A 63,138-nucleotide genomic window follows, 5' to 3' on the forward strand; every position below is an offset into this window, starting at 1 on the left:
CTTTCTATCAAACAGACCTGAAGTTGTGTTTTGTTTCATTCACACATGTTTAACGCACAAACCCTGCAGATTTAGGTGGAGTTCTTCTCTTAAGCGTAAATAAAACCAGAAAGCTACCTTGTGATGTCATGTGGTAATATAGGAAGTGCTCCTTTGTGTTTTTAAACTCCATATACTTTCACTAGAATCATTTGGATAATTTAAGACCTGGAATTTCCAATCTCTACTGAGTTAAAGGTAAAAGGTAGAGCAGGGGTGGGCAATTATTTTTTCCATGGGGTCACATGAGAAACAGAAAATATTGTGGAGGGCCGGACCAAAATGCTTAGCCCAATTCTGCATTATATTAATTGTATTTCTTTATAAAAAGCAGTAAATAGCAGTGTTTGGACAAGCTGGTAAGACTGGTAAGAGTGTATGTTATGACTAAGCAATGAAAAAGAGATGTTGTTTCTTAAAAAAAAAAAAAAAAAACACCTCTAAAATTAAAGCAATGCAGCTTTAGTCCATGCATGAGGTGAAATTATACAATATGTTTATTTTGTAATTCCAAATGATCTTAAATGGGCCAGTCGGAGTCAACCAAAGGGCCATATGCAGCCCGGGAGCTGTACAATGCCCAGATCTGTGGTAGAGGTTAACTTGAAAACTACCACTTCATGACATCACAAGTTGGAATGAAGGGGGAGTGGCTTAGTGTGAAGGGCAATGGGAGGGATCGTCAAATGAAACGTAACATGTTAATACATTGTTTTTGGCAAATTAAGCATTTTCAAAACAATAAAAAGTAAAAGGTGATCTAACTATATTATGTGTTACACATTAATACCCCACAGAAGTGTAATACCATCTCTTTAAAAAAAAAACAAAAAAAACAAAAAACAGCAACTGCAACTATGAAAATCTGTCATGTTTGAAACAATAGTGCAAAACGCTAACAGATACATTAGCAAAAACAACATAGTAAACAAAGAGCTCTAGAACAAGCCAATAAATAGAGCATTTTGAGCTTTGGAGATGTACAGACTAATAATGCAGGATTACTCAAACATGTGTGAATGAAACAAAACACAACTCCAGGTCTGTTTTGATGAAGAAACAACATTCTAACATGACTAAATGCTCACAAGAGTCAATTTGGCATAATATAGGACCTTTACATTGACCTAGATGTATCATAAATCAATCAATCAAACTTTATTTATAGAGCGCTTTTCATCCAAAAAAATGCAATACAAAGCGCTTGTAATGGTAAATGTAAACTGTCTCATTAACGGAACTATATGTAGCCCTTTGATCCTACAGAAAGAAAGTATTCCAATCACTGAACCTGGGTTGCCAGAGCCTAAACCTGCAGATAAAGGACACATAGAAGTTTGTCTCATTCTCAGTATATGGACAGGTCATGCCTCATGTGAAAGGTTTTAAGCAGTGACCATTCAAATCAGAGAGGTTGGTTTATGGTTCACGTCTCACGAAAACAAAAACTGGTTCAACGTCTTCTCTGTCAGTACAAATGAACAAAAGTGATTTTTTTATTTCGCAGTAGCTTCGGAAAGTGGTGCCATTATTCAAACCCAAAGACGCAATTACTGTCAGCTGAATGGACTTTAAGCCGTAAGATTAATATGGCAAGTTTGTGAACCCAATACTCTGCAAATAATGATAAGGTCCAACATTTGTGGCTCATCTGAGTTTGGAGATTTCTTTCAAAAACAGTAAATCTCCCATAGAGCTATAGGCCCCTGCCATCCATCTGAAATTAAGACTTTACCAAATTCTAGAACTGCAACCTATTTATAGATTTACTTATAGATAAATTTTTTTGGTCTTGTAAAAGGTCCTATATTACACAAACTTGACTCTTGTGAGTTTTGGGGCCATGATATCTGAGTGTTTGATGTTTGGGTAATATTTTATTAGTCTGACTATGTCCAAATCTTAAAATGTCCTGTGACCAGATTTTCAAAATTCTAAACTGGGACACACCCGGGTTGGGATGGTTGGTATAAATAAAATAGTGAAAAGAGCGTGTAACATTGTGCATTCTCGTGTCAGTCATAATCTGAGGGACTTCTGGCCCTGCATTTTTTGCTTCATGGTCATTCGCAAACACAAATTTCTGTATTTTGGCTAAACAAACATAAATTTATGCTCCTTTTATCAGGGATCAGTTTAGTCATAAATTGCGATAGTCCTGGTTTAATCTTAGTTTAGTCCTGGTTTAGACCTGGTTTAGATCAGATTGGTCAAAAACAGGGACACCTTTGAGATTTCTTGTATAAAATTGGGACCAATCACTGGTTTTGTATAAATCTGCTGGGACAGGGGACACAGGGCTCAAAACTGGGACTGTCCCGGGTAAATAAGGACATCTGGTCACCCTATGTTAACCCCTTTACCTTTTGTTCAGTAGAGATTAGCAATTCCAGGTCTGAAATCATCCAAATGATTCTAGTGAAGGTGTATGGAGTTTATGGAGTTTATGGACCACTTCCTGTATTACCAGGTTACATCATAAGGTGGAAGAGTTTTTTTTTGTTTGTTGGTTGGTTTGTTTGAGAGAAGAAATCAGCCTAAATATGCAGGGTTTGTGTGTTAAAAATGTATGAATGAAACAAAATACAACTCCAGGTCTGTTTGTGATGAGGAAACAACATTATGACAGATGTGAAAATAGTGTAATATGGGCCCTTTAACCAGCTCCTATACTAAACCGAGTGTAGTACTAAACCTGATTGTTGTTTTGTCCTGTACACTGCCTGCTGTCTGAAGCTCTTTACTAATGAATGACATATCCCTGGTTACACGGGGCCTGTTTGAAGATAAATGGGACGCTAATTAAAACCGGAAAACACCAAACGTCCACTGGTCTGAAAACACTGGATCTGTCATGGAGATGTTATCGGCCATCTCCCTCGTGCAGTGACACTGCGCTGACGTGGCCGTGCTCATAAAGCTAATGCAGCTAATGCTAATTACTGATCAAATCAAGTCAAAGTCAAATCATTATCAAGTCATTTATACAAACACAGTCTATGGCATAAGAGCCCAAAACGTTTGAACGAGAGGAAAAACGCAGAGGAAAGATCACGAGGTGGCCACCAAGAAGGAGGTGAGAAGGTATACTGGACATTTTCAGTAACATTTTGACTTTTTAAAAATGTATTTAACCAGAATAAAACAAAAGGGTCAAACAGTTGATCTAATTTCCAACTTTTTGTACCAAGTATTGCCCAAGAAAAAGTTCAAGTACTGCCAAATCTAAACCAGATCTAAAATAGGTCTAAACCAGGTCTAAAACAGGACTGGTGCCAGTCTAAACACAGTCTAAAAGAACACTGCACAGCATGACTTGAATAGTTCCAAACAGGAATTAAAGGAGGACAAAAATGAGATTCAATTATGTCCAAATTAAACAAACAGAAGAACTGCAGATGATCTCGTGTATTAGCAGAAGCAGGCTGCATACCACCAGAGGGACACGCAGCACAGTGAGAGACAGATCTAATCTATTGTCATCTATTCTATTCAACTGAATAAAGCCCTGTGCTACTGTGATTTTTTATTTATTTTTTTACATGTAATACCTAATATTTACTACTACAGTACAACTCCTACTACTACTACATATAAAATACATAGAAATAAAGAAATAATAGGTGGACTAATGACATGTCCTACTGAACGACTAAAAGGTGTGGCAAAAGGTACTACTACTACTGCTACTACTACTACGATCACTACTACTTCTACTACTACCATTACTACTACCACCATTACCACTACTACTACTACTATCACTACCATTACCACTATTGCTACCATTACCACTACCGCTACTACTACCATTACCACTACTATTACCACTACTACTACCAGTACCACTACTACTATCATTGCCACTACTACTACCATTAAAAAGTACCATTACTACTACTACTACTACCACCATTACCACTACTACTACCATTACTACTAGTACCACTACCACTATTTCTACCCTTACTACTACCATTACCACTACTACTACCACTACCATTACCGCTACTACTTACATGACCACTATTGTTACTACTACTAACATTACCACTTCTATTACCTTTACCACTACTACTACTATCACTACCATTACTACTACTATTACCACTACTACCATTAGCACTACTACCGCTACCAGTACTACTACCACCACTACTACCACCACTACTACCACTACCACTACCACTACCACTACTACTACTACTACTACTACTACTACTACTACTATTCTATACAAATGGTTATATGTGAAATTGTGTGTGCTTGTGGGTTTTGGGTCATGTCTGGTCTGATATGTTTTTTGTTTTTTGTTTTTTGAGAGCTTTGCCAACCCCACGCCTCACTCACCCTGTTTTGTTGACAAATTAATTATTTCGACCAAAAGTTTCTTTAGTCGACTATACACCCATCTCCTACACCGCTATCATCATTCAGGTTGTATTATTTCACATGGGGCTGCTGTATGAGGCTTGACAGCAAATGAGTTCAGACTACAAAGCTGTTTTAAAGCCCCCCAGAGAATCGGGGCAGTATTGAGTTGTTGGTACACATGAACAGTGAACATTTTACACAAATCAACCTACTTGATATTGTATTTTTGTCATGAAACATTTCTCAAATTCTCCACTAATGTGAACAGAAGTATGACAACAAAGACAGTGCGATTCAGTAATAGTATTTAGAGTAGTAGTAGTAATAGTTAAGAGGCAAAAGTGGGCGATGCAGAATGTTGTCAACCTGTTATTTATTCATCATCTGGCAGCATTGTACCTTTAATTGGTACAAACAAAATTAAACAAATCCAATTAACTTTCCTATAGAATTGCCTATAGTAAAACGACTCTTTAATTAATTGTGTTTGATTCTCCACAGCACACAGCCGAGCGTCACACGTACAGAAACTCTACACCATCTTCTCTTCTTACTGTGGACTGTGTCTCCTGTCCACAAACCACCAATGAATTTACAAACACTGGTAAATTATTTAACCTGTCCAGCTGCAGGGATCCAGTTACAAGCAGCCAGGATCTGCAGGTTAGACAAAAGGACAGGCCAAGAATATATGAATTACAATGTACAGCGGCGGGTTAATGCGCCATCGGAAATGTTGTACTCCTCATCTTTAAAGCAATACCGCGTAACTTTCTAGAGATGGCATTTCAACTTTATGATTCCATAAAAAGTTAGAAAGTTCAAATAGTACTCCGGAACATTCATCATGGAGATAGATGAGTTTTGTGCAGAACTGTGGAATCATTAATCGTGAGTTTCAGTTTTAGTTTTTGAAGGTTTTGTGAGAACTTTACCTATTAAAAAGTATAATTTGGTCTGAATCTCCTTATTGCTATGTTGATAGAGGATGTTTCCATAGCTTGAAACCAATGAGGAACAGAGCCAGAGGAACAACATTTCCATGGAGACAAAAAGGCGGAGGTCAAATAAGAGTCAGGTTTGTGAAGATGAATGGTCAGTAAACGGTCTCAAGATATTGCAGAAGTAAAGTGGGCCTAATGGTTACTTTCTCATCATTCCAAATCTCATTAAATGTGCATTGAAGTATTTTGCATTTAATCAAGTACTGGTGTTTTTACTGAAAAAAAAAGATCAGAGAACATGTATTTCTAATGTGAGCAGTGTCACCTCTCCATAGATCTGACCTGTAACTTGGCCTGGCGGTATAGATGGTTCAATGAGTTCAATGAGATACCTTGGAGCATTTACTCAAAGCACTGACATCACCATGGAGACCAGCGGGCAGCTTCTAATTTTAAAGTGTTTTATTGTCCGCTATTCAGGAAGTGTGTGTTAGCATGCTATTTGTTAGCTTTACTGTCAGTGTGGTTTCTGAAAGTTGTGAAAAAGACTTAAAAACTCATTAGTGTGAATGATAAGGATGTTTGGAATGCATAAGGTAAGTGAGGACCTTGCACTAGTTCTGTTTTTAAAGGTGCATTGAGTAACTTTTCTGGTGGAGGGTTAGTCACCTGCTTGTTTCTATGGCTATATAATTGCTCTGCCTGGAATGTTCCACAATATAACATTAAACAGCTCTAATTCACATTTTTGTCAATAACAGATGGTCTTATAACTAAAAAAATAATACCTAAAAAATACCTAAAAAAAACAGGTATTCTGACTGTGATTGGGGTCGCCTCTCCACAGATTTGACCTGCAACTTGGTCTGGTTTGGTCTCCGTGAAGATAGAAAGGTTTAATGCCATACTGCGAAACATTCCATACAAAGTAATAACGCATATGACGGACCTTCCACCAGAAAAGTTACACAATGCACCTTCGAGCACTTCCTACCGGAGTGGCTGTGTCTGTGAACCTCCGCCACTTCCTCCTATCCCTCCATCTTCCAGGCCGGTCTTCTCTTCCGAGTTTCCCTCTCCTGAGGTGCTTCCCCCACCTCCCCCTCCTCCTCCTCCCCCTCCTGATCTGAGGTGGCGTAGCTCGTCCGGCTGGAGGGCGCTGTACCACGAGTGCTGCCCGCTGTCTGGAGACAACACCGGGCTCTTGTCTTCCTCCTGGCTCTGCCCCTGGACCTGGCTCTGGACAGTTTTAACCATGTTCACCGCGTTCACCGGCAACTGCAACAACTTCTGCATTGTCGTCATGGTGATGGCTTCAATAAGGAATTTTCTTGGTGCTTAATTGGAAAGTTGGTAAAAAAAAAAAAGCGTTGTTTATCCGAGATGTAAAATTGAAGATCAAATTTACTGAGAACTTGCTGAATGTCAATTTAGAAAAAAAATTAATAAATTGTTATGCAAAACTAAACTAAAATTTTTAAATCTGCATCTTCAGTTCAAGAAGTTTTCAATAGGTGTAGTCTGGAAGTTGTTAAAAAATAAAATAAAATAGCTATGCCTTGTTAATCCAAGATGCAAAATTGAAGATCAAATTTACTGAGAACTTGCTGAATGTCAATTTAGCCAAAAAAAAAATAAAAAATCAAGAATCAAAAATCAAGACATTTATTTAGAAAAATCCACTTCTCTTGTTGCTAATACTGCATGGTTAGTTTACAAAAATAATTCTGGACACTGAATACAAATTTGAAAATTAGTATCTCACTAATATAATTAATTCAAAAGTTTTGGGTTTTTTTTTGTAGTTTCACACCCAAGCTCCAAGAAATTACAATTTAAATGCTGACAAAAATGTAACTAAAATGCATGCTTGCTTCATTCAAAACTCAAAGAGGTCCAAAAACAAGACAACCAAGACTACTTGTAGAATCTGCACAAAAGTTGTCAAAATATATATAGTTTTTGTAATCCTATTTAGTTTGCAAAAATAATTTATGATGGAAATTAATCTTAGAAGGCAGAATTGCAGCTTTGGTAAGAATTTCAATCATCCCAGAGTATATCCAACGTGTCCAAGAAAATTGTGGATTCCAAATTTGCCAAAACTGCAGATGTTTTAGTCCAGCTGTAATCGAGTTCTGTGTATTCTTCTAGCTAGCGGTGCACTGACTCCCGTACGGATAGGTCTAAATGGATGCTCGAGGAGAAAGAAGAGAGGAGAGAGAGAGAGAGAGAGAGGGAGTGGGGGGAGAGTTATAGAGGAGAGACGGAGAGCAAGAGGGAGAGAGAGGAGAGAGAGAGAGAGAAAGAAAGAGAAGAGAGAGATGGGGGGTGGGGTGGGGGGGGTGGGGGGTGAGAAAGACGGACAGAAGGATAGAGGTGGAGTTTTCCGCTCACATAGTCATCCACATTACAATAGGCCAGCGGTACTATGACACAGCCCTTTTTGGCCCCGCCCCCTGCCACGTTGAAGTCATTTACCAGCGGTTTTAGGAGCTTGATCGGCCGTAGGCTGCGCGGTGCTTTTGTGGTTAAAACGTTCATTCATTTTTAATTGTATGCACAGTTCCAGTGGTCTTAAATGACTCAGCGATTTCAAGCGGCGTGATGAGAAAGCCACAGTCCAGCTCCCACTCTTTTTACTGTGAACAGAAATAGCCTGCTGTGTCGTGCATATGTTGAAAGTGCTGTGCAGGTTTATCTATGTGTGAATATGAAATCAATTACTTGGAGTGTAGATTATGGCTCAGTACCACAAAGATAGAGCTAAATATTACATGTACTCACTCAGACTACCTGCTTTTGAAACTGGTTTAGTTATTAGTCAAACTGGGATTAGACCTGGTTTTAGACCAACTTTTATTAATGATAAAAAGATTAATATGAAGAAAAAGAATGCATTTCAAGTAGAAGTGTGCAAAAATATTGAAATATCTATATATACGGTGATACTACATTTGGTGATACAGTATTGTTATCATGGGCTGCTGTCTCAAGATAATTTTTTGATCATTTAGCTGTTTTTTTTTGTGTGATTAGACTACAATGTTGTTGCTTATTTAGAAAAAGGAAACTCGTTTATGCAATACACTTGACATATTCAGTGTTTTGATGATTAAAATAGATCTATTTCATATACTTTTGTACATGTAGTGGTTTAACTAAGAAATATTGTTACTAAAATGTGTTTGGAATGAATTGTTTTAAAAGGAGCTTTGTTCCATCTGCTGTCATACTTATGAATAAATTGTCTTGGAAAAATGGTGTGTTTTTATATATAGTTAATATTTATTGTGTTTTAGCCAAGCATGATGGATGAATTTAACTCATTGTTTATAGAACAAACCACTCTGCACTGCAGCACTGTAACACTTTATTTTGTAATTGTGTTTTTATATGTGTTTATTGTACATAATGTGGATGAATGACATGTGAAATGCGGGACCTGCCTCTCAAATCTGATAAAACAAATTTACCTATGGGTACAAATACAGCAATATATCGACTGTATCTCCATATCATGATAATATCTCATTGCGAGCCACATATAACATATTGTATCGAATCGTGCAAAACCCCCATGATTCCCAGCCCTAATCTGAAGTCACCAAAGTGATTTACATTGTATTATTCAGTCACTCCACACTCTCTGGGAATAAGCTACCTTTGGGGCAGAGAGAGTGAAATGAGGCTGCCAATCTGCACCATGGGCCCCTCCAACCATCTACAATCACTCAGTGTCTTGCCTTAATACACAACAACACTGTGCAATAGAGCCACTGCTGCCCCAATGTGGAGCCTGGTATTAGTCCTAAAACAGAATATTGAATATACATTTTTAAACATATAGAAATCCAATATTTGATTGGCTTTTGTGACCGATAACCCTCACAATATCATTTTTTTTTCTTTATACTGACAGATAAGATGCTGACTTTTCTACCAGTTTTTGTTTCATGTGGATAGGTCTAGTAATGACGAAGATATGAACCATGAACCAGGTCAACAAATCTGCAATCTGACAGTTAAATAGCAAATTCCACAATTCATATTTTGATTATGCTGACTACATTTTGGTTAAATGAGTGTGGTAATTGCTCTTAAATAGGCTACACAACCAGACTGCCTCTTGTATATGTCATGGTCAATAGATCCACAGTGCTCACAGGTTGTTCTCAGTAATAAAAGATGAGAGGAAGGATTATCGTCGCTCAGGTGAAAATCAACATCTCACATCTGTCACATCGCCATGGAGACTGCTGAAGGACACGCGACATAACTTTATTTAAACAGGAAACAAAACAAAAGGGCTACATACACAAAACAGGACAACAAGAATGGGTTATTTCAACACTGAGTCTACTAGCACACAGGTGGGGGAAATATAGAGCACAGTTTCAGTTTTATAATGATACTTCTTGGTTACATTTGATTATACTATATTAGGCTACTACGCAAACACTTGCACTAGTTTAATTCTGGTTAGAGTCCAGTCCTTTGGTCCTCTTCTATTCCTGGTTTAGTTCATGATTTAGTTCCTGGTTTAGTCACAGTTTAGTCAATTAGATAGACACTTTTGATGTGATGTGTTTGCAAGTCTCTCCATTTGGCCTGGTTTTCCCTAGTTTGACAATTTTGGTGAAGTTTCTCATTTTACTTCTTGGTTGGACATGGGTATGAATTTTGTATGATATAACTCTCAATATGTTGTTATTTTTGTGTGTAAATTGTCTTTCCACTTTGTGTATTATATAGTTAGAAGGATTCCTTTCTATAACTCAGCCCTACTTTTTGTAATTTTCTTTTTCAACTTTTTATTCAAAAATATGAATAGCAACAAGAGTAATAGCACAATAATGGTAGAAGAAGATGTGTGTACAGCAGTATATGCTTACTATGAAAAAGTCTGGTATAGAGATAGAGAAAGGGCTCCTTCTGGTGGTTACAAGTGAAAAGTCCATTCTGTGATATACAAAACAAATAAATTCTGAGCTCTGTATATAAACATGTTTGTAGCGAGGGCCACAGACTGGTAGTCAGTACAACAAGTCTTTAAATAGATGCATTTTAGACAGCTTTCACAAAGCCATCACACCTATAAAAGTCTTGGAACATACATTTTTCATAATGCAATATGTTTGAGGTGAATAAATATTGCATTTGGGCCAGTAAAGCAGGACCTGCAGGGCCAACAAAAATTGGCCCCCTTCTCTATATTGTAAGGGACAAAAAAGTTATTAAAGACTGTAAAACAGGAAGTAAACTCCACTCCACAAACTGATTATTTAAAATATTCTAAACATTATTTTACAGGTCTAAAGAATTGCAAATTGTCAAAAAGTATAAGATCTTATCGTCATAGGTTGGTTCACTTGATGATCTAGACCAGTGGCTCTTAAACACCAAGTACCACCAAAGAAAAGACTTTCCTAGTACCACCATATCTAAACCAGGTCTATATCAGGACTATTTCAAGTCTAATCTAGTGCTAAACCAGATCTAAACTAGGTCTATAACACTACTATTACAGGTCTAATCTAGGGCTAAGCCAGATCTAAACCAGGTCTATAACAGGACTATTCCAGGTCTAATACAGTGCTAAGGCAGATCTAAACCAGGTCTATAACAGGAATTAGAGCCCGACCGATATGGATTATGTTGTGGCCGATATGAAACCGATAAAATGGGAGTTGGAACTTCCGATAGCCGATGTAATCGCCGATATATTTAGTGATGTAAAAATTTACTGTAAATCATGAATTGTTTAAAAAACCTAGGTTTGGCTCGGGTGGAGTGTAAATTGGGTTTATTTAGGCAACATTTATTGTTATTCTGCCTCTTTATGTCATATTTACAGACAGTAGATCGGCCTAATGGCATTTTTGCATCACATTCTAGCTACAAGTGATGGGGATTCCAGTTCTTTTTAGAGAACTCTTTCGGCTCCCAAGCGGCTCTTCAGATTGTTTTGTTGCAAGCAGGTCTAAAGCAGGACTGAACCAGGACTGAACCAGGTCTAAACCAGGACTAAAACAGATCTTAAACCATGTGTAAACAGGACTAAACCAAAACTGAACCAGGACTGAGTGTCTGGTCTCTATCTCTCTCCCTCTCTCGAGCCCAAGATTAGTCCTGGTTTATTAATTTTATTCTGAACTACAGCTAAATATGCAAGTTTTTTCTATCCTATGCACACGCAAATTTCTGAAAGTTTCATTTTCAGCCGCTGCCGCTGTCAAACTATGGGTCTCCACACGGCGTGAAGAGAAAAAAAGTGAGAGAAAGAGAAAACATGGCTCCCAATAAGGAGCCGGTTCCCGTTGTTCGCTTCAAAGAGCCGGCTCTTAGAGCCGCTTCATTCGCGACCAACCCATTACTACTAGCTAGCAAAGAAACTACCGCTGTTAGGATTTGTTTTTTTGTTCTCTCCCCCCTCCCTTTTTTGTTGCAGAGCTTGAGTGTGGCAGGGGGCATGGCTGGCTTCTTCCGGAGCAGATGAGACACACCTGCAATCAATTCCTTCATCAGCCTCTGTATTTAGCCCTGGTCTTCTCACCACCACTTTGCCAGATAATTCCATCCTATTCGGTAGAGTTCTATCAGGCTCTTGGATATATATCCATTTTGTTTGTTGTTTGTCTTGGAGTTACTTGCTCCTGTTTTCGCCCAGGTGTCTCCGTGGTTGTCTGCCATTCCCTCTGGAGAAGCCGGCCAGCTCCCTGCCTCCTCAGCCTGCCTTCCGTTTGTAAAATAAACTGTTTAAATCTTGACTGAGTCCTGGCTCTGCTTTGGGGTCCCTCTTGCCAAACCTTAACAACCACTATTAGCCCTTAGCCATTAATGCGTGCGCGCCGCGGTAATTAATTATATGTGCAAATGTCATAATTCACACCTCTGTTCACAGCTCATTTACATGCAGGTCCAGTAACATATATGCGGCCAATGTAGTCAATTTACAATAGGCCAATAGAAAACAGCCTGTTTATGTGTGGGAGCTACAGCAGCTAATCGCTAACTAATAACCAAAACTAGCTTCAAAGTCGACATATTTCCAACACTCACCGCTCACACAGGCTCCTCCTCACATCACAAGTCTGCAATAATAAATGTCCTTTTAATCCTGACTCAAAATTGTCTGTAAAAAGAATATAATCTCAGTGTCTGGATGTATGTCTGCGAGTGTAAACAAACGCACGTGAATGACGTCACTCTGGGGGTGTGTGCAGGGACAGTACAGACACACACAGACAAATGACTCCACAGAAAAATATTGACGTGGAGCCACATATTAGGATCTTTATCTGTCTGTAAATTGGATTAAATGAACATAATGTAGAGAGTATAAGATTTATAACGATGTATCACATGCCTACGTGAAATATCGCCCCCTATCAGCGAGCATATCAGCCTATAGCCGATATGACTCCAGCTGCCCATATCGGCAGATAATATCGGCCAACTGATATATCGGTCGGGCTCTAATAGGAATATTCCCTGTCTAATCTAGGGCAAAATCTGATCTAAACCAGGTCTATAACAGGACTATTCTAGGTTTAATATAGTGCTAAAAGCAGTTCTACACCAGGTCTATAACAGGACTATTCCAGGCCTAATCTAGGTTTAAGACAGATCTAAACCAGGTCTATAACAGGACTATTCCCAGTCTAATCTAGGACTAAACCAGATCTAAACCAGGTCAATAACAGGACTATTCCCAGTCTAATCTAGGACTAAACCAGATCTAAACCAGGTCAATAACAGGACTATTCCCAGTCTAATCTAGGACTAAACCAGATCTAAACCAGGTCAATAACAGGACTATTCCATGTCTACCCTAGTGCTAAACCAGATCTAAAAGAGGTCCACATCATTTCCACTATATTTCTAAACAATAACTTATCTTAAAAAAAATAAAAAATTGTAACCAACAGAGTAACCAACATGTTACTCAAGTAAGAATACTGTTACACTGTAAAATGCATTACTTCAATAGGACTACAGTATATTGTATCAAGTAACTGTAATTAACTGAGCACTACCTGTTTCTGATTCCGACCATGCAAACAAAACACATTATATTTGCTTACGTGTTTTAAAAACGCAAAATAACCTACAATAATCTATAATGTTTGCCCTTGTTGCCAAACTTTCAGATTTCGAAACTATAGAGCTGTCCAGCGGCTGTGGTGCTGAAATGCTAACGCTAGCTCCGGCTTTAACCTCAGCATTTTGGGACAATCTCGCGACAATCTCTCTCCAAAACTCAACAGAACCAAATCATTAAACACCAACTAACCACAGTACTAAGTTAAACGATATATTACATTAAATAGCGTACACATCACACTTAAGACGAGAAAACGATGGTGCGCTGCTCGCATCAAATCACTGCCATAGATTGAAGACGAGGCCTAGAAAGATCAGATTTCGAACCATTTTTTTCATGGTTTCTTAACATCTACAAAACTTTCCGTCATTAGCACATATACCCAAAATAGCGTAGCTGCTAAACACGATAAAAAGTCGTCAGCTTCTCGTAAACAGCGGGGATGTGTACCTTTTGTAGTCGGAGGAGAAGATGCCTCCACTGGCCGGGTCGTGTCCATATTCAGGCTCCGCTACGCTGGAGGAGCCGCCTTTCTCGTCGTTGAAGGCCGACCCGGAGGACATGTCTGCGGTCCTGGCTGTGTGGGTCCCCTCGGTGAACGGAGACGGAGATTATCGGTGCCGAAAGCCGCGGGATATGCGGGAGTTTCGAGGCGCAGACTGTGTGCGTAAAGAGCGCAGATGGAGACGCTCGGTGGCGCACAGGGGCCGGTGGGGGATGGAGGAGAGGACACGTGACCTTTGTTGTCATCTGCGTCCCAGGCAGGCTTAAGCACCCGGAAGTGCTCTGGTCTTTATTCTCTATTAAAGGGACAACAATTAGGTGTTAGTGCCTACTTTCTTTTAGTATTATTGAAAAGATATGTAATTATGGTTCAAAACTATTTTTTAAAAGACTGAACCTATAGAAGAACTAGGTGTGCTTATGGTTAACTGATTAATTAATCAAGTCCTAAGGTCAATTTACAATTAAATTAGTCCTGTCACATGACTCACAACACGTGGAGTGAGTTCTTTTGTTAAGGGCCAGTAGGGGTCCCTCTTTGATTGTGTTTAGACAAGAGGTGACCAGAGGGGATGCTGAGATTTAAGAATGTAAGATATAATGTAAGGAAGCCCAAGCCAACCTAAAAGACAAAATATCTGAAGGCAATGTTACCATAAATAACTTCAGATAAACTTTTTACATGCATAATAATAGGTTTGATTCAGATTCAAGTGAAGCTGCCAATATGAGACAGTGAATAATCCATAATTTGGTTGACATGTCTTGCATAACAACAACAGAACTTGGTCTGAGTGAACAAATCAATCCTCTAAGCTTCAGGCTGGGACTGCTTTACCCTACTGAGCCACTGTTGTCCTAGAGTAGAGTAGGAGTTCTTATTGGGTTATCAATATTGCACACCAGCAGACACAGTTTTTTGCCACACTACTGGTCTAGATTGTGAGGGCAGTGTCTTATTGAGTGAAAATAGCGCAGTGCATCTCACAGGCATGCTAGACTAATATGGTCAAATGTACACACAACAACAACAAGCACAGTTTGAAAATGGCCAGTCTCCTTCATCTGAATGCTTTCAGTTGTTTTTCCTTCACTTGTCACAACTTGTCTGGAAGGGGGAGTGCCGCCACCTGCTTGTTTTCACAGAGATGATATTGCCTGGCCTTGAACGCCTCCATAAAGCATTTATTTCATTATTCTGACTTTTTTTCCCCACAGTTTTTATTGCTCAAATGCACTGTGACTGCACTCTCGGTGGATCTGACCAATGGATTCAGTCCCGTCACCTGCATGGAGATACTGTATAAAATTAATGTCATGTCAGATAGTTGGACATTTTAGGCAAACCAGTAACATCCACCAAGGCAAGCAGGTGTTGGACCGTACATCAGAAATGATATACAGTGGCCCCAAAACTCTTGTCCTTTGCAAAATGAAAAGCACTGTAGGCTCTAGATGTCTACTTTTCCAAAATAACTAATAATTCTTTTGTCTCTTTATGTATGTTATTGCTACCTAAAGTAGACAACTTTTTGAATTAAAAAAGTAAAAACTACAACGATTTTAAAACATTTTCACACCTAATCATTTGCCTCTCTCACAATTTGTTTAGTTTTATAGTTTGATTGATTTTCACTTTATAAAAAATAAAGAATAATATAACTTCATACTGTTGAGGAAAATAACCCTTTTCCTCGCGTGTTCGTTAGTTTCTACTTAGACAAAAATTTATACTTGAAACAGAAATAAAGTCCAGAAAATTTACTTATTCCAAAGTCATACTACTACAAGTAGTCTGTGCTGACATTCCCATGCAGAGACTGAATATTTCCGCCTATACAATGACTTTTACACACAAACTATAGTGGGAGGCGACCATGGTTTAGACTGTGACAAGGATCCCCCGGATTCATTTCACTCCCCTTACAGGAGTCTCGCTGGTCTGATCAGGGTGATGAGTCTTGAGTCAGCATATCCCTATCAATAAGTCCTTGCCCTATTTAGTTAATTGATTAGACATACAGATAGAAATAGAATATCTTGTACATGAACTGAAACTATCTTTGCACCCCTCATCTGTAATCTAGTCCCTGTTTTCTAGGTCATTGTATAGTGAATTATAATAGTACAATAATAAAATATAGCAGTACATAAATAACTGTATAGCAGCACATCAGTTACATCATAGCAGTAGTTATACACCTCCTAAGCCTAGTTATTTATCCTAACTGTATCTTGGTTTCAAGGGTATTTTTGTCTTAGCAGAAACTAACGAACACGAGAGGAAAAAGGGTTATTTCCCTCAACAATACAACTGACACTTTGCAGCTGATATCCTCAGTATTCCCTGGGGGTGTGATGCTAACTGGTGGCTCTGCTCTGTCTGAAGCTTTATTCAACTTTAATCTGTGGTTTATTTTAACACAATCTGACCACAATCTGATCAGAACTAGATAAATCAGAGTTACACATCAATTTATGAAAATTCCATAAGTACAGTTTTTCAGAAGCACACGTTTTAAATCGTTTTAAAACTAACACTGTGAAAGCTCTATAAAGGAGATGCGTCTAGAAAATCACTAACTTACATGCTGATTAAAGTTCAAGATCATATTACCTGTTTTTTGCTCTTTTTTTGTGTGATTTTTTTCAACCATGTGGAGCATGCGTTCTCTCATCCGTCCTCTAGGTGGCGGAGCGTTTTCCAGTCCATGTTTTCTCTCTTCCGCTCTTCTCACGGATGTTTGGGAAGAGGAGGCAACATGGCGAACACATACAAAAGTACATTTGTACTTATTTATTTATGATGTATATGTTTGTGGTGGGTTTTGTTGACCATTGCAGGGATTATAGAGAAACAGCTGTATGCGTAAATGTTTTGATCGCTGGTTTGGTGTCTGTGCGACGCTGGTTTCACATGTACGAAGACGTGTCCAACCGATGGATCTATTACCCAATCGCTCAACAAATGATCTAGGAAACTTAGACTTATGTGCTTTGATTGTGTTTTACTTTATTTTTATTTGAGGATTAGGTTTTATACTTGATGCAATTTCAACAGATTAATAATATGATTTATAAAGAAGGATATGTGTAATAATACTCTGCATTGAGATATGTTGTAGATAGAATATGAAAAAAATAAATAGTCTGCCTATATTTTCATATTTTAATGCATAATAGTAAATTAATGTTTTGTTTTTCTGAAAGAGGAGTCAAAAACCTGTTGCTGCACCTTTTTCAAAAATTGCGCATTGTACATATTATCACAAATTTTGAATATAAATTTATTATGTGAAATGATTTTGATTAAAAAAAAAAAAAAAAGGTCTAACCAAAGTCTCATCCGGGAATAAATCAGGTATAAACCAGAACTCAATCAGGTCAAAATCATCAGGACTAAACCTGGTCTAAACTTGGTCTAAACTTGGTCTTAATCTAGTCTAAACCTAGTCTACACCTGGTCTAAACCTAGTCTAAACCTGGTCTACACCTGGTCTAAACCTAGTCTAAACCTGGTCTAAACCTAGTCTAAACCTGGTCTAAACCTTGTTTAAACCAGGTCTAAACCAGGTCTAAACCAGGTCTAAACCAGGACTAAACCAGGACTAAACCAGGACTAAAGTGCCTCTGACAACTGCAGGCCCACACCCAACAAGAACTCCAATAAACCAGGACTGAACCAGGTCTAATTATGGAATAAACCAGACCTAACCCATGATTAAACCAGGATTAAACCAGGTCTAACCCCGGACAAAACCAACGCAGGGCTAAAGTGTACTAGGCCAGAAATAAACTGGACTCAATCAGGACTTAACCAAGAAACTACCATAATAGTTTTGAAGATGCTCAGGGCCACTTGTCTACATCACAGTTTGTCAAACTTAAAACCGTTTTAAGTTGCTTCTAATATCTCCCCCTCTAACTGACATCTTGCAAACATATTCATGGTATTTTACTCAGAAATGCTAATGTGTTTTTAAAATTTGATTCCAGTGACCAATCGAGACATCCAGCAGCTGATTCTTCTGAGAGCCAGTAATGCTGCCATTTTCACCGGGAGGAAGAACTCTGCATTGAGAGGATGGAGGTGAGTGACCTTGCTAAACAGCACAGTGGCAGAGTGGTTAGCAATGCATTATTTTTTTGCAGCAAGATGGTCCCAATCTGAAGTCAATGATGAAGTAATACATAAAACATATAAATAATCTAAAAATGCCTTGTTTACCCACAGAGCAATAAAAAGAGAGCTGGGGCTTCAGGGGTTGATGTCGGCTCGTCAGCTCAAGAAGAAATGGGACAACCTGAATCAGAAGTACAAGGTGAGTGTTTTGTGTAATTAGTGTATGACTCAAAGTCTTAATTTTTCAAATAATCAAAACTTAGAGATGTTGGTGGGGATAGGTAGTAGTAGTGGGGGTAGGCGAGAACACAAAGTGTGTGAGCATACAGGATTACTCAAACATGTATGAATTGTGCTGTGTGCAGTGATTTAAGAGTTTGCACATATGTCTCTTTTAAAGCAACACTGTGTAACTATCTGGAGGTGGCATGTCACCATCTTTATTCCATTGGAAATAGAAAGTAAAAACCATACTTTAGAATATTTTCCTTGGAGATAGATAAGTTGTATGTAACACTGTGGAATATTATAGCTAAAGGAACAACATTTCCATGAAAACAAGCAAGAAATTAGCTCTTCCAGTTGGTCAAGTTTGTAGAAGTCGTAGAGGTTAGGTTAGTCAGGTTTGTCAAGATGCAAGGTAACTCGCAGTAAGGACAGATTATTTCCAACATTTTTCAGTGCAACAAAAACACCTAAAATGAAAAACAAAACAAAAACATGCTTTACTTTAGTGTATTTTTTGCCTAAAAGGTTGCATACTGCGGCTTTAAACTGAGTACACTTTATATTCATTAAATCCTGAGATGTGATTTGTGCTTTACTTCTCAGGTGATCAAAAACCCTCCTGAAGGCGAGAATCCCAAGAACCCTGCAGCCTGGCCCTGGTTTTATTTGATGGACGATGCAGTGAGCGGCCGACTGGACAACGCCGCTAAAGTCATCGAACTCCTCCCCATTGACGACGAAAAACATGAAGCGGACCTACCCTACCGCCCCTGCTCTGACTCGGAAGAAATCATCAGCGCTTTGAACGTCGAAATGGCCCCAATCGAAAGCGAAGAAGACGTCGAGATGATTGACAAAAGCGGGAACTACGAAGAAGGGACTAAAAAACCAGACGAAACCGCGCCGCAAGCTCCGAAAATAACGGTTAAAAGGCTGGAAAGTGTGCCAACCATGCCCAAAAACACCCAGACAAAAACAGAACCAAACACACAACCTTCACTGCTATACGCAACGCTTTTACCAGATTCTACGGCTTCAGTTGCAAGTAAAGTTCCTACCACCTCTGCTCAAAGTATAGTGGTGCAAGCTAAACCTGTCAATAATACTAGTACGCAAAATGGCCAACCAACTACAGTACTTTACGCGACTTTGCTACCAGATTCAACCGCTACTACATCGAACAGTGGTACTAGAAATTGCCTTGCATCAAATCGGAATATCGCTTTGGAAGTTGCAGAGTTAAATAAAAAGTTATTGGAATATAAAAGGGAGAAAAAGGTGCTGGAAAAAGAACAAGCCGAGTTTGACAAAGAGTTGATCAATTTGGAAAGCGAGAGGGAGCAGTTAAACAGAGAAAGGCAGGCATTAGACTTGGAGAAAATTGAAAACGAGCGCGATAGGGCTTTGCTTGACAAAAACAGAGCCAATTTGGAAAGGGAGAAAGCTGGAGTGGAGAGGGATAAGGTTTTGTTGGATCGCGATAGGGCATATCTAGAACGAGACAGAGCGATTTTTGAACGAGATAAGATTTTCTTGGACAAAGCAAAAGAAGATTTCGAAAGACAGAAGGATACGATCAGGGATCAAACTACAGCCCCTGCATCTGGGGTTGAAAAGGGGCGAAACGACGGAGTTGCAACAGAGGGAGAGGAACGCATGGATGTCACAGAAAAACACAACGATTTGACAGACAAAGTTTTAGAAATCTTGACAGCAGATGGAGACCAAGAAGAAACAAGGCATAGGTTTGCTACTTTAGTTAAAAAACTGTGCGAAAAAATGTAAAACTGTAAAGTAAGTGTAAATGTAAAAAAAAAAAAAAAACTTAAAATATAGTTGTTGTACTTTAGAATAGCTCACTCAACTAAAAGAATAGCTAGTTTAGGGCTGCAGTGATTAATCAACTAATCTTGACTAATCGACAATAAAAAAAAAAATATAAGAATTGTATTTTGATAATTGGTATCGGAACAATACAGATCCTAAAATATATAAAAAGACCTGTTTATAACATATAACACAAGATGGTGGGATTGTTTAATTAAAATATGTAGCTTAACCTCCTGTACTGTATTTGAATTTCATCAATAGTACACTTCTTTCATAAATATTTTCGAAGTTTTTCAGTGCAGTAAAAAAGCCAAAATTTAAAAACTACTGCTTTTTTGCCAAAAGTTACACACTGTTACTTTAAATTTATGTGACATTTGTACTTTATTTTTAGGTGATCAAAAATATTCACTATATTTCAACCTTTATTTGGTTGATAACATATTTAAAGGGCCCATGTTACACTGTTTAAAGATCTATGTTATAATGTTGTTTCCTCATCAAAAACATAACCGGAGTTGTGTTTCGTTTTTTTCATACATGTTAAACATCTTCACTAGAATCATTTAGATCTTGTAAACCCTAAAATTGCTAATCTCTCCTACCACTTCATGACATCACAGGGTGGAACAGAGCTGTAGGGCTGTAGACCGACTAATAATAAAGGATTACTCATATGTGTGCATGAAACAAAACACAACTCCAGGTATGTTTTTGAGAAGGTAACAACATTCTTAAAGCTCACAAGAATCAATTTTGCATAATATAGGACCTTTTATTTCTACCCTAACCCAGTAATTTTTTTTTTTCTTTCTGTACTAATTGAGAAATATTTGCATAAAACCTCAGTTTTATCTTGCATTATTAGTTTACCAAACTAAATGTAAATAAAAATTGCAATGCCTTATTACATCTTATGGGTGGTGAGCTATTCTAGTGTTATCAAACATTTACATTTCAAAAAAAATTTTTACAAAATGACAAATGAAAAGTCATATAACAGCTTACTGTAATATTTGGGTCATTTTCTTCAGATTTCATTTGGATTTATGGTGTTTTTGATTAATTGTGTCATAATGGAATAGCCTTCGGAACAGCACAATATCTAAAAGTCATATGTATTGATGCATAATTTGAAAAATAATTAGTATATTAATGAGTTATGGTTGGTTAGCTAATTTGGTGCTCTTGAGTTATCCAATATTTGTGACTGATCACTGTCTCAAACTCTCAGTTGTATAGATGAGAAGAAGGCTGAGCTTTGGTTTGTAAAATAATGTAAATACAAATATAACTTTTGTAACTAAAGTGTCTCTGTGTTTTTATTATAATTAGCCAACATGTGTTTGATACATGTGAGGAATTTATTTACATATCTCTTGTTTGTGCTTAACACCATAATACTGTAGCATTACTTTTTTTTGTTTTTAATCCTTGCAGGACAGTTAAATTGGTGGTATGAACTGCACAAATTATTATTATCTTTTCATATGCTTCAAATAATCCAACTAATTTTAAATCATTAAAAACTCAGGCATATATTTTGAATATGATGAAATGCAGTCATATTGATAGTTTGCGGTGACATCACTCTGACATCACTCTGGGGGTGTTCTGCCTGTATGTATACAGCACTTCAGCACTTACCATGGTGACACATGGCACATTAGGGGAGTCTGACAACAAGAAAAATTACAAAATGGATTTAAACAGCACATCTGTAGGAGCCTGTGATCAATACAAGCATTCATGGTCCTGTTTGTAGTTCCAGCTTTGTCATTTCTTTATGGTCAAAGCTCAGGTAAAGTCTAACTTAAGTAACAGAGCTTCAGACAGAACTGCCTGCAGTTTGCGTCAAGCCCCCAGGAAATGTTGATGAGAACAGCTGCAAAGTATATTAGAGTTATATAACCAATATTATTAAGACTAAAGTGTGTACAGTTCCCTTTTATAGTTTAATTTGGGGTATTTTGAAAGAATGCAGAAAGGTTAAAGCAATGGCATTTGCTCTGGCAGCAATAAACAAGTGGTCCACTACATATAAGGTGCACTGTGTAACTTATTGCATTACTGTGAATGGGGTTACCTCTCCACAGAGCTGATCTGTAATGTGGCCAGGTGGCATCATCTGCTCTCCTCCATGAAGCTTAATTCCATACCGCAAAGCAATAAAATCTCCATGGAGACAAGCAGGTGACGGACCCTCCACCAGAAAAGTTACACAATGCATCTTGAATTACGTTACTGTAAAATGAAATTAAATATTACATGAAACACGTTTTTAAAACACTATAAATACCCTTTATGAAACTCTCCATATTAAAAAAGAAAACCATTCCCGGTGCTGCTCGGGTCAGACCAGGGCGGAGTTTACCCCGAGCTGCCCGCCCTCCCCTCCACTGCAGAGGGAAGCAGGATGCTAGTTACCTTCGGTGTAGCCATGAAGCTTTAGCCTTCATTCACCGCTTTTTTAATGCACTTAGTGGGTACATATGTTTTATTTAAGCCGCCCCGGTGGATATCTATCGGATGCACCATTAAACAGCGCTTTCGGATGAGTTAAAACGCCAATCTCCACGTTGTTTTGATATTGTTGAGGTTAGCCACTGTTAGCACCCCCTTACTTTTGCATGGGGAGTTAGCTTAGCACGTCAAAGTTAGACCAAATCTTATCCGCGAACGTATCTTACTATGGAAAATAGCCTAAAACCAGCTTAGTTATGTTTTTAAAGTGTGATAATTATAATGTAGTTTGGTTTAGACATAAATATAAGCACTCTGTAGCCTCCTGCTTAGCTCTGAACTCGGGGTATGACTTCTCATATGCTGTCAATGGAGCCTCCACTGGTTACACTACCTCAATTCACCGAAAACTCATATAAAAGTAAGTATTTACCACTGGTTTAACGTTTAAAAAAACTTGTGGGATTTATTTAAACGATATTGCAAAAGCTTTTAAGGTATTGTGCAGCTATTACTGTTAAAGATAGTTCATTTATCATCAAAGTTCTAAGTCATTGAGAGGGACACAAATGGTACTATATTTCCAGCTTTGCATGTTCTACAAATTAAAGGGCCTTTTTTTGGTCTTTGTTATAATGTTGCTTCCTCATCACAAATACTTGGAGTTGTGTTTTGTTTCATTCACACATTTAACACAAATCCTGCATATTTAGGTTGAGTTCTTCTCTCAAACGGAAAACACTCTATTCCATCATTTGGATGATTTCAGCCCTCAGACTGCAAATTTCTAATGGACAAAAACGTAAAAGGTAGCTGTTAACTTGAACACTGCTGCTGTAGATGTAGAAAGACTAATAAAGGATTACTCAAACGTGTGAATGAAACAAAACACAACTCCAGGTATGTTTTTGATGAGGTAAGAACATTGTAACGTGACTGAAAGCTCACAAGAGTCAACCTGCAGATCTGCTCTTGGGTCATATAATTCCTTATAGGTGCGCTGTGTAACTTTTGGTCGAGGGTCTGCCATCTGCTTTTCTCCATGGAGATTTTGTTGCTTTTGTCTGGCTATGTCCTGGTATGGCAACGCATCCATCTTGCATTTACTCAATAATAGAGATGGGATGAGACACAATTTCTATGAGATTCAGTCCATGAGAATGAGACTTTTAACAAGGTTTTAATATATTTTTGAATAAATAAATTGTGTCATTCAGTTCACAATTTTGGCTTCACAATTTTTCATGTATTTAATTTAATAGTTTTGCTGTCATAGCACTGCATTTTGGTACTACAGCTTTTCAAGAGGAGTTACTCAGATAACCTCATGTTTATCCAAGTCAAATGTAAAAATATCAGGAAAGCTCCACACAAGATAATTTTTCTCCAGTGTGCACAATCTTATGGCAGTTTTGTCTCACGAGATCTTGTAGTACAAGATTCCGTACCGTCCCTACTCAGTAATATTTGTAATGACATAAAAACTTGTGACAGTTCTCACCTCTCCACAGATATGACATGTAACTTGGTCTAATGGTGTTACCTACTGTTGAGATAAAAGTGTAATGTCATACTGTGGAACATTCCAGACAACATCTCCATGGAGAGAAGCTGGTGACAGACTCTCCATCAAAAAAGTTACACAGTGCACCTTTTAAAATCCAAATACAGTGATTAGTTGACTTTAACACAAGTTTTCGACTAAGACACTATCAACAGTTTAAGTGTAATCTTTTCGGTCTTGATAAATTTGTCCCTGCCTCTCTCTGTTGTATTCTGCTGCAGTGACTGAGGACGACGTCAAGAGATTGATCGAGTTCAGAGCGTCCAACGAGGCTCTGTTCACCGGAAAAAGGAATTCAGCCAAGATCGCCTGGAGGTACAGACATCAGTGTTAATGGGCTGTGTTCACTTCGAGAATGTGGTGTTGTTATAATTTCAGAATTTCAGAGGGTGGGGCCTATATAACTCTACAGGAGATTCCCTGTTATTGGAAGAAATATCCAAACGTATGATCCATAAATATCGAACCTTATCATTATTTGTTTGTGATTGGCTTCATAAATTTTCAATATTAATTTTATGCTTTAAAGACCTTTCAGTTGACAACAATGTCTTTTTAAGTAATGGCACCGCTTTTTCAGGCTATTGTGACAAAAATAATGTTCCTTTTTTTATACTGACAGAGAAGACATTGAACTTTGTGCCAGTTTTTTGTTTCATGTGGATAGGCCCAGCAATTACAGAGGGATTAACCATAAACCAGGTCTACAAATCTGCAACCTGAATCTGAGCTGTTAAATCTTTTTTTTTTTTTTTTAGTGTTATTTTAAAAGGCCTGGGACTCGAGGGGAAACTAACTCCAGACCAGATTGCCAAGAAATGGGACAATCTTCGAACAAAATATAAGGTATATAAAAAGGTTATGAGTTCTCACTTGAAATTCTTCTATTGTACACATTTTGTATTTCATTTTAAGTGAATGGTCTGTAAAATAAACCCCTGAGTGCCCTTGTCAAAGCCTGATCTCATTAGCCAGGCCAGGTTAGGTCTTGGATGGGAGATCTCTGTGCATTTTGTTATGTCTGTGGGCAAGAGACTAAACTTTGACTCCAGTTTCCATACGCATAGGTGTGTAAATGCTGAATGAAGTCTGTTTGTGGGAGCAGATGCGGCTGATGGAAATGTGTCCTTATTTTTAGTTTATCGCCTTTTTTCAGTCTTTTACAATTGTTTTATATTACAGACAATACTGTATGTTCAATATTATAGATTTTCAAATAGATAGATTTCCACAGCAACAATTGGATCATTATTATTGTATATCTCTGTAATTTTCACTTTTCCCTCCATGTCTCTGCAGGACCTGAAGCAGCCATACCAGGGGCAGGAGGTCTCTGGAGTGGTGGAGTCGTGGCCTTGGTTCCACATGATGGAAGAGGCGATGCATGGACGCCTCTACAACAGCAGCATGGTCCTAAACCCAGACTCTGAGCCCGACCAGAACCAAGAGCAGAACCAGACGCAGAACCAGACCCAGGAGAACCAGGACATCCTCGAGTTCCTGATAAAGACTGAGATGGACGAGTCGGTGAACATGAGCCGAAGGACGAGAAGCTCGACAGGGAACACTACCACAGGAGCAGCTCTGGGTTGGAGGAGGATATCAGAATGCTCCTACAAATGTAACATATATTCAAATGTTTGTTATGAGATAGAACTATATTAATCTTTCCTGAGAAATGGGCTCTGTCCTGTCTCTCCCTCCCTCCTCTCTTACTTTCTTCTCTCCTCTTTCTTCCTTTTTTCTCACTTTTATATCTATCTATCTTTCTGTCTTTTGTTAATGCTTTAAGTTTTTGTACTCAACCCCTAACAAAAATGATTTGGCTGTGGATTTTCTGTTATTTCTTAAAAAATGTCTTTAAAAAGTAATCATAAATCAAGATACGTTTTAAAATAACATGTAGAGTTTTGTAGACTGGACTTTCTCTGTATAGATTAGAATGCTGATTTTTACTCTTAAAAATTGAAAAACAAAACAACTTCAATTTAGACAGTTTGTACTGGTAGTTATTCCTCACTTCCATTATGCATTCTGAGCATCCTAATTATTCACTGTAATTAGTTTATAGGCACTGTCACTGATCTGATCTGTTTTTAATTTTCTGCATTTCATCTTTTTTTTTCTAGGGACTGACAATGAAACGGAAAAGCTAATCAAACTTCGAGCTGCAAATGAAGTGCTGTTCACTGGAAGAAGAAACACTGCTAAACCTGCCTGGAGGTGAGGAACCTAAGGAGTATGCTCCAAGGAGACAGACCATGTTAAAATGGGGACTAAACCCAGACTGAAATAGCCCTGAAATAGACTAAAACTGGTGAAGTAATGGTGATTTGTTTTTGTTGGCAATTATCATGACTATACAAACAACTATTGTCTTTCCTTTCGATCCCAGTTGAATATTATTGTTAACTGACCCATCGCTACATTAGGAGTGAACCAGGATCAAACAAGGACCAGTGTAAATGCATTAATTAAAAAAAAAAAATCCATTCAGTTTATACAGCGCTCAGGTACACACCATTCATACTACATAATGTGGGTGAAGTGCCTTGCCTAAGGATACAACAACAGTTTTTGCCACTGCTGTTCCACTGTTGCCCAGTCTTGCTTTACTCCTTACTCACATATATAACTGTATGTTTTTTGTTCCAGAGCCATCCTGTTTGAGATGGGACTGCAGGGGAAAGTGTCCATCGATCAACTGGCAAAAAAATGGGACAATCTCAAGAGGAAGTACAAGGTCAGTTCACTTCTTATCTACACCTTTCCATAGGATGATGTCTATCAGGCCCTATTTGAAACGTCACCCATTTATCATGAATATACAAAAGCATGATATAAAACAATATTCTACAACTTCACAAAAGTGGCGCCATGTGAGTGAGTTAGTTTCAATTAATTTACAGCAATACTTAAACTTATCCCATGTCTCTCTCAGGAGCTGAAGTTCCCTGCTCCCGGTGTAGATCCAAACCTGAGCTCGTGGCCTTGGTTCTTCCGGATGAACGAGGCGATGGAGGGACGCCTGGCCGGAGCCGCCCCCCTCCTCACTCCCATCATTGAAGACGAAGATGAGTTCTGTGAAGCTCCCTCCCCGATGCCCAAAAAGAGACCAAGACGTAGCCGTGGGATGACGGACTTCCTGACAGAGAGCGAGATCGACCTGCTGGTGGAAAATGTGGAGAAGAACGGAGCGGGGAACTTAGCTGAGACGCACAGAGGGAGTGAATACAGCTACAAGTGTGAGGAATATTCAACTAACAATACTGCATTTCAAAAAGGGAAGGGCAAAAGAAACAAGGATGATTTGATTTTTTCAAATACAGCTTACTCATACATATTTCATACACGTTGCCTTTGTATATTCAGATATGAAACAACATTAAAATTAATATTTAATTTTATTGTTAACAATTGTATTCTCCTGCATTTGAACAGAAAGTAGGAGGGAGCTATAGTAATTTAGTGAAAAGATTGAAGCAACAGTGCAGCACCAAAATTTTAATTATTCGATTGTGCTGTGTTGTTATTTCAGTGACGGAAGAAGACACTCGCAGACTAATCGAGTTACGAGCAGCGAATGAAGTTCTGTTCACAGGAAAAAGGAACACTGTCAAACCAGCCTGGAGGTATAATCACACATGAGGCAGAGGGGGTTTGAGATTATTTTGCAGCACTGTGTTTGGTTTGAGTTTGTAAAATATAATGTTATATTTGTTTTTCAGGGGAATTGTGAAGGAGCTTGGCCTCACAGGGAAAATCACTCCAGATCAAGTCGCAAAGAAATGGGACAATCTCAAGACCAGGTTTAAGGTCAGAAAAAAACGACTATTAATCCTCTTTTCTATGTAAAGTCAAGTTTGTTTACATGAGGAAGAGGGTACATGAACTAGAGAAATAAAACCCATTTGTCCATTTGTCAGGTACATTTATTATATTTGAGAATTAAATTAGCATTACATTTGGTATTATTATCAACAACTTAAACTAAACTTCAGTCCTTGTCCTTGCCCTGATGAGCTTTCTGGTTGGTAAGCAGCACCGCTGGCTGTACGTACATGTTGACAGCAGCGCGGAACACACTGTCAGCTGTTGGTTAAACACCCATTGGTCTCATTGTGTGGGGCTGACCATAACTGTAGTTCTGTATGAGAGCATATATTATTACAATCTTAAGCAGCATTTTATGTCCTTGTCTTGAACCTGGTAACCGTCTCACATGACATAACATAATCAGCAATGTTCCTACAAAACAAAATACACTTTTTGTTAACTCACTCAAATACAAATGCTCAAATACATGGGGTACAGGACCTTTTTAGGTATTTTTATTTGTGAAAATGACCCCTTCTGCAGTTTTTTTTTCTCCTAACAGGACCTGAAGTTCCCTCCTCAGGGGATGGAGGGCCAGGTGAACCCTGCGGGCTGGCCCTGGTTCCAGCTCATGAGTGACGCATTCGAGGGCCGTCTGCTCGGGAAAGCACCCGCCGTGGAGCCTGTGTGGAATAACGCAGACGACACCCTCTTCCTGTCTTCCCCCCCACCTTCTGTGCCCCCAGAGAGAGACTGCCCCCTGGAGGACCGGAGCGCGGTGCAGGAACTGGAGCAGAGTCTGGTGTCAGAAAACTCCATAGAAAACTCCATAGAAAACACAGAGCACGAGGAGAGCCTGGGACACTCGGAGGGGAACGTGACCCTTATAGACGCCAATGGAGAGGAGTCATCACCCACAGAGCACTCATATAAGAGTGAGTAGAGGAGGTGGTCTTTACATTGAAAGCTTCATGTTAGATGGAGGGCAGGAGCCTTTATGACTCTGTGGGGAATTCATTGTCTTTTAAAGAATCCTTTATCCTTTATTATTAGTTTTTCTACATCTTCAAAGCTTAATATAGTTGATTTAACCTTGTGATGTCATGAAGTGGTAGTTTTGAAGTTAACAGCTACCTTTAACCTTTTGTGCAGTAGAAATGGGCAATTCCAGGGCTGAAATCATCCAAATGATTCTAGTGAAGGTGTATGGAGTTTAAAAACACAGTCGAGCACTTTCTTTATTACCTCATGGCATCACAAGGTGGAACAGTGTTTTCTGTTTGAGAGAAGAACTCAACATAAACATACAGGATTTGTGTTAAACATGTGAATGAAACAAAACACAACCCCAGGTCTGTTTGAGTCTGAAATTCACACTGTATAAGTACATACTGTTGCATTCCTGTAGTTTGTGGCCAGTTAGCTACATAATTGTAAAAAATAAATACATTTTAACATAAAATCACATGTTTTTGCTCTCTCACTTAAAAACAAAAAAGTAGAATATTTTTAGACTTATTTAAATTGATAATGTGTCAAATTGTTTTCTTCAATGTCATGAAACTTTTTATTTACACATGTTTTTTGTTGTTGTTGCTAATTATCATCGTCATACTTCAAACTAACATGATTTTGTTTAGAGATTGTGCTTGTCAAGAAACTCCTACACTGACTCAAGTACATCCATTTTCTCTTTTGTTTGTGTCAGTGTCGGAGGAGGACACACAGAAGATGATCAAACTCAGAGCTGCAAACGAGGCCTTATTCACCGGGCGCAGAAACGCCGCCAAAGCTGCCTGGAGGTACTGCAGTCTACTGTTCACTGTTGAAAAACTTGAAATATGTTTATACTGTGCACTATGGTTCAGTGTTAAAGTATTATATATATATATATTCTGTCTTTACATAGATTCATCTTTAAACTGTATTATGTCCTCCTCAGAGCGATCCTGAGAGAGCTGGGTCTACAGGGGAAGGTCTCCACTGTTCAACTCGCCAAAAAATGGGACAATCTCAAGAGGAGATACAAGGTACAGTTAAGAGACTGTCATATTAGAATGTTGTTACCTCATCAAAAACTAACCCGGAGTTGTGTTTTGTTTGATTAACACATGTTTGAGTTAATCCTTTATTATTAGTCAGCCTACATTTTCAAAGATCAGAATGCTCTGTTTCATTTTGTGAAGTCATGAAACTTTTCAAATTAACAGCTACTTTTTACCTTTTGTTCAGTAAAAATTGGCAATCCCAGGAATGAAATTACCCATTCTATTACCACGACATCACAAGGTGGATGTGGAAGGGGTGTTTTATGTTTGAGAGAAAAACTCAGCCTAAATATGCAGTTTGTGTGAATGAAACAAAACTAAACTCCAGGTATTTTTTTGATGAGGAAACAACATTATAACAGATCCCTCAGTTGTCCAGGTAGGAACAATCAATCAAAAAAATGTTTGTCCAGTTGACAGAATAAAATGTTTCTTTTGCTGTTGTAACAGATCAAAAATAGCATAATATAGGCCCTTTAACTTGTATGTTTCCTTGTTTCCTAACCTGATCAGTGTGACCTTTGACCTCTCTTTAGGACCTGCGGTTTCCTCCTGTTGGGATGGAGACGTCAGTGGACCCTTCCTCTTGGCCCTGGTTCAGTTTGATGCATGACGCCATCGAGGGCCGCTTGTCCCACAGCGCCCCCCTGCTCGACCCCGAGAACTGCGGCGAAGAACCCGACGACCCCCCCAACAAACTTCGCCCACAGCGCCAAATAGCCCCTCCCATACCTCACCAAGCACCGCCTACTCCTCACCAACCTCCGCCTACTCCTCACCAACCCCCTCCTCCTCCTCCACCTCCACCTTCTCACCAACCAGCCAATCAAATTCACATCCCTCCCAATACCGCCACTCCTACGCCCACCGCCCCCGCTCCCGATTTTAGCACGGAAACATTTGTGACTGAGAATAACGTAGCTCTGCATCGCGAGTGGGGGATTTTGGACCGAGAGCGCGCCCTGCTGGAGAGAGACAGACAGCTGGTGGAGCAGGAGAAGGCTTCTGTACAGAGGGAGAGGGCGGCGGTGCAGGCGGAGAGGATGTGGCTGGAGCGGGAACGCGCCGATCTGCAGCGCGACCGTGCCATGGTGGACCAGGAGAGGGCAGCGCTGGCACGGGACAGAGAGATACTGGACCAGAGGGCGATCATGCTCAACACTGTAGGACACGTGCAACACCTCAACTCGCTCATGTAGAGTCCGAACTGTTGTTTTTAAAGGTGCGCTGTGGAACTTTTCTGCTGGAGGGTCAGAACGTGTAGGGCTGGGCAGGTAAATTAAAAGGCCTGTACTTGATTTCAAACCATGACACAAGGGCTGGGCAGGTTTAGCCCACTAAGTTTTTTCAAAAGTTGTGATCTTGCACCATGACAGAGCAATATTTGGACTTTTTAGCACATCGGCTCTCTGCCTTGTGGTTTTGGTCAATCTACTACCTAAAAAACACAGTATTAATTATTTGTAGTAGTAAATTTAAATTACATAATCTGCGGAAAATAATAAAAATATCATCCCAAAAATATTGAGCTTATTAGGCATCAATTCTTGCTTTGTTTAAAATACAATCAGTATTGGCCATGAAAAAAACCTTCTCGGTCGATCTCTAGTTATTTCCCATCATTCTTGGACAAAAAGAGGTGACCCTGTTAGGAGCTTCAGTATTAGTTGATACACAAAAAATGCTTAGTAAAATGTATAGATTTTTCTATTATATTCTCTCTTTATTAAGACTGTACTCAAAATATCATATTTTGGCAATACGTGTATCGATACAAAGATGTTTTTAAACAACAGAGAATGACTATAAATTACAGAGTTGTGCATCTATTAATCTGCTAATTACTGCATGAAGGCTTAATAGACAGTTGTATTCCATTAAGGGCATTGTGAATATGAACTTCCGATGCATTTTGTTATTCTACATAATCAGTACCTCCATTTTTAACTCCAGTTTTAAGTGGCATCCATGTATTGGGACATATATCGTGTCGTGGATGAATCATTCCACACCAAATCTATGAATGTCATCGCTCGACCATCTCAGATTTGACTGAAAAAATTCTAGGAGGTTCACACACTTTCTAAGAGGAAAAGTCCCAAATTTTTCCTTATAGTTTTGTCATTAAAAGATATTTTGTCAACTCCCCCCCTGATCTGTTTTGAATAGAGTTTTCCAAGGAGCCACTTTCAGATTGCTGTATCTAAAAAACTATTTAAGGCCGGTCCAAGTCAAATTTTCAAGGGTTAAAATGTGACAAATGTACTTGTAGAATCTGGACTTTTACACATGTGCTTTTGGTTTATCACAGATTTCTGGGGGCTTAAATTTACTCAAAAATTCTACTCTTCAAATATAAGTGTGTCTCTGTAGGACTGTGGAAAGTGCAATTTGTATTTTAAAACTGACCCTCTGTGATGATCGCTCTACAAGATATCAAGTGTTAAAAATGGAAAAAAAATAAATATTTTTTTTTAGATACAGCAATCTGAAAGTGGCTCCTCGGAAAAGTCTGCTCACAACAGGTCAGGGGGGAGTTGACAGAATATTTTTAATGACAAATCTATAAGGAGTTGGGAACTAAAATTTGGGACTTTTCCTATTGGAAAGTATGTGAACCTCCTAGAATTTTTTCAGTCAAATCTGAAATGGTCGAGCGAGGGCATTCGGAGATTTGCCGTGAAATGACCCAGATTCTACATTGGGTCACGTATTGTATCGTGAGCTACTTTGCAATACCCAGCTCTTGTATCAATATTTATTCAGATTCAGATGTGTATCTATTTTCAATACTAGCTTCGGTAAGGGTATCGATTTTTTAATTTTGTATTTTTTGTGACAGCTCTGCTCCATGGAGACGTCACTTCTTTGCTTGGAATGCTTCAGGGCATGGCGTTAAACCTATCTATCTCTATGGAAACAAGCCAGCGTCTGACCCTCCACCAGAAAATGTACACGGCGCGCCTTTTTAATCCACAAAACCGTTACTTTATTTCTAAATTACAATGAAAGTTAAAGTTCAAAGTAAAACAGTGAATCAGTTAAAGCATTCACTTGACTTCAACATGTTCTAAAGTGTCAGTTCATGAGTTTCAGTAGCATAACGTTTTCTTTTCATGGACACCATTTTGAGAACTTTCGAAAAGAGCATTTGCTTTTGATTTGTATGTTGTTATGGCAACGGTTCTCATTTTTCAGCAATCTGAAACTCACAGGTGGTTTAAAATGGGCCTCAGAATTCTATGGTAGAGTTTGCTGTTTATCTGTCATATTGCAGATTTGATGACCTGGTTTATGGTTTGTATCTCTTTAATTACTGGACCTATTCATATGAAACAAAAACTGGCACAAAGTTCAATGTTTTCTTAGTTCGCACAAGCAATTTAAGGGCACTTATTTCACTCTAATGTTAAAAAGTGGTGACATTATTCAAACACACAAGCGCAAATGCTGTCAGCTGAAAGGGAGCTAAGAGATTAATATGGCAAATTCAAATTCACGATTTGAATTTGGCTCGAACCCCTTTCAAAGATTGATATTGCAAATTTAAATGCTGAATTTGAATTTGAATGGCAAATTCAGGTAATGATAAGGTTCAAAATGTTGTATACCTTCTCTGTTTGGTTATTGCTTTCGAAAACAGCAAATCTCCCATAGAATTATATACACAAGTGCCCTCCATTTGAAATTTTGACGGAAAAGCTGTTCTAAAGCTAGTTCAGGGCAAATTTGAAGTGTTTTTTCACGGCCAGTGGTGATATTGATTGTTTAGAATTCAGACAAATCAAAGGCTGATAAGGTTTGCCGATATTTGGGACAGATTTTGATCATTTTCTCCAAATTATTGTTTAAATGTATTCAAAACTCACCCATAGCACTTTCTTTTCCGCCAATCTATAAGAGTGCGGTATAGTCATGTTTCAGCTGTTATCTTTTAGCACTAAAGTGTTCAAATGAAGCTTTATGCATATACTTTTTCCAGCAGGTCAATCAAAACTAAATATCGAAAATTTAAGACAGATATCCTAAACAGTTGCCAACCGATTTACATATTGGCCTATCTCTAGTGTTTTTCGTAGCATTGGTTTGTGGAATGGCCACAAGACTTGCTGATCTTTTTATTTGACCCTCTCCTCTGCTTCTCTGCTTCATCTGACCCTCTCCTCTGCATCATCTTCTTTATCTGGCCCTTTCTTCTGAATTCTCTGCTCCATCTGCTCATTCTGACCCTCTCCTCTGCTTCTTCTGACCCTCTTCTCTGCTCCTGTGCTTCTCTGACTCTCCTGTGCATCCTCTGCTCCATCTTAAACTCTCCTCTTTAGTGTCTGCTCCATCTGATCTTCAACTCTGCACCATCTGCTCCATTTGACCATCTCCTCTGCATCTTCTATTCCTTCTGACCCTCTTCCCTGATCTTGTGGTCCTCTGACTCTCTCCTCTGCATCATTTGCTCCATCTGATCCTCTCCTCGGCAAAATCTGCTCATTCTGACCTTCTCCTCTGCTCCATCTGCCCCTTTCCTCTGCATCCTTGACTCCTTCTGACCCTCTTCTCTGCTCTTGTGCTCCTCTGATCCTCTACTGCATCATCTGCTCATTCTGACCCTCTCCTCTGCGCCTCTGACCCTCTACTCTGCATCTACCCATACAGTCACTATCCTTCCTCTGTACACACTATTTTAATGTGGGCACTACAGTATCTCCTAAGCCTCTCCCATGGGCCGTCCCTCCTTTATAAATTGTCTCGATAATCAGTATTTATTTCAACCACTTGTATAAAGGAACATTCTTGCCACTTTTGGATTTGAAAATATTTTAATTTCTTTTGGACAACGCCTTAATCAGTTGTAGAAAATGTTTTGTAAAAAAAAAAAAAAAAAAAAAAAGCAATAATCTTGTGTTACAGCGTGGACTGAAAAAGTGTGTTCAGATTGTTCATGCGTGTGATATCATGTAAAAAGTTGGTCTGTTTGGTTTTTAAATTTTCAAATATATTTTTTAAAAAGTTAAGTCTGTGGTTATTTAAGTCAGACCTCCATAAATGTTCTGGGTTTTTTTTTTTTTTTTGTATTTATATGTAAAAGGCAGATTAAACAACAATTTTCAAAAGTTTAATCTGTCCTATAAATACAGTTTTTTTTGTTTTAATTTGCATAAATTCTTTTTGCATGAGCGCTTGTGCACGCATCCTGTATATTTAGGTTGAGTTAGTTTCTCAAACAGAAAACACATCGTTCCACTTTGTGATGTCATGTGGTAATACAGAAAGTGCCCCATTGTGTTTTTAAACTCCATACCTTCACTAGAATCATTATTTAGTATCTGGAATTGCCTAAATCTACTGAACTAAAGCTTAAAAACTTAGAAACTTCGTGACATCACAAGATGGAACTGAGCATTTCGAGCTTTGGAGATGTAGACAGACTAATAAAAGGTTATTCAAACATGTCTGTATGAAACAGAAGGAGGAGGTAAAAACATTCTAACATGTCTTGAAGCTCACAAAAGTCAATTTTGCGTAATATAGGACCTTTAATTCATGCTGTGTTATGAATGGGGAAATGACAAAAAAATATGATTGTGACGATTATTCTTGGCATTTAAAGGTTCTATGTTACAGAAAACAAACTCTTATGAAGTTTAAGCCATGTTAGAATGTTGTTACCTCATCAAAAACAGACCTGGAGTTGTGTTTCTAAACCAGGACTGTGATTGGTCTATGATTTAGTCCTGTTTAGTCCTGGTTTAGTCTTGGTTTAGTCCTAGTTTACACCTGGTTTATACACTCTATGGTTTAGTCTTGATCTCATCTTGATTTAGTCCTGGTTTGGTCTTCATTTAGTCCCAGTTTATTCTTGATTTAGTCTTGGTTTATACATGATTTATACAGTCTATAGTTTAGCCCTGATGCAGTCCTGATCTGTCCCAATCTAGACTTGATTTAATACTGACTTAGTCTTTGTTTAGTCCTGGTTTAGTCTTTGTTCATTTTGGTTTAGTCCTGGTTTATTCAATCTATAGTTTAGTCCTGATACAGTCCTAATCTGTCCTGATCTAGGCTTGATTTAATCCTGATTTATTCTTTATTTAGTCCTGGTTTAGTCTTTGTTCATCGTGGTTTAGTCCTGGTTTAGTCTTTGTTCATCTTGGTTTAGTCCTGGTTTAGTCCTCATTTATTTCTGGTTTATAAAGTCTGTAGTTTAGTCCTGATGTAGCCCTGATCTAGGCTTGATTTAATCCTGATTTAGTCTTTGTTTAGTCCTGGTTTAGTTTTTGTGCAGCCTTGGTTTAGTCCTGGTTTATAGAGTCTATAGTTTAGTTCTAAAGTAGCCCTGATCGAGGCTTGATTTAATCCTATTTTAGTCCTGGTTTTGTTCTGGTTAGTCTTTGTTTGATCCTGTTTGGGTCTTGGTTTAGTCCTGATTTATTTCTGGTTTTTAGAGTCTATGGTTTAGTCCTGATCTGTCCTGATTTAGTCTTTGTTTAGTCCTGATTTATTCTTGGCTTAGTAATGGTTTAGTCCTGATTTATTCCTGGTTTATAGCGTCTATAGTTTAGTCCTTGATGTAGGCTTAATTTGGTCCTGGTTTAGTCCTGGTTTACTACTATAAACCTGCATATCTCCATTGTTTACATATTTTATAGCCTTCTGCTGCGACAGGTGGACTCTAACCAGATCCTCGCGTCCGATTGGTGGACTGGGTGAGAGGTGCCTTGTGATTGGTCAGCTGTGAGACAGGTGAAACAGGAAGGACTGGTTTGTGGAAGCAGCCTTCATTTGAGTGAGAGAAAGAGGAAGCATGCTGCAGGTCCGCATCGGTGAGTTCAAAACAAATTCATTTATTTTGTTTTATTAAATTTATACATCAATTTGAGTAAATAAAAATTGCTTAAAGTGCATATGACAGATTAGACTACACATTTCACTAAAATTAAATTATTTTATTATTAAATTTCACTCAAAATCTTGCCTAGTCATTTCTAGATTTGTACATTTGGAAAAGTTTTTAATTTTACTTCTTGTTTGGACTGTGCAGTAGATATGACATAAGTAGAAGCAGCTGTGGATGAAGTACTCAGGGTTGTTACATAAGTAAAAGTACAGATACAGGGGCAAAAAGTTTGTCAAGTAAAAGTATCAAATGAAAAAGTCTACTAAAGTAACAGTAAACTAAAAGTATTAAAATAAATGTTTAAATATGTACTTAAAGCAAATAAAGTACAAGTATTTAGCAGAGATTAATAGAATAATACATAGAATAATAATTTATAGAATAATTAAACCATGAAATTTAGTGATTTTGATTTAAAAAATGTACCTGATTTAAGCTGATTCAGCTGATTTTGTAATTTTTCTTGCTGTTTCTGTGTGTTTGGTTTGTTCAAATTTGGGACAGAAACTCAAATTAAATGTGCTAAAAAAAAGTCTCAGCCAGTTCAAGTACTTCAAAGTACTAAATTATAGTGGAGTAGAAAGTACAGATACTCGTTCTCATATGTAGTGAAGTAAAATTAAAAAGTATCCTCTGTAAAATGTATCTAAGTTAAGTACAGATACCTACGATTACCTAAAAAAGTGGTAGATGTAAAGTAATAATAATTGTTTCCTATCAACCAAGGCTGAAAACTTAAACTTAAACTTCAGAAAAATGCCATTGTTTTTTTTTTTTCTTTCTATGTTAATGACGTAGGTAGAGCTGTTTTAGAACTTTAGGTACTTATGTTCTTCTCAGCTTTTCTTTACAAACTGTCACTTAACTGATGTAAAACTATGGTAAATATGAAGCACAGGACAGAATGACCTTAATATTGTCTTCAAAAGCTTTATCAGGTCAGCCTTCAAAATGTAGAGCTTTTGGTATCAGTGCTTAGGGAACAGCAATGTGTAGAGAGGCCACACTGTTACCTTTAGAAAGTAACAGAAACATCACATAAGGAATTACATTTGTGGTTTAATTTTCTGAGAATGTACTTTCACAACTGTGGACAATTATAAAAGGTGATGATTTCTGACAGGCAGTTGCCATAAACACAAAGGTTCAAATCATTTATTGTCATATAAAGCTTGATCACTGTAGACTGGGAATTGGAAAAGATTAAACCAGGACTAAACCAGGGCTAAACTAGGTGTAAACCAGGACTGAACCAAGACTAAGCCAGGACTGAGCCAGGACTAAACCAGGACTAAGACAGGACTAAACCAGGTCTAAACCAGGTCCAAACCAGATCTAAACCAGGTCTAAACCAAGACTAAACCAGGCCTAAGCTAGGACTAAGCCAGGACTAAACCAGGTCTAAACCAGATTTAAACCAGATCTAAACCAGGACTAAACCATAAGGTTTGTAACAAATCTAGGTCTAAACCAGGATGAAACCAAGACTAGAGCAGGAGTAAACTAGGGCTAAATCAGGACAAAACAAGGACTAAATCAAGACGAAACTAGGTGCAAACCAGAACCAAACTAGGTCTAAACCAGGACTAAACCAAATCTAAACCAGGACTAAACCAGATCTAAACCAGGACTAAAGCAGAACTAATTAAGCTAAGAATAAATCAGAACTAAACCAGGACTAAATCAAGACAAAACTAGGTCTAAAGTACGCTTAAAGCAGGTCTAAACCAGAACAAAAAAAGACCACATTAGGTCTAAACCAGGATTAAACCAGGTCAAATAATTTCCCTTGTGGATCAATAAAGTTTGTCTAAGTCTAAGTCTAAAGCCTCTGCATTCCAGGAGTAAACCAACTTGTCTTATCTTATTTGCTTGTATTTAATTAAAGGTTAATTATTGCTTTAATGCCATACTGTGGAACATTCCATACCCATCAGAGCACCCTGAGGCTGCCCTATTTTCTGGGTGAGACATGCTATGACATCAGTTAATAGTCCTACAGTCAGAGAGATAGTACAGGTCAAATGACTGTGGCTTTAGGTGTGGTTGTGTAAATACAGCTGAACACTTGTCATTCACATATCACATCTAAGTTTTGTCTGTATGCTTTTGGATTATACTTGGTAAATATTATATAATGGATGGCTCTACGGTGCTACGGTGGCCACCTCAAATAGAGCTATAAAACCACCTGTAATTTTTACATCATTTTGAGTAAATAAAAAGTGCTTAAAGTGCATATGACAGATTAGACTACACATGTCACTAAAACAAAATTATTTTATTATTAAATTTCACTCAAAATCTTGCTTAGTCTTTTCTAGATTTGTACATTTGTAAAAGTTTTTAATTTTACTTCTTGTTTGGACTGGGCAGTAGATATGACATAAGTAGAAGCAGTTGTAGATGAAGTACTCAGTGTTGTTACTTCAGTAAAACAGGGGCAAAAAGTTACTCAAGTAATAGTAAGTATCAAATGAAAAAATCTACTAAAGTAAAAGTATTGAAATAAATGTTTAAATATCTGCTTAAAGAGTAAAAAGTACAAGTATTTTGCAGAGATTTATAGAATAATTAAAGCATGAAATATAGTGATTTTGATTTTTAAAAATGATTTAATAGATTTTTTAATTTTTCTTGCTGTTTTTGTATGTATGGTTTGTTCAAAGTTTTGACTGAAACTCAAATTAAATGTGCTAAAAAAAAGTCTCAGCCAGTTCAACTACTTCAAAGTACTAAATTATAGTGGAGTAGAAAGTAAAGATACTCGTTCTCATATGTAGTGAAGTAAAGTTAAAAAGTATCCACTGTAAAATGTATTTAAGTAAAGTACAGATACGATTACCTAAAAAAGTAGGTTAGAATAAGTCAGAATGTCTGTTTTTCGAGGTATTTTTGAGCTATAAAACCACCTGTAGTTGAATAAATATAAAGTAGAGCTTTTTAATGTCAACCAGTCCCTCAACCAAAAAGTTACATAGTGCACCTTTAAGACTTAACAAAAATGGACCACAGATATGACATAACTGTTATCTAGCAACCGTAATCATTAAAATATAAAGGCTAAATCATGGCTGTGATACAAAAAGTCTTTGTTAAATGAAACCTTCTTGGGCAACATGAATATGAACCACACCCATTTTAAATATCAAAACTATGATAATGTCACATGTGTCAGATAAACAAGTTTCCTTCCTCTGAGCAAGCAATAAAACTGTAGCACTGTAACAAAATAATTTTGAAAAATATACCAAAAAAATACTCTTGACAATAGCAGTCCCCAGTATCGATACTGTATCATCACATTAACAATACGATATATCGATATTTCAATATTTTTACTCAGCCCTATTAAACACAAACAGCATAATATGGTAAAACCTGATCCAGATGTGTTTTGTAACTATAGAACAACTTTGTAACAATTTATTTGTTAAGTTATATTTATTTATTAATTTATAATTTAAGTTTCATATTCTGAGCTGTTTTGGGCCAGTAAATGGTTTCATTACACCGGTTTAGACCAAAATGGGACATCTGCTGAATTGGTATCTTGGATGCTGATATCTGATACCAGTATGGTATCGGTGCATCCCTATTTATGATTAGACTAACGAGAATAATTGACAGCATCATTGTTTGTTTTTTAGTTTTAGGGTTTTTTTTTTGTTTTTGTTTTTGTTTATTTGTTTAGGGACAATGCACATAAAATAACACTAACCTATAAGAGGTCATATGTTTGCGCAGGTTCTAGCAAAATGGCTCATTTCCACCTTCAGTCCCTGGGCAGGTTGATGTCATACTGTACATACTGTTGTAGAAAAAAATATGCATTTCTCTTGTTGTTACAGCAGATAACAACAAGAGAAATGTGCCTAGGTCTGCCCTGGCCACAGACCAACAGCCTCTCCTGAGTCTCCTCTCTCCAGTCACCCCTTCTCTCCATCTCCCTCCCCAAGTCACTCCTTTCCATCTCTCCATCTCCCAGTATCTCCCCCAGAGCCCTCAAGCATCTCCTCCACAGCAGCTGAGCTCTGAGTATTTATACAGAAATACAAGTTACATACATATCAAAGCAGAGTGACTTTTGTTTCACAGACTTGTTATAAGTTATATTTGAGGACAGCTAGGACAACACATAGTTTCCTGAGGGTGGGGACAGTTGTGTCTGTTGAGCCTTTACACATGTTCATAATTGGTCTGGTCTCAGGTAGAAATCACATTCATTTACACGACAGGCAGACGACAGGCAGACTGAGAGAAATCTCTCTGCAATATAAATTTCCATCACACATGCCAATAAAATTCTAGCCAGGCTGACGTCACCTTGTGCCTCCACTCAATTTAATTTCTCTCCAGTGACAAGGTCAGGAATCGGAATACACTAGACGGTTTGCAAAAACCCCAGAAGTGCGAGTTCGGGCACGAGCCAATCAGCAAAGAGCCATACATTCTGTGTTGGCAACGATTCTCGAGAGAGAGAAGGATTTAAAGTCGGAACAAAGAGAATGTTTGGTGAATTTTATCAAGGGGAAAGACATTATTGCCCTTCTTCCTACAAGATTTGGGAAAAGTTTATATACCAGTTATCCCTGTTAGCTGTTCATTACATACGTCACAACCAAACCAAATAGCAGCGTAAAATTTAAAAAAGTACCCACTTACTGTCAGGCAAACGAATCCTAATGCTGCGAGGTCAGACGGTTTCCATGAAGTGAAACCAGGTGATGAATCAGGCTAATAAAATACAATGTATATTAATGCAATCATTCATCTATGAATTCAACAAATAAAACTTGTCCCATTCAATCTCAGTCACCACATCCATACATTATTTATATATTTACATGCTTATGTATTGTATATTATATTTAAATTCATGTTTAAGCGGTCACATAGGCATGGCATAGGTAGAGGTTTATTTACTTTTCTTGTCAGCTTCTTCTGTGCCAATTCTGTAACTCGCAAACCTGAAAACCACAAAGTCTTGGTTTATGCCACCTGCTTGTCTCCACACAGATGCTATTGTTTTGCCCACAATATGGAATTAAATGTATCTATTTTCATCATGTAGACAAACAACTGAGATCACCAGGTCAAGTTACCGATCAGATCTGTGGAGATGCAACCCAGCCCTCACAGCAACAATGCCTTGTTTTTCTGGACGTTTTTGAACAATAACATGTAACTTTATATTGAGGATCATTTCAGGCAAAGCAACCGATACTATGCAGCTGAGAACATCTTTCCCTTGAGGTGTGATGCTAACTGTAGGCTCTGCTCTGTCTGAAGTTCTATTAGACGGTCCCTTTAAACAGCACGTTGTGAAGGTTAAGGTGTTTGCCCCTGAAGGTGTTCTGTTTGTCTGTTGGTTTGGCCGTTGTTTGACGGTTTTTGCATCAGATTAGACCAGTTCCTTCCTGTTTGCAAAATCCCTTCTTTGCATCTGGTTGCATCCATTGATTAAAGAGGAATTAATCCAGGAAGTACCTGTCAGAGGACACAACACTGGACTGAACCACGACTGAACCAGGATTAAATCAGGACTAAACTAGGCCTGACTTGTCTAAACAAAAACAAAACCAAAAAAAAAAATAAAACTAAACCAGGTCTAAACCAGGACTACTCTAGTTCTAACTAGTCTAAACAAGAACAAAACCAAAAAACTAGAACTAAACCAGGACAAAATCAGGACTAAACCAGGACTAATCCAGAACTAAACCAGGACTAAAATAGGTCTAACTGGTTTAAATAAGAGCAAAACCAAAAAACTAGAAATAAACCAGGACTAAGTAGGACTTAAGAAGGACTAAACCAGGACTAAACTAGGACTTAAGTAGGACTAAAGCAGGGCTAAACTAGAACTAAACCAGGACTAAACCAAATCCAAATCTGGACTAAAACATCAGGTCTAAATCAGGACTAACCTAGGTCCAACTGGTCTAAATAAGAAAAAAAACAAGATATGTAAAGACTATGCAAGGATATAACCACTAAACTAGAACTAAACCAGGACTAAGCTAGAACTTAACCAGGACTGTACCAAGGATCAGGTCTAAGGATCAAGTCTAAAATCCCGTAACCAGGACTAAACAAACCAGAGTTCTAAACCAGGACTAAACCAAAACTGGAGCAGGACTAGGACTAAACCAGGATCAAGTAAGTCTGAATTAGAACTAAACCAGGACTAAACCAAGGCTTAAGCAGGTCTAAACTAGAACTTAGCCGGGTCTGAATCAGGACTAAACAAGAATCAATTTGGTCTACACTACACTACACTACACTACACTACACTACACTGCACTGCACTACACTACACTACACTGCACTACACTACACTGGAACTAAACCAGGAATAAACCAAGACTGAAGCAGGAGCCCAAACAAACTAAATATGATGTTATGTACTTTTACTTTACTTTTATTTTGTGTATTACATGTATCAGTAATTTTATATGTTTTATTTTTTAGGTCGATCTAATATGCCTCGCCCAAGCGTTTTGAGTAAGTGTCCAGTTGAGGGTTGAATTTCTTCATTGTTTTGCCCAAAGGCATAGCAACACTTCAACTTTTGTTTGTTACTCGACTGAACCAGAACTGAACCAGGAATGAACCAGGACTAAACCAGGTCTGAGCCAGGTCTGAGCCAGGTCTGAGCCAGAACTGAACAAGGACTGAACCAGGACTGAACCAGGACTGAACCAGGTCTAAGCCAGGACTAAACCAGGACTGTACCAGAACTGAACCAGGTCTGAGCCAAGACTAAACCAGGTCTGAGCCAAGACTAAACCAGGTCTGAGCCAGGACTGAACAAGGACTGAACCAGGATTAAACCAGGTCTGAGCCAGGACTGAACCAGGTCTGAGCCAGGACTGAACCAGAACTGAACGAGAACTGAACCAGGACTGAACCAGGACTGAACGAGAACTGAACCAGGACTGAACCAGGACTGAACCAGGACTGAACCAGGACTGAACCAAGACTGAACAGAACTAAACTGGGACTAAACCAGGTTTGAACCAGGACTGAACCAGGACTGAACCAGGACTGAACCAAGACTGAACAGAACTAAACTGGGACTAAACCAGGTTTGAACCAGGACTAAACCAGGTCTGAACCAGGACTAAACCAGGTCTGAACACGATCTAAACCAGGACTGAACCAGAACTAAACCAGGACTGAACCAGAACTAAACCAGGACTGAACGAAGTCTGAACCAATATTGTACCAGGTCTGAACCAGGATTGAACCAATTTTCATTTTCATTTTCTTTTTTTTTCAGGATTCTGGAGGTTTATAGCAGTGGCCCTGGTTGTGGCTTCCTTCTCCATCTTCCTGCTCCAGAAGTACAGTGAAATCATCAGTGGTAAGTCATTCATTTGTTTAAGGGTCAAAGGTCACATGGTGTCATTCAGCAGGGGCCAAATCAAACAAGGAAGTCAAGCTTTTCCTGCAGTATTTACATATAAAAGCAGGGCTAAACCAGGACTAAACTGGAACTAATCCATGACTAACTCAGGACTGCCCAGGACTAAACCATTCCTAAAGCAGGACCAAACCAGGACCAAAGCAGGATTAAATCATCATAAACAGGACTAAAGCAGGACTAAACCATAACTAAAGCAAGATTAAAACATAACGAAACCAGGATTGGAGCAGGACTAAAACAGGACTAAGCCAGGACTAAAGCAGGACTGAAGCAGGACTAAGGCAGGACTAAGGTGGGACTAAAGTGAGACTAAAGCAGGACTGAACCATAACAACCAGGACTAAAGCATTTCTAAACCAGGACTGAAGCAGGACTAAACCAGGACTAAACCAGAATTAAAGCAGGATTAAACCAGGATTAAAGTGGGACTAAACCAGGACTAAAGCAGAATTAAATCAGGCCTAAATCAGGACTGAAGCAGGACTAAACCAGGACTTAACTGGAACTAAACCGGGACTGAACTAACATAAGTTCCAACTAAGACTAATGCAAGATTAAAGCAGTGCTAAACCAGGAGTAAACCAGGACTAAACTAGAACTAAACCAGGATTAACTCAGGACTGTCCAGGACTAAATCAGGTCCAATGCAGGACCAGGACTGAACCAGGACTAAGTCAAAATTTAAATTGCACAAAAACATGTATGTTGAGTTAAGTTAAAAGTTATTATAAATGTCTGTTTTTTCCTCTTGTGTTGTAGTCGTGACAGTGCCAGAAAAGTTGAAGATGGAAAAGAAAACAGGTATTTTTCACTTATTTAATGTATTTCTATGTACCGTATTTTCCGGGACTATTAGACGCACTCTTAAACCTCCGACCCCATCAAAAAACGACTACACGCCCCACAATCCAGAGCGCACTATACACGATTCCACTCAGGTGTCCCAGCATGACTTCAGTAAACTACAAAGCCGCACCACCTGCAGTGCACACAAACATGCACGGAGCAGACAGCGACCATGCAGCGAAAAACACCCACAGCCACACTCATCACTCCACACGGACGAGGAACGGAAAGGAGGAACGAACCGAAAAAACTAGTGCAATGTGCCACTCTGAGCCACAACTGAACAACTGAGTCACTGTGAACACGCCAACAATCCAGCGGTCCCAGACAGCACCCTCCCTACACGCCACAACTGAACAACGCCGAGAGTCACCGTGAACGCCACAAACAAAGTCCCACTGACCCATCTAACTGTTGTGTTTTGTTTAAAGTCCGGTGCGGTTTATTTGTGAAAAAAGTTTGAAAATAGACCATTTAATGACAGTGCGTCTTATAAACCAGAGTGCCTAATAGCCCAGAAAATACGGTAGTTTTGTAATAATAAAACATTAAATGAAAATGAGAATTGCATAAACATGTCTGTTGCAGTAAACCCGTGTCCGACTCTGATCTGCTCCAAGGATCACTTCAGTTTTTACATTCAGAGTGGAGCCGCCAACGTTGTCCCGCCGAAAATCTGCTTTAGGAATCAGCTGTAGGTCTGAACTAAACCAGGGCTGAACCAGGACTGAACCAGGACCAAACCAGAACTGAAACAGTACTGAAAAAGCATTGAACTAGGACTGAACCAAGTCAACACCAAAACTAAACCAGGATTAAACCTGGTCTGTACCAGGACTGAACCAGAACTGAACCAGGACTCTTCTGTTCTTCTTATTTTTGCAGATTTCTGGGAAAAGAAAAGCAAAATACTGGAACTGGAATAAATGCAGTTATTCTAAATGGTCTGTATCCACCATAATGAAACATATAATATATTAGATGTTAGAATAATTTAATCCTGTATTTATTATTCAGTTTAAACACTAATACACATTTGAACATGTTTAATGTATGTGCATGTATATTGGTAGGAACAACTGGAGAGCTCGTGCACACAGGATACTACGACATGTATTCTGGAGGTAAGACAAGAACATTTAAACCAGGACTAAAACTGGGACTAAACTAGGGCTAAACCAGGATTAAACTGTAAATAAACCAAGACTAATTCAGGACTAAAACTGGGACTAAACTAGAGCTAAACCAGGTTTAAACTGTAAATAAACCAGATCTAATCCAGGACTAAAACTGGGACTAAACTAGGGCTAAACCAGGTTTAAACTGTAAATAAACCAGATCTAATCCAGGACTAAAACTGGGACTAAACTAGGGCTAAACCAGGTTTAAACTGTAAATAAACCAGATCTAATCCAGAACTAAAACTGGGACTAAACTAGGGCTAAACCAGGATTAAACTGTAAATAAACCAAGACTAATTCAGGACTAAAATTGGGACTAAACTAGAGCTCAGGTCTAATGGAGACCTAAACCAGGACTAAACAAGAATTTATAACAAAGTCAATAAAAAAGGTGATCATGACTACTGTCTGAAATATTAAAAGTGCACTACTTAACATTTTTGATGGAGGATACACCACCTGCTTGAGATGTAACAAGTAATAAGAACATCACCAGAACTTTTATTTTTTCATCTAATGCCAAACTGTAGAGGATTCCAGACAGAGCAATAACATCTCCAAGGAGACAAGTAGAAATGTTCCAGAATGCACCTTTAAAATCTTTATTATTGTGTTTTCTGTTGTTGCAGACTCGAAACCTCTGATCGAATTACTCCAAAAAACAGAAACTGGATCCATCATCTTAATGGCTTCATTTGATGAGCCCTCGTCAAAGTAAAGTCTATTAAAGAACTAAACCTGGACTAAACCAGAAATGAAACAGGACTAAATCAGGACTAAACCAGGACTAAACCAGGACTAAACTAGGACTACACTAGGACTAAACCAGGGCTGAAACAGGACTAAAACAAGACTAAATCAGGACTAAACCGGGACTAAATCAGGACTAAACCAGGATGGAAACAGGACAAAATCAGGACTAAACCAGGACTAAACTAGGACTAAATCAAGGCTTAAACAGGACTAAAACAGGACTAAATCAGGACTAAACAGTAACTAAATCAGGACTAATCCAGGACTGAAACAGAACTAAATCAGGACTAAATCAGGACTAAACCAGGACTGAATCAGGACTAAATCAGGACTAAATCAGGACTAAAGCAGGACTGAATCAGGACTAAATCAGGACTGAAACGGGACTAAACCAAGACTCAACCAGGAAAAAACAAGACTAAACCGGGATCAAACCAGGACAAAACTAGAATTAAAAGAGGACAGAACCAGGAGTAAACCAGAATTAAACCAGGACCAAAACAAGACTAAACCAGGACTAAACCAGGACTAAAGCCAGAATAAACCAGGACCAAACCAGATCTTAAAATCACCACCTCCAACTATTCTAACTTCTTCACAAACATTTCTGAAATAATAAGACAACAACATGAAACATGAATTCACTTTTTATTATTATTATTATTTTTTTTTTTACATTGTTTTTAGATTAAATGAAGAGGCACGGCAGTTGATCCTGGATTTGGGCAGCTCCTCGGTGAAGTCTCTTGGATTCAGGGATAACTGGATTTTTGTCGGTGGGAAAGGACTCAGGGTGAAGTCCACGTTTGAAAAGGTAACTCAAGTCTCAAGTGTTCAAACTCAGATTATACACGATCTTTGGAAAAGGCCCATATTACACTATTTTCCTGATTTGTTCTAATGTTGTTTCCTCATCACAAACAGACCTGGAGTTGTATTTTGTTTCATTCACACACGTTTAACACACAAACCCTGCAGATTTAGGAGTTTTTCTCTCAAACTGAAATCACTTTGTAACACCTTGTGATGTCATGGGGTGATACAGGCAGAGGTGGGTGATCAAGTAAGTCTCAAGTAAGTCTTTGATCTCAAATCCCAATTCAAAGACAGACAAGTCAGAAAGACAGAAATCATGCAAATGATTCTAGTGAAGGTGTGTGGGGTTTAAAAACACAGTGAGGCACTTCCTGTATTACCACGACATCACAAGGTGGAACGGATAGTTTTCTGTTTGAGAAAAGAACTCAGTCTAAATATGCAGTGTTTGTGTGTCAGACATGTGCGAATGAAACAAAACACAACTCCAGATCTGTTTGTGATGAGGAAACAACGTTACAACATAGCAGGGGTGGAACCAAGTCGTTGTTTTGCAAGTCTCAAGTAAGTCTCAAATCTTTGACCTCAAGTCCGAGTTAAGTCCCAAGTCAAATACAGGCAAGTCCAAGTCGAGTCTTGAGTCACTGGCCCATAAATCCAAGTCAAGTCCAAGTTGTCTACTTTGAGTTTCAAGTCAATTCAAGTCTTTAAACCAAAGCACCAAATATAGCTTAGATTTTTGCAATTTATATGACTTTTAAGATAAATTGTACTCATGAAGTGATAGTATATTTATATATGAGTATTTATAAAGTATGTAAGAGTTGTAGAAATGTTATTCTTTTTTAAACGTCTTGTCAAGATCTTATTGTGAATCATTATGGTCAGAATAGAAAGAATTCAGATTTAAAAGTGCTTCTCAAGTCTTCTCAAATCACTGACCTTCAAGTCCAAGTGGAGTCCCAGATCTTAGTCCATTTTATCAAGTCAAGTCTCAAGTCCTAAAAATAGTGACTCAAGTCTGACTTAAGTCCAAGTCATGACTTGCAAGTCCCCACCTCTGGATACAGGAAGTGCTCCACTGTGTACTTAAACATACACCACCCTTAGAATAATTTGGGTGATTTCCCAATATTCCCAATCAATACTGAAGTAACGGTAAACTACTGCTTCATGACATCACAAGGTGCGACAGAGCATTTTGAGCTTTGGAGATGTAAACAGACAAATAATAAAGAGTTACTCAAACATGTGTGAATGAAACAAAACTCCAGGTCTGTTTTTGAGGAGGTAATAACATTATAACATGGCTTAAGGGGTTACAAGAGTCAAGTTTGTGTAATATGAGATGTTTAAGACAGGAGCTATACTTGTGTACACTGTACTTGTGTCCCCAGATATGAAGTAAACATGCTCAAATCAAATCTACCTTTTACAGAACAATTCTAATGCTGATTTATTCTTATTTCTAAAAAACACTGGACATGATGGTAAGGTTGTTTATGTAATAATATGGTATTTTGGTTCTCAAGATGATTATCCAAGCAGAAAGCAGAAAGAGCCTCACATGACTCTCTCATTTGGGTTGCCAGGTTCAATAGTGAAATGCGGTTGGTTTTGAAGGTCCTATATTACACAAAATCAGTCAGAAATATACCCAGAGTTGTGTTTTGTCTCATATAGTAGTATCGAAATCCTTCATTATTAGTCTGTCTACATTTCCAAAGCTCAAACTGCTCTGTTCCACCTTCTGATGCCATGAAGCAGACGTTTTCAGGTTTTCAAGTTAACAGTTACCTTTTACCTTTTGTTTAGTAGAAATTAAGAATTCCTGGGTTGAAATCATGCAAATGATTCTAGTGAAGGTGTATGGAGTTTAAAAACACAGTGAGGCACTTCCTGTATTACCACGACATCACAAGGTGGAACGGATAGTTTTCTGTTTGAGAAAAGAACTCAGTCTAAATATGCAGTGTTTGTGTGTCAGACATGTGCGAATGAAACAAAACACAACTCCAGATCTGTTTGTGATGAGGAAACAACGTTACAACATAGCAGGGGTGAAACCAAGTCATTGTTTTGCAAGTCTCAAGTAAGTCTCAAATCTTTGACCTCAAGTCCGAGTTAAGTCCCAAGTCAAATACAGGCAAGTCCAAGTCGAGTCTTGAGTCACTGGCCCATAAATCCAAGTTAAGTCCAAGTCGTCTGCTTTGAGTTTCAAGTCATTCTAAATCTAAACCAAAGCACCAACTATAGTTTCAATTTAAAAAAAAATGACTTTTAAACTAAGCTATACTTAAAAAAATCATGGTATAATTTAAAAAATGTCTTGTCAAGATCTTAGTGTGAATCATCATGGTCAGAACAGAAAGAATTAAGATTTAAGAATGCTAAATAACACTTTGTCATGAAGAATCATGTTTTCTGTAGTTCCCTCTGTATTGTACTGTGTATTACTGTATTACATTTGAGGATACCATCTCACAGTACTTCAGTGACAAAAAGTAGAAAAGAGACAAGTGGGAGGGACATTCTCCAGTTTGTTCCTGTAAAATTAATCACACGTGTATGAACTGTAAAGAGAAAAGTATTTTCTAAAAACATACTTTTTTATGAGAAGCATCAAGTCTTCTCAAGTCACAGGCCTCACGTCCGAGTCAAGTCCCAAGTCACTGACCTTCAAGTCCAAGTCGAGTCCCAAGTCTTAGTCCATTTTATCAAGTCAAGTCTCAAGTCCTAAAAATAGTGACTCAAGTCTGAGAAAATAGCGTAATATGGTCGCTTTAACCTAAAATGTCTCTCTCTGATCTGAATGGTCACTCCCTAAACCCCAGAATCTGCACCAATCCTGAATCAGTGCTAGTGCAGCCTCTGCAGCTCAGTGAGGGAATTCTGGAGGTTCTGAGCTTTCACATGGCCTAATCCTAAAATGAGAATAAAGAGACAAACCTGGATCCTCTAACTGCAGGTTAAGGCTCTGGAGACACGGGTTCAGTTGTGATTCTAGTACTAGTAGTAATAGTAGTAGAGTAAGAGCTCAGGCTACACACAGTTTAAATATTGCTGTTTTTCTTTCAGCACATAAAGAATGACCCGAAAATGAACAAATACGAGACCTGGCCTGAACTCATCGAGCTCAGTGGCTGCATCCCCAAATACATGAGCTGAAGGAGCAAGAACTAAACCAGGACTATGAAAGAACGGGTCTCAGGAAAACTGGTTATGATCCTGGACTATGGAGGTCTGTTTTATAAGATTTTCATGATAGTTTGGAGGACTAAATCAGGACTGGACCACAATTGAAACTGGTCTAACCAAGAGCTATGTCAGGGAGGTCTGAACAAGGTCTATACCAGGACTATACTAGGACTAAAACAGGTCTAAACCATGACTAAAACAGGTCTTACCAAGACTACAAATTAAAACAGACTTAACAAGATTTAGGTTGGCTCTAAAACAAGTTTGAACAAAGTTTATACCAGGACTAAACCAGGTGTTAACATGGATTTTAAAGTTAGACCAAGACTAAACCAGGTCTAAACATGGACTAAATGAAACAGGACTAAACCAGGATTTAAATTATGTTAGACCAAGACTAAACCAGGTCTAAACAAACCAGGTCTAAACATGGACTATATAAGATTAGGCCAAGACTAAACCAGGTCTAAACATGGACTATATAAAATTAGATCAAGACTAAACCAGGTCTAAACATGAACTAAATGAAACGGGACTAAACCAGGTCTAAACATGGACTATAAGGTTAGACCAAGAGTAAACCAGGTCTAAACATGGACTACATAAGAATGGACCAAGACTTAAACAGGTGTAAACATGGACTAAATGAACCAAGACTAAACCAGGAGATCAGTGACGTTAAACCAAGACTAAACCAGGCCAAAACCAGATCAAACTAGGTGCAGACTTTTATTTTATGTTTTTAAATGTTTTAAGTACTTATAACCAAACTCAGGTCTAAAAAAAGTCTATGCTGTACAAGTTTTAAACAAGGACTTCTAATGTAATGTAATAACTGAAGAGAGTGACATCACGCTGGGGGTGGTCTACATGTATCTCTACGGTGAAATGTTCAGTGGTTACTATGGTGACACAATGTAAACATGACCAAAAACCTGTTCAGTCCCAGCCAGGTCAGTTCTCTCTGGTCAGATTGTGTTCAAATAAAACTGGGATTAAAGTCTACCAGAGCGTCTGTCAGAGCAGTGCCTCCAGTTAGCATAATGACATCAGCTCCGAAGTATCATTTGTGAATAAAATTTACTGTACTGTTTATGTATTACTGGTTATTTTGGGGGAGTTTGAAGGAAAACTTTACAAACACGGACACTGTCAAAATCAAACTGACTTGAGAATGTATTTAATAAAATGTTTTGTAAATATTTAAAACATGGGAACTTTACATGAAGAGTTTGTTGTATTTTAATTAAAATATTTTTGTAAAATAAAAGGTGTACAGTTGTCTGTCCCAGACCCAGATGGAAAAGCAGTTAACTTTATATGTGTTTTTACAGTCACTCTTTGTCTTATTTGGTTAATATTTAAACTTCAGCTTTGTTTATAACCTGGACACAGAGCAAAAAAATGCTGGGTGTGTTCTCTTAATATAGGGAATTTTCCTTGAAAGTGCATATGACTGTATGAGTGTAATGAAAAAGTAATTACCATCATTTTTACATTTTCTGATTTCCTCATCATTTACAGACCTGGAGTTGTGTTTTGTTTCATTCACACATGTTTAACACACAAATCCTGCATATTTTGTTCTTCCCTTGAATTGAAAACACTCTGTTACACTTTGTGATGTGACATCATGTGGTAATACAGGAAGTGCTCCACTGTGTTTTAAAACTCCAAACACCTACTACTACAACTAGAATCATTTGGATCATTTCAGACCTGGAATTGTTCATCTCTACTGAACTAAAGGTATAAAGGTAGCTGTTTACTTGAAAACTGCCACTACATGACATCACAAGGTGGAACAGAGAAACCTAGAATAAATACTGACCAAAGGTTCTATCGCACCAAACCAGTCAGAATTAGAAAAACATGAAAACTTGTCACATGCACTTTGAAGAGTCACTCTGTAAAGTTTAAGGTTCTGGATTATTGGAGATTGTTCCACGGTATGGCATTATGTATCTCAGTGGAGACAAGCAAGTAACAGTGCTTGGCCAAATTACAGGTAAGAGCTGTGGAGTGGAGACTGCACTCAGAGTCAGAATACATGTTTTATTTGTATTTCTGAGCAAATGCACTTCTACTGAAATAAATGGGTGTTTAATGCCATACTGTGGAACATTCTAGGCAAAGCAATAACAAAGAGATGAGTAGGTGAAGCAATTCTTACAAAAAAACAAAAAAAGTTACTAATGAACCTTTAACAAAAAATGTAATGAAAAATTTATATTTTACAAATTTGAAGAGCAATATGTGAATCTGGTGTATCTGGACCAGAAGGTGGCAGCAAAGTGTAGCTCTGCTGTGCTCTTTACAGATTAACGTTTTTGATTGAAGAAGAACTGAGGTTTGTGCAGTAAAACTCAATCAGGTCTAAGGCAAGACTAAACCAGGACTAAATAAGGAATAAACCAGGTCTAAATCAGGTCTAAACCAGGTCTAAACCAGGTGTAAACTGAGTCTAAACAGAGTCTAAACCAAGTCTAAACAGGAACTGGCCTATAATCATCTGTCTTTGCACTGGGACAGGTTGAAGAGGGTGGTGGTTGCAAAGTGTGTTGCAGATTTAAACCAGGACTCAATCCAGTTTAAAACAGGCCTAACGCAGGTCTAACACAGTCCTAACCCAGGTCTAATGCAGGTCTAAAGCAGGTTTAAGTAGGCCTATAATTATCTGTCCTTCCTGCCTTTGCACCTGAGCAGGCTGAAGTAGGTCTTCCTGAAGCGGTGGTTGCACAGGGCGTAGCAGCACGGGTTCATGGCAGAGTTGACGTAGCAGAGCCAGCAGCCGAGGCGCCACAGCTGCCTGGGGATGCACGTGTGACAGAAGGCTGCCACCAGAGCCATCACGTTGTACGGGGTCCATGTGATGATAAAGGCCAGTAAGATGGAGAAGATGGTCCGAGTAACACGCTGCTCTCGGGCCAGAACCCGTCTGTGTCTGCGATCTGTGGACCTGAGGCTGGGGCATGAGCGGCTGAACAGAGCTGAAGCCACCCTGTGGAGGTCCATGGTGCTGCTGCACTCTGGGTCCATGCGGTTCAGGTCAGAGACGTGGGAGGGAGACGAGTCAACTGTGAACACAACGTGTAGTACATGGGTTTATTTATGTGTAAACTGCATCAGATGTGAGCAACACTTAAATGTTCGTATGAGCTGAGCTGTTTGTTTTTTTTTCTCTTAACACATTAGCAAGTGAACCACTTAAAAAATAGGAAAAGATTTTTATAAGAACTAGTTTAACTAGTTATAATTTTAAAGTGCCTGGGATAAGACTCAAACCTGAGGAGCTTGCTCCTTTAGAATTCCTCCTCATGATTTAAAGCCATGATGATCTAAAGACTGTTGGAGCTGTTGATTTAACGTTTCTTTGCTCCCACAATTAAGATGAACTCTCTGCGTCTCTGAATGTTGTGGGTTGTCTTGGTTGACACACAGTACCTCTGGCCTGGCAGACCGGGGTGGTGATCCCTCTTTTTAAGAAAGGAGACCGAAGGGTGTGTACTACAGTGGTTTTCGTCCCAGTTTTCCCAACCAGTCCACATGTGCTTTATGGATGTGGAGGATGGAAGGAGGACCCAAGGAAGACCCAAGACACGCCGGAGGGACTATGTCTCTCTCTGGCCTGGGAACACCTTGGAGTTACCCCAGAGGAGCTGGAGGAAGTGTCTGGGTGAGGGAATTTAGGGAGTCCCATTAGATTGCTGCCCCAGCGACCCAGCCCAGCCCAGGATAAAGGGGAAGAAAATGGATGGATGGATTTTAAACAGAAAGTATCCACAATGCGTACCAACCATACCTGGACTCATCAACATCCTGTTGCGTCCATGTTTGGGCGTGCTGGCTTCTGATTGGTTGACGGTCTGCGACGCCTCCGACCTGATCTCCGGCTCACTACTCCAGCTCCTGTTCCTCTTGGCAGCATTTACATCTTTAAACGACGGACTTGAAAACCTCCTCCCGCTTCCCTCACCACTACACCCCCCACTATGCCCCGAACCCGCCCCGACCAAACGACTCCGACTGTGTGCCGACACTCTCCAGTACAGCCCCACCATGGCCAGAGCCGGGAGGTAGAAAGAAGGCACCGTGGTCCCTAGTGTCACCGCAGGACTTACTAACAACTGGATGTAGCAATCGTCTTCGGGCACGACTCTTTGCCCGCCGTTCCGTTGCCAGCACAAAATCGGTGGCGTCCACAATGTAAACGACAAAACCCACGCCGAGCCGATCATCGCCGCCGCCATCTTCCCCGTCCGCCATGTTGGATAACTTAGTGGTCGTGTCACACAGAAGTACCTATCCAAACTGATGATTAGCAAGTTCATGACCGACGCGCTGCTGAGGGCGTAGTCCAAAACTAACCACAAGTCACACACCGCTCCCCCTAGTGGCCAGTGTCCCAACAGCAGGTGCAAAGAAGACATATTCATGCAAAAAAGTCCAATGATGAGGTCCGCGATGGCCAAGCTGAGGAGGAAGTAGTTGTTGACGGTTCGGAGACGTCGGTTGACTTTGATTGACAGCAGGACCAGCGTGTTGCCGATGACAGTGATGAGGCTGAGGGATGCGGTTGCTGTGGAGATGAGGATCAGGGAGGTGGAGCTGTAGGTGACGGAGGAGGAAGAGGAAGCGTCTGAGGAGCGGGACGTGCCGCAGGAGGTGAAGGAGGAGTTTTGGTCCAGAGACTGATGCATGTCTCTGAAAGGAAAAAGAAGAAGAACAGATTTCATAGACCAAGATTAAAGGTCCTATATTATGCAAAATTAACTCTTATGAGCTTTAAGTCGTATTAGAATGTTGTCATCTTCTCAAAACAGACCTGGAGTTGTGTTTTGTTTCATTCACACATGTTTGAGTAACACTTTATTATTAATCTGTCTACATCTTCAAAGCTCAAAATGCTCCACCTTGTGATGTCAAATGAACAGCTACCTTTTACCTTTTAGTTCAGATGAGATTGGCAATTCAAGGGTTGAAATGGTTCATATGATTCTAGAGAAGGTGTATGGAGTTGAAAAACACAGGGGGACCCTTCCTGCATTAACCACATGACATCATAAGATGGAACAGAGTATTTTCTGTGTGAGCTCAGCCTACATATGCAGGGTTTGTGTGTTAAACATGTGCAAATGAAACAAAACACAATTTCAGGTTTGTTTTTGATGAGGAAACAACATTAGAACATAGATCAGAAAATTGAGTAATATGGACCCTTTAAGATGTCCAAAGGTTATTTAAAAAGCCAAAAAAAAAAAAAAAAAAAAAGATCACATAGGGTCTTTAAAATGTAGTTTAATTTGAATTTGGCATTTCCCAGTCTGTTTTCATTGTGTCCTTAGGCAAGACACTTTATCCAGTGTGTGTGGTTGGAGATGCTGTATGCACAGAATGACACCTGTAAGTGTAGAGTGAATAAATATAGCGGGCATATAGCAGTCATAACAGCTACATAAATAAACTAAAATGTTGCCGTAATATATTTTGATCAAATTCTTTATTATTCTGTGATCACTTCCCAAAGCAGAGCTACACTGGACAATATAATTAGAATAAAAATTACAACAATAATTACTACTACTACAACAACAACAACAGTGTTATACTTTAATGTTGAATGTCTCATATAGCCATTGAATCCCACTCTGAAGCTAAACATCACTGGTTGAAGGGTCAGATCCAATGACCCACAGGCTGGCAGTGTGATTCCAGCTCAAACAGAATGGTGTTACCTGTTGTTGTGTCCTTGGGCAAGACACTTAACCCATCTCGCCCCCCATTGTGTGCGTACACTGGTGTATGAAGATGTGTCTGAGTGGGTGAGTGGTTCTTTGAAGTGAAGTGTTGAGTGCCTTAAAGATGGAAAAGTGCTGTATAAAACTATGTGACCATTGACCACTGACTTTATAAACTATGGAAATGTTTCTTCAATCAGAGATTAAAATGTCTTCAACCTATTTGACAGGTCCAGAAGACTTTATTTGAAAACCTCTTGTTTTCAGAGGTTTTTTTTTATACAGAAGTTGCCACAAAGGATATTATGACTTGGAGTCAACTGGAGAAATTATAACAAATCAATAATCATAGAAATATATCAAAGCAGTAAAATAGGTCATGTTATATCTCAGTGCATAAGAGAGAATAACAGTATTTCTACAGTATTATAAGACTAAGGTGTCACTGTGCTATTGCTTTGGCATCATCATATCTCCAGTAATGGAAAAAAGTATTTAGTTACAGAATACTGAATACTTGCATTAAAGTGTATTTTATAATGTATTCGAATACATAGTCCAGAGTACTGTATTCTGAAAACTTTTACATTGAGTTGCAATTGGTAGAAGGTCCTCCAGGAAGTAGAGTCTTCAAGCTCAGGTCTTTCACTGTGTGCAACAAGTTCCTGAAGATCTTCTACCAGTCTGTGGAGGCCAGTGCCTTGTATTTCTCTGTGGTCTGCTGGGGGAGCAGCACCAGTAAAAGGGACACTCTCCTTATGACCTCTTGTATATAACTGTGATATACTGTATTTATATTATGATATTTGTTTTTTACCTTCTACATGCGTACATGCATTTATATAATTTATGTCTTATTTGACATCAGTCTTGCTATTTTTTTATTGCTAATTATTTAGAAGTTTATTACTATATTTATATATTTTTTTTACTGTGTTATTGTAATATATTGTGAGTAGTTTCCCTTGTGCATCAATAAAGTTTGTCTAAATCTAATACTATAGTGAAAAAACATGAAATATAATCTCTAACAACTTTATTTTTGCATCAATTAGAATCCCACACACAGATGCACTGCAAGAGCTGCGTTTTCTTTCCTTTTTCACTAACACCGACTGGCTCAAAGCCAATATGACACAGTGAAGTACTGCTGTGTATTCCTTTTAATTCAGGAAAGTAACTATATTCTGAATACCACCAAATGAAAGAGTAACTGTACCAGAATACAGTGACTCAAAATTATTATTCAGAATACATATTTTCACTACATGTAATCCGTTACTTCCCAACACTGTCTAGCTCAAGTCTAAAGCACTTTATAAGATTAATGTATTTTTTATTATTATTATCAAGTCAGATCTGTAGAGGGGAGAGCCAGCTCACAGTAAGAATGTAAGTTTATCAAGATATTAGTGAGCATTAAAACACCAGTAATGAAATAAATACTAGATAGGCATATTGTATGACATATAACAAGCCAAGCATTAACATCTCCATGGAGACAAGTAGAAAAGTTACACAGTGCATCTTTAAAGAGAAAATATAAAGTCATCTCTTACCGTTCCCCCTCCATGTGTGTCTCTATATGTCCCTCTGGTCTCTCTCTGAACTCCTCTTATACCGCGGAAACCTCATCTGTCGTTGTTACCAGACTCTCCCCTCCTCCGTCGGCCAATCAGCTGCAGCGGCTGGGGTCACATGAAGATCGGCCCTGTCCACCGGGACCCTGCGTGGACAGAGTGCACGGAGGGGGACACATACATTACATTACATTTTATTAGATCTGCGTGGGATTGACTCACCCAGAGACGAGCAGAGATCAGAGGAGAGGGGACATACTGCTCCTGGGTACAAGGTCTGGCATGGGAACATATTTAAAGTACACAAAAATACTGCAATAAACCATCATATTGAAATTACTTTACATCACTGACTCAACAAATTTCCGATTAGTGCAAAGGAACTGTACACACAATAAATACTGAGCTTCAGCAAAATAAAAATTATAGCTTTTGGGATATGAGATTTTTTTCTTTTTTAAGTGTTAATTTATTTTTTCTATTTTCAATTTCGAATATAAAGATAAAGAGAAAATAGATAAACCAATAATTAAAAAAAAACCTCCCATACCTCAGTCCTCTCTACATGCCACAGTCCAACATGTCACGCATACTACACTCATGAAATGAAAAAATAAATAATAATATTAACAATAAAATCAACGTCAAGCATCAACAGTCAAGTCTGGTCTTGTCAAAAGGTCCAAAAACGGTGTCCAAATTAAAGATGAGTTAAAGATCTATCCCATTCACAGACTGCAGGATCTTTCCCGGGATGCAGTACAACAATACTTTCCTGATCCAATTACTGATTTGTTCTTAATTACAAAAAAGAAAACACCATTATAAGCTAGATCTGAAAATAGTATAATATGGGACAAAACAATATCTAGGTAAGTTAAAATGACTTCAATTAAAAACATTTGACTTTATTTGAATAGATTCTACTTGACAAGTCAAATGATCTACCAATGGAATAAGTGTGTTTGTCTTAATTTAAGAAACATTAGGTTTTGTTTCTTATTTAAGTGCAAAGAGTTGTTTTTCTTAAGTGTAGCAAGATGTATTTTCATATTTTAAGTTCAAAAAGTCTCGTTCCATTGGTAGATCATTTTACTAGTCAAGTGAATTTTACCCAAATCATGATGAAAATGTCTTAATTCATGTCATCCTAACTTGACTAGATTTGAGTTTTTGCAGTTTAACCTCACCATAGAGACAAGATAATGGCACACTCCCCTAGAAATGTTACACAGTGAAGCTTTAGTAAACAAAACTATAATTTATAAACTACTCTTCTAATGACCACCTGAGCTTTTTTTTTTTTTAAATAATCTTTTTTGCAGTGCAGTACAACAATAGTTTGTTGATCCAGTTACTGATTTATTTTTAATTACAAAGTTCAGTGAGGGAATTCTGGGACATAAGAATACTGAGAATGAGAAAAACTTGTATGTGTATCTGCAAGTTACAGTCTGGAATTTTGGACATAGGAGATCATTTCCTAGTGAGCCAGAGTGTTGGAGACGTGTGGAGACACTTTAAAAAAAAAAATTCCATCCAGTCCTTGTATTTGCAGAGGTCTTACCCACTCCACAAAACACCTGAAGCAAATTTGTTATTATACCAGACTGTCCATGTGAATGGCTGTGTTGATAGAATAATATTTGAAATAAAACTAACCTTGCATCGCATGAATCGTCGCATGTTGAGGGACTATTTTCTCATATATCAGTCTGCCACTGCTAAGCTTTCTATCAGGAAGTACAACTCACTGCTGCTGCTCAGACATAAATCCTTCAAATGCAAGGTTGGTTTTACTTCTTAAATTATTCTATTAACACAGACATTTACATCGACAGTCTGGTGTAATAATAGATTTGCTTCAGGTGTTTTGTGGAGTGGGTAAGACTGTTTTTATTGACAGGCTAACTATGGCCATTGACATGCACTAGCCTAGCACCAGTGACCTCTGCAAATACAAGGACTGGATGGAATATTTCAAAAAGTGTCTCCACAAGTCTCCAACACTCTGGCTCACTAGGAAATGAAGTCCTATGTCCAAAATTCCAGACTGTCCCTTTAAAGCCCTTCAGACACAGGTTCAGTTGTGATTATAGTGAGTTTTTTTTTTTTTTTTTTTTAAACAGCAAGAGTGCAGGCCATACAGTTTCTTTACAAGGCATACTGAAAGACATCTCATAAAAGGATGGAGAAAGCAGATTTACATCAATCGAATCAAAATCGCAAACTGAAATCATGATTATACTCTTTTTTTTTCTTTCTTTTTTTTAAAAACTTACTTACTGGACTTATACCAGATCATAACAGGACTAGTCCAAGTTTTAACCAGGTCTAAAATAGCACTACAAGCATTACAGTAACTCTAAATAAAGCCTATGGCAGCTGGCTCTGGTCTAAATCACTTTAAAGAGACAATAAACACTAGATTAAAACAGAGTTAAACCAGGACTGAGGTTTCACAGTCACACGTCAGGAGCCGGGCACACACACTCTGTCACAGGGCGAGAGAGGAAGAGGAGATTTTATTACAGACTCATCATAGACTGTATCGAGAACATCTATGAGACTGATTCAAAGAAGTGTTGTCTGGGTCCTGGTTTGACCTTCAGTTCAAATGGACATTTAAAGGTTCTATATTACACAAAATTGACTCTTGTGAGCTTTAAAATGTGTTGTAATGTTGTTACCTCGTCCTCGTCCAGACCCAGCTTGGTGTTTTGTTTCATTTACACATGTTTGAGTGATCCTTTATTATTAAATTGTCTACATCTTCAAAGCTCAAAATGCTCTGTTCCACCTCGTGAAGCAGTAGTTTTTAAGTTAACAGCTCCTTTTACCTTTAGTTAAGTAGAGACTGACAATTCCAGGGTGGGTTAAAATCATCCAAATGATTTCAGTGAAGGTATATGGAGTTTAAAGAGACAGTGTGGAATTTTGGACATAGGGCCTCATTTCCTAGTTAGCCAGAGTGTTGAAGATGTGTGGAGACATTTTTAAAAAAAATATTCCAGCAGAAGTTGTTGCCGCTAGGCTAGCGCATGTCAATGGCCATAGTTAGCATATCACTAAAAACAGTCTTAACCCACTCCACAAAACACCTGAAGCAAATCTATTATTACACCAGACTGTCGATGTAAATGTCTGTGTTGATATAATAATTTTAGAAGTAATACCAACATTGCATTTGAAGGATTTATGTCTGAGCAGCAGCAGTGAGTTGTATTTCCCAATAGAAAGCTTGGCAGCGGCGGACAGATATATGAGAAAATAGTCCCTCAACATGCAACGATTCATGTTTCAAGGTTAGTTTTATTTCAAACAAATTCTATTGAAACAGACACTGACAGTCTGGCGTTATAATCGATTTGCTAGCTGTGGGGTCCTGAAAGTCTTAAAAAGGTCTTACATTTTATGATCCTAAATTAAGGCCTTAAAAAGTCTTAAATCATGTTCTCCAAGTCTTACTTTTTTTTTTTTTTTTTTTTCCTACAAAGGTCTTAAATTTCATTAGATTATTTTTTGTATACTCAAATGGACTGCAGTGCAATGTTAAATGGACGGAGGAAAAAAAAAGTGAAATCACATAACCTGAATGAACATCTAATTTGGAGTATGCACAAACAATACTTTGATTTCTGGTGCTGGCGGCAGCGAGTAAACAATCAGTGCAGTGGAGAAAGACGTTGGATGGGTCATGGGGAAGTGTAGGTTTAATCCACACTGGCGCTTACATTCTAGACATAGTATTAGTAGTTGGTTGGGCATTATTAGAATTGGATCTGGTGTTTTTTGCCCGCATAATGGGTCTGATGTTGGTCTTAATTTTCAATTAAGTGGTCTTAAAATGTCTTTAAAACGGCTTTAAATTTGGGGTAGTCAAACCTGGGGATACCCTGGGGTTTTTAATGGCAGGCTAACTATGGCAATTGACATGTGCTAGTCTAGCACCAGTGACCTCTGCAAATACAAGGACTGGATGGAATATTTTTAAAAGTGTCTCCACACGTCTCCAACACTCTGGCTCACTAGGAAATGAGGTCCTATGTCCAAAATTCCAGACTGTCCCTTTAAAACCACAGCAGAGCACTTTCTGTTTTACCACATGCACTTATAAAGGGGTCTGATGCAAAAAATTTACATTTTTCCCTCACCAAAAATGTTCCCGAAGAGGTTTTAGATGTCATCCATGCATGTTTGAGTAATCTAGCAATCTCTCCTGAGCCCTATTCAAACCCTTTTTACTTTTAGCTGTAAGATCCCATGCTCCCACATGACAATTCTACATGAATATACAAAAACATGATACAAAACTGCACACAGCAACTTGACAAACCTGACGCGATGTGCAATAGTTTCATCAGCAGGATGTACGCTGATTATGTTGTGATAGAGCTCTGAAGGGGGAGTGACTTAGTGTAGAGAGCAAAGAGAGGAGGGGATTCAGAGTGTCAAAAAAACTAAAGTGAGGTATATGAAACATGTTATTACATTGTTTTTTTTACAAATATAGCATCTTCGAAACAATAAAAAGTAACATGGTGATCTAAATATGTTATGTGTTAAGAGTTAATGCCCCATAGATGTAAAATACTGCCTCTTAAATATCTTTATTACACAAAATTGACTTTTGTGAGGTCTAAGCCATGTTATAATGGTGTTACC

At 38.4% G+C, this 63,138-nt stretch overlaps 5 protein-coding genes across 7 annotated transcripts in view; 3 read left to right on the forward strand and 2 right to left on the reverse strand.

Annotated features, from left to right (window-relative positions):
* The window catches only part of LOC110158690 (adaptor related protein complex 3 subunit beta 2), a 66,601-nt gene extending 59,939 nt beyond the window's left edge, over positions 1–6,662 (reverse strand). Inside the window, 1 exon segment of the mRNA XM_055155989.1 lies at positions 6,352–6,662. Within this exon segment, the coding sequence (XP_055011964.1) occupies positions 6,352–6,662 (311 nt within the window).
* Positions 6,663–16,707: 10,045 nt separating this feature from the next.
* LOC110158692 (uncharacterized) lies at positions 16,708–21,424 on the forward strand. The gene is made up of 4 exons (XM_055156009.1): positions 16,708–16,749; positions 17,965–18,058; positions 18,203–18,290; positions 18,923–21,424. Exons 1-4 carry the CDS (start codon positions 16,731–16,733, stop codon positions 20,102–20,104), a joined length of 1,383 nt encoding a protein of 460 aa, XP_055011984.1. The 5' UTR covers positions 16,708–16,730; the 3' UTR covers positions 20,105–21,424.
* A 1,126-nt stretch (positions 21,425–22,550) lies between these two features.
* On the forward strand, positions 22,551–35,049 carry LOC110158693 (uncharacterized). 2 transcript variants are annotated; one of them, XM_055155607.1, is made up of 13 exons: positions 22,551–23,033; positions 24,398–24,491; positions 24,935–25,022; positions 25,476–25,797; positions 26,306–26,399; positions 26,832–26,919; positions 27,118–27,421; positions 27,715–27,808; positions 27,905–27,992; positions 28,555–28,927; positions 29,701–29,794; positions 29,935–30,022; positions 30,577–35,049. In XM_055155607.1, exons 1-13 carry the CDS (start codon positions 22,961–22,963, stop codon positions 31,237–31,239), a joined length of 2,463 nt encoding a protein of 820 aa, XP_055011582.1. In that variant the 5' UTR covers positions 22,551–22,960; the 3' UTR covers positions 31,240–35,049. The 2 variants fall into 2 exon arrangements, with proteins under 2 accessions (XP_055011582.1, XP_055011583.1); XM_055155608.1 differs by having other exon boundaries at positions 22,997–23,033; positions 24,385–24,491.
* A 1,763-nt stretch (positions 35,050–36,812) lies between these two features.
* LOC110158696 (protein FAM3C-like) lies at positions 36,813–52,425 on the forward strand. 2 transcript variants are annotated; one of them, XR_008632408.1, is made up of 11 exons: positions 36,813–36,858; positions 43,404–43,436; positions 44,215–44,298; positions 45,121–45,162; positions 45,796–45,901; positions 46,093–46,151; positions 46,281–46,331; positions 47,018–47,102; positions 47,829–47,955; positions 51,036–51,699; positions 51,741–52,425. XR_008632408.1 is itself a non-coding variant. In XM_020923214.2 (10 exons), exons 1-10 carry the CDS (start codon positions 36,840–36,842, stop codon positions 51,123–51,125), a joined length of 696 nt encoding a protein of 231 aa, XP_020778873.1. In that variant the 5' UTR covers positions 36,813–36,839; the 3' UTR covers positions 51,126–52,425. The 2 variants fall into 2 exon arrangements, 1 of the variants encoding a protein (XP_020778873.1); XM_020923214.2 differs by having other exon boundaries at positions 51,036–52,425.
* Positions 52,426–52,464: 39 nt separating this feature from the next.
* LOC110158694 (muscarinic acetylcholine receptor M2-like) lies at positions 52,465–55,855 on the reverse strand. Its single transcript, XM_020923211.2, has 2 exons — positions 54,958–55,855; positions 52,465–54,232 (listed from the first exon to the last, which is right to left on the reverse strand). Exons 1-2 carry the CDS (start codon positions 55,853–55,855, stop codon positions 53,829–53,831), a joined length of 1,302 nt encoding a protein of 433 aa, XP_020778870.1. The 3' UTR covers positions 52,465–53,828.
* Between the last annotated feature and the right edge of the window lie 7,283 nt (positions 55,856–63,138).

Source organism: Boleophthalmus pectinirostris, unplaced genomic scaffold, assembly GCF_026225935.1.
Source record: "Boleophthalmus pectinirostris isolate CB_2022bp ecotype Guang Dong unplaced genomic scaffold, ASM2622593v1 HiC_scaffold_2, whole genome shotgun sequence".
Lineage (NCBI taxonomy): Eukaryota > Metazoa > Chordata > Actinopteri > Gobiiformes > Gobiidae > Boleophthalmus > Boleophthalmus pectinirostris.

Coding starts and splice junctions, on each gene's coding strand:
- LOC110158696 (XM_020923214.2), top strand. Junction 43,437..44,214: donor GCCTCGCCCAAGCGTTTTGA/GTAAGTGTCCAG, acceptor TTTTTTTTTCAG/GATTCTGGAGGTTTATAGCA. Junction 44,299..45,120: donor GTACAGTGAAATCATCAGTG/GTAAGTCATTCA, acceptor CTTGTGTTGTAG/TCGTGACAGTGCCAGAAAAG.
- LOC110158693 (XM_055155607.1), top strand. CDS start 22,961: ATGACTTCTCATATGCTGTCAATGGAGCCTCCACTGGTTACACTACCT. Junction 25,798..26,305: donor ATCAGAATGCTCCTACAAAT/GTAACATATATT, acceptor TTTTTTTTCTAG/GGACTGACAATGAAACGGAA. Junction 27,809..27,904: donor ACTGTCAAACCAGCCTGGAG/GTATAATCACAC, acceptor TTTGTTTTTCAG/GGGAATTGTGAAGGAGCTTG.
- LOC110158694 (XM_020923211.2), bottom strand. CDS start 55,855: ATGCATCAGTCTCTGGACCAAAACTCCTCCTTCACCTCCTGCGGCACG. Junction 54,233..54,957: donor CAGGATGTTGATGAGTCCAG/GTATGGTTGGTA, acceptor TTGTGTTCACAG/TTGACTCGTCTCCCTCCCAC.
- LOC110158692 (XM_055156009.1), top strand. Junction 18,059..18,202: donor TCTGCATTGAGAGGATGGAG/GTGAGTGACCTT, acceptor GTTTACCCACAG/AGCAATAAAAAGAGAGCTGG. Junction 18,291..18,922: donor ACCTGAATCAGAAGTACAAG/GTGAGTGTTTTG, acceptor TTTACTTCTCAG/GTGATCAAAAACCCTCCTGA.